This window comes from Pteropus vampyrus, unplaced genomic scaffold (assembly GCF_000151845.1).
Source record: "Pteropus vampyrus isolate Shadow unplaced genomic scaffold, Pvam_2.0 Scaffold373, whole genome shotgun sequence".
Taxonomy (NCBI): Eukaryota; Metazoa; Chordata; class Mammalia; order Chiroptera; family Pteropodidae; genus Pteropus; species Pteropus vampyrus.
The window spans coordinates 165,905-233,365 of NW_011889154.1; the positions used below are offsets into that span (position 1 = coordinate 165,905).

General features: G+C 38.5%; 1 protein-coding gene and 1 pseudogene across 5 annotated transcripts; one reads left to right on the top strand and one right to left on the bottom strand.

Annotated features, from left to right (window-relative positions):
- Nucleotides 1-6,606: 6,606 nt before the first annotated feature.
- LOC111731428 lies at nucleotides 6,607-6,725 on the bottom strand (annotated as a pseudogene).
- Nucleotides 6,726-30,775: 24,050 nt separating this feature from the next.
- On the top strand, nucleotides 30,776-40,001 carry TGIF1 (TGFB induced factor homeobox 1). Of its 5 annotated transcripts, none has more exons than XM_023523042.1 (5): nucleotides 31,654-31,766; nucleotides 32,279-32,604; nucleotides 34,472-34,576; nucleotides 37,941-38,167; nucleotides 38,950-40,001. In XM_023523042.1, the coding sequence occupies exons 2-5, from the start codon at nucleotides 32,589-32,591 to the stop codon at nucleotides 39,523-39,525; spliced, it is 924 nt and encodes a 307-aa protein (XP_023378810.1). In that variant the 5' UTR covers nucleotides 31,654-31,766; nucleotides 32,279-32,588; the 3' UTR covers nucleotides 39,526-40,001. The 5 variants fall into 5 exon arrangements, with proteins under 5 accessions (XP_023378811.1, XP_023378813.1, XP_023378810.1 ...); XM_023523044.1 differs by lacking the exon at nucleotides 31,654-31,766 and adding an exon at nucleotides 31,826-32,169; XM_023523045.1 differs by lacking the exons at nucleotides 37,941-38,167; nucleotides 38,950-40,001 and adding an exon at nucleotides 34,670-36,854 and having other exon boundaries at nucleotides 30,778-31,766.
- The last annotated feature ends 27,460 nt before the right edge of the window (nucleotides 40,002-67,461 follow it).

Sequence of the window (67,461 nt, forward strand, 5' to 3'; positions counted from 1 at the left end):
AATTTTATTTTTTCCTACTAATCACCAGAAAATTTCCAAGTTGTTGAGATTTGTTTTGCCCCGTTACTTTTATTGCTGACTTTCTCTTTTATCACATTTAATTATATTGCTGTCAGGAAAAGTAGATTATACTCTCTTCTTTGGGGATCTTTTTGAGGTATTCTTTGTAGTGAAATATTTATGAAAAATAATAGTAATTATTTATTAGTGCTTACAAAGGTGTGTTTAGGATACAGGTTTCAAATATATCTAGATTTATAATGTTATAGATTTTCTTTATTTGATGTTTTTCATACTGCAATATTGAGTATGACAATATAATAAAGATGCATAAATGCAAAGTCAATCATCTCACTCCCCCCAAACTCTTGTTAAGAGCAAGAAAAGAAAGGATCCTTCCATTTTTCATACATAATCTTTAACACATACATATTTAATTTTTTAAATTGTTATTTTATCCTTTTTTTTTAATCTAGTTTTTCTTAATACTACTGTATTAAGAAATAATACCTAACCCTACCTGACCATTTCCTGCTTGAATGAGTTAGTTCCTGACTGTACCCTCCTTCCCAGGACTCTCCGGCTGATGTGGCAGTCTGAAAACCCACTTACATGATTAAGCTGGTTTCCTTACAGTTTAGCACCTTATGTTTTGTCCTCCTTATGTTTTCCTTATTTATATGGAATATCTGTAGCTGTGTAGGAATGCAGAAGTACGAAATTGTATAAAACTGCCCGCCATGTTACAAGCAGGGCTAAGCCTTTGGATGAGAATCCGCAGTCGGTCCCGGCATCAACAAATGCTGCTTCCTGCTTATAGCCTTTGTGTCCTGTCTCTCTGATCGAGAATCCCACAACACTACCTGAGAAAAGTGTATTCATTTTTCAGTCTTTATATTGTTGTTGCTTCTTATTCTATATCTTGAAGTTTGCACTTCATATATTTTCATGTTCTGTTTGACGTATAAAGTTTCATGACATTTATATATTAATTGTTTATAAATACCTTTATTACTAAGTAAACCTCTTTATCCTATTTATTTCTTTTTGCCTTGTATTAAACATATTATTACTTTCTTCTTATTAAATTGGCTGGATACACTTTTCTTCACTCTTATTTTTATTCTTAGATCTTTTATCTTCACTGTACCTCTTGTACATGTGGTTGGGTTTTATCAACTAAATCCTGTTTCTCTACACATACTCATAGATAAAAAACTATGAGCATATAAATCTATATATAGTTTTTTAAATTGATTTTTCTAAGAAACCAACAGATATCAATATATAGTGATTTTTAGTTGAATTTACTTATGATTTAGGAAGATGTGAAGGATTATGTAACAATGCTGTGGACTGTCATCTCTCTATTCTTCCTGCCACTTCTCCTTATTCCCTTCATCCTAGATGGCTCCCCAGTTCCAAATTTGTCTCCTGTATTTTTGCAAATTAACTTTCTTCTGTCTTTAAAACCTTCATATCAACTACCAAATCTGGAGCTGGAAGTGTGGTGGGGGAGGGGACGTTAGAACTCATTTTCTATTCTCACAATCTGTTCAACAGAACAAAGGCTTTAGTCACAGGTGCATTCAGGTGTTTAAATGATGTCATCAAGATTGTATTTCCCACTCTTCCTCTCAGGTTATGTTTGTCTTGCCCCTCCCCCCCGCCATGTGGCCTAATTCTCTTCTGATACAAATATGCTCTTTATTTTGTGGCTGGAAATATGGCTATTGGTAGCCCCAATCCTATATATAAACTTATAATTTGTGGTATAAAAATGAAACACTCCCTCTTTTCCCCAATATATTAAATCTCTTGGAAGAAATATGATTGGATTTTTTTGGGTCAATGTCTAATTGCATTGTGGAAATGTAGCTGGGGTGTCATTATGATCGGAGGGGTGGATAGTGTACCCACCTCCATAGCCACTCCCATAGGAATCCTTCGGGATATGTGAAGACAAATTCCCCAGTGTAAAGAGAACTGTCGTATTGAGAAGACAAAAGCAACAGATGTCTACCACTCTTCGCCCTCTTTGGTATGGAAATGTTCCCTTTCTTTCCCTCGGCTCATCCTGCCTTTATTTAAGGGCTATTTCCAGGGTCTTTCAGAACCTTTTCACTAAAATATTGTTGAAAAAACAAAATTCAATCCAGTAAATTTGGAGATCTAATTGGCTTTATTAAGCATTTCATGAATCAGGCAACATCCTATCTAGCAATTAGAAGGGCACTCCAAGGGGTTGTATGAAACGAAAAGATTTTATAGGAAAAAAGATGGGGCAAAGGAGCTATTAACAAAAGAAAAGAAAGGATCATTTTTATACTAGGATATTTTTATTTTTTGAGGGAGGAGAGGTGGAGTAAGGGTAGGGGAGAAGGAAACAGCGAGTTTTTTTGGTCTTGGTTTTAGGTTCTTTTGGCAAGTATTTTTATCATGCAGATTGCTTCTTCTTTCTAAGGGGGTGGGAGGTGGCGGGGCGGGGGGGGGGGGGGGGGGGGGGTAGGGGGGTGGGGTAGAGAGTGGGGAGAGCCCAGCTGACAGATTACCTCATTGGTGTTGACCAGAAAATTCCAGTCTGGTAGATTAAGACTGTATTTCTAGAAAGGGTTGAAACTGCATCTAGGTCAGGTCTTAAATCTTGGTTTGGTATCATGGGCTTAGAGCACAAGTGACACCATTTTGGGCCTGTGGTTTTCTCTTAAACAGTATAAATATTTGTATCCTATTAAAGATTTGAGGAACTAGCATCAACTTGCATTTTCATCTCTTTTGTGATTGTTTTTCCTCCCAGTAAATTTCAAGGAGAGGAGTTACGGTGGAAAGTTATTTTGATGAAAGTTCTTTTATTTGTTTTTGTTTCGCGTGCATGTAAAATATGGTGGAGACTGAAGAGCAAACGAGAATTAATAAGAATAGGGAAAAAGACTGAAGGAAAAACAACCTCATAAATCTCAGCCTTACAAAGAGAAATTATAGTTGCCGCAATGGTTCCACATACAAAGAGCTAGTGAGTTACTCAGGCAAGTCATGGCAAGGCAATCACATCAGTAAAAATGCTCAATCAACTAGGTATCTGAGTGGTACTAGAGTCAAAATAAACCTTGCTTTGAAACTGTTTACTGAAAGCAATATACATTTATTGAGCGCTTAAGATTTATCAGGCACTGGGCTGAGTTCTGAGTATAAATATAAGTGATTAAAACAGACTATGTCTTAAGGTCTTAAAATCTAGCTGTTGTGTTTTATAAAACCCCTACTTTCTCCATATACTTTATTATTTATTATAACTGATGATTTTAGAAGATTCTACTGTATCTGTTTCTTTTTTTAAAGATACTTTTATGTGTAATTATAGCTACCATTTGGTGAGGTCCTATTATTTTATATGTACTTTATATATACTACCTCTACTCCTCCCTAAAATTTTGTGAGGTAAATGTGATTATCTTCAATTTACAGTTGAGAACAATGAGGTTTAAAGAGGTTAAGTAAATTCCTCAAGATCAAGTGGCAGAACCAGGTTTGGCACTCAAATCTCCAATCTCACTCTCCCACTGTTTTCTTCCTCAAGGTTTCTCTCTGCATCGTCTCATCTTTGCCTCCCTCAGTTAATTGCCTCCTGTTCTCATAGTTTCTCAGTTTGATCCCACTGGCTCACACCAGTCACTGGGCTGTCCTTGGGTTGGTGTCTACTTCTGGTCTAATCAGTTGTGGGTTCAAATATGATCGTCTAAGTTGGTCTCTACAGCAGTGGCCACCAGAGGCAGAAGGCCCCTTAGAAAAGGATGCTGGCATTAGTGAAGATGACTAGCCTTAAATGCAGTGAAGAGTTGCAGAACATGTCACCTAAAATGTGTCACTTTGGCAGAAGGGTTCTTTTGAGCAGAAGATAACTTAGAAGAAGCAAATACAAGAAAAGCTCTCTGCCCTCCCCTTATTTATGAAAACGCAGGGCATAAATTACAAAGTTGTCCCCACCTTGCCCTCTCTACCAGGAAGGGCAGAAGTTAATAACCAAAGACAACTCTAGACTTTTATCAGCCTAGAGATGGGACCAGAAGAATCTGCATAACAAACTTTACTAACTTATCTTCCTTAGTTTCCCCATATATTTGCCTTCCCATAATTTGCTACCCCTAGAAGTTCAAAGTCGTTTTCCTTTGTCTTGTTACTTTTCAACAAAATTACCATTATTTAAAGATGCTATGTAAGCCCAAGTTCTCACCACTCTCTTTGAGTTACTATTTGTCACTGAATACTACCATGTAAGTACAATGCACTTGTTAATAAACCTCTGTTTTTCTTTTATTAATCTGTCTTGTCAGTCTAATTTGTAGGGCCCCAGCCAATGAACCTAACATAGATAGAGAAAAAAGATTTTTTTCTTTTTCCACAGCAGAGAACCCACTATAGCATGCTTTTTGTTAATTTATTAATGAATATGATTTTACTGAATTTGTGTCATAGTTGACAGACTTGCCCAAAGTCATTCCATACAGAAGAAAGGGGCTAGCCAATATCAGAATTACATGCAATATTTAAAAGTGACAATCCAAATGTCAAAAAAAAAAAAGGAATGGTTAAGCAATCATAGTACATAAATTATCATATTATGTAACCATCAAGAGTTATGTTTTCAAAAAAATTGAAGGACATGGGGAAATGCCCAAAATATACTAAGAAAAAAAAAAGCAGGATAAAATTTCTAATACATCACATATTAAATGAACATAATATGCATTTAGAAATGATTAAAAGAAACTATGAAGTTAAAACTAAAGAAAGGAAGAAAAGAAGGGGTGTGTTTTCCTGGAAAGTGCCAATCAAAGGAGTTCTAGAAACAGGAAAGAAAGTCAAGAAAATATATGCTTCTCTGCATCAGTGCTGGGAAGAGGGTTATAGACCAGAAGGCAGAGGATCCCAGCACAGACAAACACTTCACAGGTTCTTGCATTCTGGTAAAAATATTAAGTCACAGAGTTAGCTTCCTTTTTTGACATTCTACATAGCCAATTTATGATTCTGAAGTTTACCAGGTACTTTGGCACAGGGAAGGTAATGCTCTCGCAAGTACGTCTGTCTTTTTGAGAACATGCCGTCTTGCAAGAATATTAGGCTGGCTGTCTGGGTGACAAAGCAGCCCCTGTTTGAATAAAGAGAGACAGTTACCTCATTCACCTCGAAGTTCACCAGGGAAGCTCTGAAACTTCAGAGTAGAAAAAGCAAAACCCTAAACCGTGGTCACCTTGCCTCAGCAAAAAGAAACCAAACAGGTTCAACCTGAAACTGCCTACCGACCTTTCCCATTTCCTCACCCGAGAGAATTCTGAGATCATTCAACTAAGGGACCAGCTTTTTGTATTTGTAAATGACATTTGGCCCAAAGTAAATGCTCATGTCCTGGGATCTCATACATAGGTTGGCTCCAAGACACAACGCCTCTTCTGTTTGTCTCTGACAGGCACACCCATGTACATTTTGAGGTTACAGAGGTAGATTTTTGTGGATTAGGAAGGAATAAATTCCATAAACACAAACTGGGAAACCATTGGTTAGATGGAACCAGGGAAGAAAGTGTGGGAAAGAAAACAGGCCACAAACTGGATGTGAGTCAACAGAGTAACGGAAAGGACACACACACACACACACACACACACACACACACACACAGAATTTTAGAATGGTCAATGAAAAGCATTGTAAGACAATTCTACTCTTTCTCTGTTTACCTTTACTGAAAATATGAGTGGAATACTGTTGCAAATAGAACTACAATGATAGCATGTGATCTGGAAAAAAAATATGAAGAGAGAGTGGATAAAAATAGAGATGTTTTATAAAAGTGCAACAGTGATTAGTAAATGTATAAGTGCTTATATTGAAAGAAACAACAAAGTAGAGTAAAAAGAGAACAATTATGGTGGCCAGTTCACACCATTTGCTAGCAGAAATATAAAGTACAATCAAACTCAAAGGTTTCACTTAAGTATTCTGAACTTAAGTAGAAAAGTCTCCTCAAAACTGGGATACACTATTAGGCTATCCAGATGAACTAGTGGTTAATATTTGTTGTATAATGCCTTTTCCCATGTAATATTTTAAGGGCTTTACATGTATTAGCTTACTTAATCCTCACAGAAACACTATGAAATGGGACCTGTAATGTCTTTATTTTACAAATGAGTAACTGGAGACACAGAAAAGTTAAGATCTCCATCAAGGTCTTGCTGTGTCAATGGAAGTTTTTGAACCCAGGAAACCTGACTTCTATCCAGGAGCCTGGAGCTCCAATTTTCATACAGTGTATTCATCTGTAGAGCTCACTCCTTTGAGTTCATTATAATACCTTGACTTGCCCAGGAACTTGGCATAATAGTTTTGAATATTACAAATGACTCTGCATTCAAAAGTGTCTGTTTCTTCCTTCTAGCTTCCAACTAGATTCTAGAAAGATCCTGGAAACCATAGAAAATACTTTCCACAATACGTCTGCTCATCACAAGAATCTTAGAATGAACTAAGATTTAGTCATTACAATAATGTGCATGTGCGTACAATTTTATAAAAGTACTCTCTTTTTAAAAAAAAAAGTTTTTTAAATGCCTACAGTACTCAGTATTCCTAGATAGTCTCCCATCCAAGTACTAACCAGGCCCGACCGTGCTTAGCTTCTGAGATCACATGAGATCGGGCACGTTCAGGGTGGCATGGCCTTAGACAGTACTCAGTTTCTTACAAATGTCCTCACTGCTTGCGGAATCTTAAAAGCATATCAAAGCTAGTATTATTCTCCCCATTCTAAAGGTGAGATAACTAAAGTCTTGAGTTCATTGACTTGTCCAAGTTTACATAGCTAATATGTGATGGAACCAGAACTAGAATCATATTCAGAAATGGAAACTCTGGAGGCTAGGGAAAGTCTTTGCAATCTTTGGGAAATTTTTGAGATCTCTCATGTCACTAATATGGTAATACATAACCTGTAATAGATCCATACTAGATAGTGTGGAAGGATTTTGGTAGCAGGAAGAATTTTAAAGGGCTGGTATAAAACTGAAACAGTAACTGCATTCTGCACAGAAACTTCATAGAAACCTTGACTTTTTCTAGGAGGGATCTTTCCTGAGTCCTTTCTGTCCATTGTTCTCAGGGAAGGCTAGCAGATGAGTAATCTGAATGCACATATTTCAGACTGGAATGGGATGGTAAGTGAGGTTTAATAATGTAATGCTGTTATTAATGTGCCTTTCAATAATGTAAGAGGGGGAGGATCTTCATCTGAAGCAGAGCTTTTGTTTGTTTGTTCATTCATTTGTTTTTTGTTAGGGGATTTCTGCCTCCTTTGCCTGAAGGTGGTAGAAGTGAGGAAGTGAGCCCCAACAACATGGTGGTAGGCTAGGGGTAGAGAACAGATGGTTCAAGGGGACCCCAACTGAAGGGGTGTGGCTAGTTGATGCAGTAACAGTGATAATAGGTGATCCAGTCTTACGTTTCTCTTTTCTGCAAAACAGTTCCCTTGTGTTAGATTCAAACCTTGGTAAAGTCTGTTAAATATGACAGCCTTGCCTTACATCTTTTGGGAAATATGAGAAAGGGCTCTGCACATGGTGTAAAGGGGATGAGATTAGGGAGAGGGATAGTGATATGGAAAAATGGTTATAAAACAGCAAGAGGCAAATGACAAAGAAGCCTAGAGGCATTATGGGAGAGAAGTGAGAAGTGACGATCAGGAAGGAAGTGTAGCAAACATAAATAATCCTTGCCCCACCAAAGATACTCAGAAATAGGTGGGAAGAAATGGGACTTGAAGTCAAAGAGGGCAGGAGCTTTAGGCTGTTTGTGTAGGTTTTCAATAGAAGTGTCCCCTTGTAGTCACAAGCACTCCTAAGCCGGCACATAAGCACATTGAAAAGCTGGACGACCTGGGAGGAGTTGCGTTACTTATGTAAAATGAATAAATTTCCGTGTTATTCATCAGGATGTGGTTGAAAAATAGCCCTTGAAGGGCAGGAAACCCAATTAAGATGGTGTTATAGGTTGAATTGTGTCACTCCAAAAAGATATGTTGAAGTCTTTACTCCCAGACCTCAGAATATGACCTTATTGGGAAATCAAGTCATTGAAAATATAACTAGTTAAGATGAGGTCATACTAGAGCAGGGAGGCCCCTAACCCATTATAACTGATATCCTTATAAGAAGATGGCCATGTGAATACAAATACACATAGGATGAATGCCATGTGACCACAGAAACACAGATTAGAGTGATACAACTGCAAGTCAAGGAACCCCAAGGATTGCCTGTGATACCAGAAGCTAAGTGAAAAGCATGGAACAAATTTTCTCCTAGAGACGTTGAGAGAGCACGGCCCTGCCAGCATCTTGTACTTCGACTTCTTGTCTCTAGAACTGTGAGACAATAAATTTCTGTTGTTTTAAGCCATCCAGATGCGGTACTTCGTTACAGCAGCCTTAGGGAATGAATACAGATGGGAATAGATGCTCTCACCTATCCTGTGGGATGATGAAGTACGAAGGGCACAGACTTAGGGTTCAGCAGAATTGGAAATTAACCCTGATCCAGCCAATTCTTTCTTGTGTCTTTAGGCAAGGTAATTTGTTTCCTCAGCAATATAATAGAGATCTTCACAAGATTATCAAGAATATTAAGTATGAAATGCATGAAAGTTGTGGGACACATAGTAGACTTTTACGAAAGGCTAATCTGCATCCATTACATATGAGTACATTAAAGTGGTCCCATTAGTGTTCAGTCACGTTGATGTTATTGTTTACATGCTCTTTCCATTGTACTTGTTGATGTGGGCTTTTTCTTGTATTTATTGCATATGTTTATGGAAACTAAGAGCTCTTTTCTTTCTTTTCAATAATTAAAAAATGAATTTTAAAACTGTAAACTTCTAGTGAACTGGACGTTCAGTCACACTTTTGGTAGTAATGATAAAAAAAGTTTTTCATAATGGGAAACAGATAACTTCATACACTCTCTATATAGTTTTGTTCAGTCATAGAAACTCTAGTTCCCTAATTGTAGTTTGAAGAACACTCAGGAAAGAAAGTACCCCAGTTGAATGTGGAGGGTGAAAATGCTGAGGCAAATACAAAGTTTATATATCTCTAATTGTATTTTGAATGTGCTAAAAAAATTTTTTTTTGAGAAATAGTAAAATGATGTTATTTCAGAGAGTACCAAAATGTGACTTTTCCAACCTAATGACTCAGTTTCAGAGTCTGAATTATTTATTAGTTTTATTGAAAGGGGATAAAACTTCAGATTCAAGATGGAGGAATGACGAATTTATGTGAACTTCCTGAGACCCCATTAAAATGATAGTAAAAAGATAGAAAGGCATACTCAAGGAGCAATCAAGAGACAAGGAAGGGGCCATCTGTAATCTAAATCTTTCAATAAATTTCTGGAAGACAGAGAAGAAAGTGGTAACTAGAGAAACAGTGCTGGCAATTCCAGCCAGAAGGAATCATGGAGAAGCCATACCTGATAAGGATACCAATCTGTCTGCAGATCTCGACATGCCAGAAGTCAGAAAATTCACTTCCCATACATCTTTTCTTAGGAAGTTACTTGGCAATACAAAGAAATAAACTAAGGAAAAGACACTGGCATCCAGGAAACAGTGGTTTTAAATGAGGTAAGCTTCCTGCAAACAACAAGAAAATCAATTCAATGTGGCATAAATAATAAGAAATATATTATTTGACATAACAAGGACCCTATAAATCAAGGAAGCGTTGGGATTGACTGGTTCATGCAGTGGTTCTGGATCTTCATCAAGCATATAGGTTCTTTCCATCTATCTGCCATCTTTACTTTGTAAGCTTTGTCCAAAGGCCGGCTCCCTTCATTGTAGCAAGATGCTCACTGCTCTTTCAGAGTTTACATTCAACATGACGCAACCCCAAAGAAGATATTATGTCTCTCTTAGATAGATGAAAACCTTCCCAGAAGTTCTCAGCAGACATCTTCTCCTGTCTCATTGGCTAAAATTGTGTCATGTGCACCTTTAAACAGTTGCTGGAAAGGGAAATGGAACCAATGTAGCAGAGATTGCTAATTGCTCCCTCAATATTCATTCTCTTCTTCCTTCCTTTCTGCAGTAGAACTCCCCTGAATTTTAACTGGATACATAATCACTAAGCTAGAAGTCACCTTTCCCAGCCTCCCTTGCACCGAGGTGTAGCCATATGACTAAATTCTGGCCAATAGGATGTGTCTAGAAATGATGTGGGAAATATCTGGATTATTTCTTTAAAAGAAGTTGTGTGTTCTTTACTGCCTCATGTCCTCACTTCTGCTAGAATGAAGGTTTGGTGGTAGTGAGCCAGCTTCAAACATGAAGATATGGGTAATTCCTAAGGCGTTGTCAGAGCAACAGGTAGAAGGAAACTGGGACACAGGACATTCTCATGAAGCAGAGCCACCCTACTCTCTTATACTCTTACTAGTTTTGAATTTTATGCGACAGAGAAATTAACTTCTGCCCATTTATTTCGATCATTGTTAAAGCAGCCAGAGCAATATCTTAATTACTGCAATGGCTGTACACCAGTGGTTCCCAAAGTATGGTCCCCAAACTGGTAGAATCAGCATCACCTAGAAGCATGTTGGAAATACAAATTCTTGGGCCTCACCAAGACCTACTGAGTCAGAATATTTGTGAATATTGCCCAGCAATCTATGCTTTAACAAACCTTCCAGGTCATTCTGACGCATATGCAGGTTTGAGAGACACCGATTAAGCCATGCTGGATCCACTCTCTACAGCTAAAGATGGAGCTGACCTACCCTGGAAATTTATGGCTATGTGGAAGAGGGCTGACACCTGAAAATATCAGGGTCCAATTTAGTTAGGTTTTATCAGATGTGGTTGGGATGGATGCTAGGGAGGCAACCAAAAATATCTGCCATTGTTATAATACGATAAACACAGTTAATTGATTTTCAACTCCAGAATTAACTGAAAGCTTTACTTATAGTTTCTGAGCAGAATGTAAAGGTCATGGTCATTGACAATATGAAAGTACAGATGATAGACTAAGTGCAGGCATACCTTGGAGATACAGAGGGGTCAGTTCCAGACTACAGCAATAAAACAAATATCAAAATAAAGTGAGTCACAAATTTTTTGGTTTCCCAATGCATATAAAAATTACGTTTACACTATAGTAGTCTATTAAGTGTGCAATAATAGCATTATGTCTAAATAAATAATTTACTTTAATTTTTTAAAAACTTTATTGCTAAAAAATGCTAACCATCAGCTATCTGAGCCTTCAGTGAATCATAATCTTTTTTGCTGGTGGAGAGCCTTGTAAAAACTGACATATCCGTAAAGCACACTAAAATAAGGTATGCCTGTAGTGGAAACCAAGAGGTGAGGTGAAGGAAAATGGAGAGAAAAGAGATAATGTCAATAACTACCATAATAAAAAATGAAGGTGCTAATTTAAAATTATAAAAATAACCAAGAGAAGAACTCAAAATGAAAACATAACTCTTGTTAGAAAAGAGGCTGGGGGAGGTAGAGATGAGCTAAATCTACATCTTTCATAATAGAAAGTCCATAGATAATTTCAGAAAATCCTACATCAAGAAATAGCAATGTTAGGGTATTATTTAAAGACATGAGGCAATCACCATAACCAGATATAACTAAAACAGTTAAAAAGAATTTTCCCTCATGCAGCAGAGACTGCTTTTCATTATTAGCCCTTCTCTATAATTTTATTATTATTTTTAACTTAGAGAATGAATTTCTATGACAAAACATTTTAAAATTATATTTTTAGAGAGGATATATACAAAGCGGGACAGAATCCTTCATCAAAGAGTTTCTTTGTAAAACCGCTTTGTACCAGAATGTGTATAGAGTCCCAAATAAACCTGTCTTGTGAGGCAGCTTTAAAAACGGTTGGATTAGGACAGGATTTCTGACAAAAGCGCCTCTCCTGGCATCATCTTTTAGGCAGCTGTAAGAAGGCACTTGTGGCTGCAGGGAAGGGAACCAGCTCGGAGTGGTCTGTTGACAGTATTGCTGTTGTCACATTTGTAGAATTCCCACTCTTGACCGCCCCTGCATTCTCATTCAGACACGATGCACTCAGCTTTAATGGGTAAGGGATGTTTTCACCAGGAGAATTATCCTCATTAGCCTCTCAGTTCTGATGGGACAGCTGAATGTTTTGCAGCAAGTCATAATATGTCAATAATTGATTGGCCCTGGAGCACTTGTCCAGGCAGTAATGGTAGTATATATTAAGAGGGTAAATTAAACCGTGTATATGTTTTTAAATTTAGCTAGTGTATTTCCTCCCACCATACTGTCATTTTTGTGATTTACTCTGTACCCCAAATTACTTGTCCTACAAATTGATGTCAGGCTCTCTGTTTTCAGCACCAAGTAATTAAGGCTGGAAAAGGGGGAGTTTGAAGTGGTTTGGGAGTAGTGTGCATAGGACAGTGTTTTTCAGATTGTTTTCGGTGGAGCCCTGGGGGGCTGCAGAGACACCTTCATGGAGGCACTCTGGGAGTGGGAGGGAGTGGCCAGCACTCTGGATCCCATCTCCCTCTCTCTTGAATCAGTTGTGATCCTTCCTGTCTTATATTTCGGAGGGTGGGGAGAAGGTTTTAGAACTAACTCCCTGAAAACCACCAGTGCTGTGAAATGAACACTAGGCTAGCACTCAGAAGGCTTGAGTTTGCTCATTATTTTCCTCAACTACTTGATAGCTCTACAATCATGAATAATCGCATTATCTTTTTGATTTCATTTCCTCACTTGTAAAATGGAGATAATGGTATATTAATCTTCTACATCACAAAATTAACTTTCCAAATCAGATTTTTTAAAAATGAATTCTAGATTATTATAAAAACACAAAAGATTATTACCTAGAATAGAGAAGAGCACAATCTCAGAAGAGTTCACTTAATTTGGTTAAATATGGATGGAAGACAACACATATTTTTATAGATTGGTTAGAAAAACTATGAATAATTATTATGTAGGAGTAGCTTTTTTCTCCCTTCTATACACTCTTTTCCCTCAATTTTTATTGAATTGCACATATAAAAGAAACCTGTAGTAAGCATTTTTTTTTTTTCTGCAATTGATTTCTCTAAAGATGGTGATAAGGAGCCTGAAATCCAAAAGCTCTGTGTGCCCCAAGCTCCTAAAGGCCTGCTGGACTTCAAATGCAGCCTTTTAGTTTCTACATCACAGAAGAAACAGGATGCAGCAAGGTTGTAAAATTGTACAACTCTGATGTGCAAAAGATTTTGGAGTTTGTTTTCTCTGTGATTGCTCATATATAAGCATCCCTCCCTCTGCCACACATACCCTTCTTTACTTCTCAGGTTATCAGAGAGAATGTTTCAGTTAGTTTCTTTACAGTATTTCTATTTCTTCCCATTTACACAAGTTTGTTTCAGTGTAAACATTTGGTCCATTCGAAGTTCAACTTTCCATTAGAGATGATTAAAATCTTTATCGAGTTGAGTAGATGTCTTTAGATAAAATATTTTATCTCTTAAATTTTATCTAGTTGTCCTTCTCTTCCTTGATCTGGAAGAATGGGCAGGACTTCTATATCCTCTTGATGCCTGTGAGGTATAAGGTGCTTGGATGGTGCAGTGTCCAGGTCTCCTCTGGCCTCAGAGGCAATGTCCCATGTCTGCTTGGTGAAGTTAGCTGCTGGAGTAACTTACGGCTTGGTTAGTGCCCCGTGGGCTCTCTCCTATAGACACCCTCTCTGACCTTGTGTCACGCATCCCACCTAGGCCCTTGCCCAGTGGGTCCACCCAAGCATCTGCTGTCAACTCCTCTCACCCTTGTCCCCTTGGGACACCACACACCACTGGTACTCAAGTCAACCACTTCTGCGTCTTCCCCAATCATGATACCTTGCCTGCAGGAGATTCTGGGTCTGGTGATACTTCTTGGGAACCAAGAGCAGCTTGGAAATTGTACTCCATTCTCCTCTGCCCCAACCACAGTATGTGAGCTTGCCTCAGCCCGTCCTCACCCCTCCCCTCCAAATCTGTTCGTTTAACCATCCACACCCTTACCCCCCGGCTCATCTCTTCTCAACACAATGATTCTAGGAAAAAGTGTAGGCTTTCCCCCTCCTCTTCTGGTTCAAAAGAACACTCCCCTGCGTCATGTCCTTCTTCTTCCAGAGGTGACGTCTGCCCTTGTCTCAGGGTGGAAAGGGCTCAGGAAACAGAAACCAGCTTATCATAAGGAAACATAGCCAAGAATTGTTCATTTTATCTATTACAAGGGGGAAAGAAGTCTCTGGGACAACAATAATTAGTCTCAGTTGGGAAAGGCCAGAGCCCAGTGGCAGAGACCAACCTTCACAGAGGGAGCTAGGTGCTCAGGTTGCTGCACAGGGCTTACCCTGCCCTTATTCACAGAGGCAGAGGTAGCCAAGTCAGGAAAGACCCAGGTAGGAAAGAGGTGTGGGCTCATCCTACTGTCTCTGCATTGACACAGTATCTGGCTCGCCAGTTTCTCAGGAAATGTTCTCTTAAGTGGAATCCGCTTCTTCTGGCCTTTGCCATTGACTCACTCTTTGACCTTGTCAACTTTCCTTGCGTAAGTTTCAGTTTTTCCCCTTCTCCAAAGTAGAGCTGATAATAAGTAAAACCTACCTCACAAGGTCTTTTTCAAGTATGAAAAAGATAATGTATTGAATAATCCTTGGTGAACTCAGAAACGTAGAGGATAAAAGATTCCTTATTCTTCAATACACCTAGATATTAATAGCATAGTGACTAAAACAGAATGTTAATTTCCCATTGGCATTCTTTAATAGAGCAGGAAAAAAAAAGAATTTTATTTTTCATGGAAACAATAAAGCCATTTTCATGCTGAAAGAGGAAAATGTGGGGAGTGAACACTGTTATTCTTCTTGACCTGGCTCTTATGCAATAAAGTTTGTTAATTACCGCCCAAAGGTTATCTCGTTTGCCACTGATTCTTACAAAGAGATTAGTTTAGAACCAGGTAAACTTCTTTCCCGCAAACTAAATTGAGATTTTATTGGAATTTTATTAAACCCAATGTCTTTATAATACTGAGCCTTTCCCTTTAGGAAAATGGTAGTTTCATTTACTTAAGTTCTTTTTCTCTGAGTACATTTTAGAGTTTATTTTTATAGAGTCTAGCATCTTTTTTAAAGCAAGATTATTTTTAAGAATTTTATGAGGTTTTTTCCCTACTATAAATGAGACTTTTTGTCCACCATAGTTTAGCTGTTTATAGATGATATACAGGAAAGTTATCAAGTTAAAAAAACTTGTCCAATAGCTGCCATAATAAAAATAACAAGTAATAAAATTATGGTAGTATTGGCCATTGCCAAATGACAGATACTATGCTGTGTATTTACATATATTTTCTCATTGAATCTTCACAGTAACTCTATAAGTTAATTATTATTATTAGCCTAATTTGTAGATGAAAAAACTGAAGTTCAGTGAGATTAATTTGCCCAAGATCACACAGTTCATTGCTGAGCACTTATTAATTCTCTTAGGTTTTCTAGATACACAATCATGTATATCATTTACACAAAGTAATAATTTTGCCTTCTCCTTTCCAAGGGTTTTGCCTCCAATTTTGTTTCATACTGCTTTGAACTGGTCATAATCATAGTAAAATGTTAAATAACATTTATTATCTCTTAAATATTCCTGTACTCTTGAATCCTCAGTGGACATGAATATATAATGCCATAGTCAGCTGCAGTGATGATAACAATCATCCCTAACACTTATTGTGCACCTAGACATCTGAGTCTAGAATCAATGCTCTCAACCACATTACTAATTACTCTAACCTATTTTAGCACGTTCCATGACACTCTACCATGACCTACATGCTTCAAACCTTCTCCTCCACCACCTCTCCTTAGTTTCCTGGCTTTGTAGCCAGGATTCACTTCTAAGTCTAATCCTAATTGGATTGATGATCCTGTTTACTCTGAATCTTATCTGGTATTTCCTTATGACCCTGCTTCCAATAATGGCTCCTTGGATCTACTAATGAAATTGAATAGATGTGGCCCATCTCTGTGTCTTCTTTAGGCCTCAGAACTCCATCCCACTTAAGCCCACAATTTCTTTTATCAACATACCCCACTGAAATTTCTCCCAACTTCCCTTTAAAACATCTTTGAAAACAAAGAAAATGAGGAATTGACAAGAGTTTTTGTTAAATAAAAACCCATAATACCTAACATCATAAAGACAAAGGAGAAAGTAATATTCTGCTACACTACCCTTCTATATGCTCTCTAAAGGGCAATTTAACAATGCATGAAAAAACCCATAGAATTTTGCATATTCCTTTACCCAGAAATCTCGCTTCTTGGAATTATTCTAAGTAAGTCATCATGGATGAACACAATCATATTTCCACACAGATATTATTTCAACATTATTTATGATGGTTAAACATTTGTAGCAATCTAGATGTCCAACAATGAGTGGTTTGTTAAATAAATTTTACTACATCCAGAAGAATATTCTATAACATGAAAAAGTTCATGATATACAGATAGGTAAAAAAAGTATATCACAAACTCAACATGTAGAGTATAATCCAATTTTTGTTACATATAGCTATATCCATTTCTATATAATTATGTGACTATAATTCTATCTTCTATCTATCTAATCACTACAGAAATCACAACAGAAATCAGAAATATATACCCCCAATTATTTATCTCTTGATGGTGTAATTATGAAAAAATGTTGTGTATTTCTTCTTTTTGCTCAGTTTTCTGAATTTTTTACAAATGACATATATTACATTTTGAATAGGAAAAAAGTTATTCTTAACAGCTTTGTTAATTAGGTTATAGGCAGAGAGACACAAAATATAGAGTTCAAATAAGAGAGAAGATTAAATCTCCCCAAACTGTGATTACCACCAGGGCCAGTCAGTCACAGAATATCTAGCAGCTGCTGCAGGCTGTGAAGTGGGCTGTAGAGAAGGTATCCAAGGCCTTAAACACTCTGGGATGCCATGGCACCTGCAGCACTGAAGTAGGAAAGGATACCCAAGAGAAGATGATCATCCTCCAGACCTACTTCCCACAGAACAGGGATGAAGTCCTAGACAATGACCTTTGTCGGTGGCGCCTGGCCAGAAATCCATGAAAACTGACACATCATTGGATAGGGGAAAAAGAAGAGCCTGTTCCATGGATTGGCATTTTAGATGCTTCCATGGAATATAAAGCTTTTGCAAAGTTATATTTTTGTGAAAGGCATTAAATTATTTCTGTATATTATATAGTAGGCCCTTTTACTTTTTGGAGAATAGCAAATCTAGCTTCTTGATAAAAACTTAGAGCTTATCTAAAATTTTTATTTTTTACCTCATATTTCTTAGAAATTTAAGGGTATATGTTGTCTGTTTTCCTGTCTTTTAGCTCAAGCAACACACACGCGTGCGCGCGCGCGCGCACACACACACACACACACACATCAATACTGACTTTTTCTTTCTTAGATGCAAAAAAACAATTTTTTAAGAAAGAAAGAGATTTAATGTTTTAGGATTTTTTCCCCCCTTAAAGCTTTCTTAAAGGTCAGAGGCTTTATCTATGTAAAAGTAGTAAATAGTTATTTGTAACCTGTGTAAAGTAGCATCCAGCCTTAAAATAGTCCTTTCAGGCTGAGGTTTAGAACAATGAATACTAGTATAATTGTCTGGGTTGCTTTTAATATCTCTTAATAAAAATTACTAGGTAATAGATTCAAGAACTTGTTACACGTTATTACTTGGTGTACTGACAATAATTTAAAAGTAAAGACTAGTTATCATAAAAAAAGAAAACTCCCCAAGCTGTCTAGCAGTGAATGGTCCAGTGTTATAGTGAAGCTGTATTCCACAAATTTATTGAGGAATCCATATTTCTTTGATCTTGTGCTGCTGTTATCTAGGTTGATATCCTTTCCACATGGTAGACACTGGCTAACCTCCATATCCACATTCTAACCCACAGGATAGTCCAGGCCAACTAGATTTGTCTTTAAGGAGATGACCTGGAAGTTGCATATTTCATTTTCACTCACCATGGGCTTCATTCTAGTCCTATAATCACATCATTCTTCAAGGCAAGCTATAATCTGTAGTTCCCAGCAATCAATCATATATACAAGTTCAGCTAACATTTAGGGTGAAGAAATTATTACTGAACACAAGAAGGATAAGTAAATAATGGGAATTAATTAATAGACTCTTTTTCCAGATATTACAAAGCTATAATAGTTAAGATACTGTGATACTGGTATGAGAATATATTTTAAAATAGAGTAGACTGGGAAAACCAGAAACAGGTTTAAATTCATATGATTTAAACATATAAAAAAGGGGACTTTTCAAATTAGCATGAATGACAGAATTGATTATTCAATCAATGATGTTGAGAATGGATTAAATAATAAAATTCATTCCAGAAGTCTTAAAGACTTAAAGTATTACAGGGAAATATCAATGAAAATGGTGACCAGGCTATAACTTCTGCTTTAGTTAGTTTCCCATTTCACTGTTCTCTGGACCTTATTGAGCTTAATTATTTCTTCATTTACTATCAGCAACCAGAACTACGAATAATATACCACATATAGACATTAAAGAGATTTTTAAAAATGTAAAACAATGTCATTCTTTCTATTTTTTTTGTTTGAGAAAATGGAGTTACTTTTTATTAAAATATGTTATGTTTACATTTCAGGAACTTATTTGTCAATTTTAATTGAACAAATAAATATTTTTATAATTTCTCAGTTTTAATTTCTAATGCAGTAAATACAATAGATATAGCTCAAATATACAAATAATTTTTAATAGTCTGAAGATGTCCTGTGACTTAAGAGTTTGAGAATTGCTGACCTATAGTGTACTACCTACTGTATAATAAAGAAATATACATATAGCTGCTTACTTTATGCAAAAAAAAAAATACAGGAAGGAAACACTAGAAACCAATGATCTTGGTTATCTACATGGTGAGAGGAATCTGCAGGACTGACACTTCTCTAGGTAAACCTCTTAATTAGTATTGATTTTGTAACCACACTAACATTTAAATACCAAAAAATAACGATAAAATCAAAAGAATGTGGGGGAAGTATAAAATGGAATATAAATTAAAAAAAAAAATAAGCCTAAATATATTTCAAAAGAATAACAGTCACATTGAAAGAGTGGCAGAAATAACTAATTCAAGTAACTTTTGAACACTGTATTTTGATCTTACACTCTCAGACAAAAGAAAAAAATAAACAATATTTAATTATAATGATAGGTTTGTCCTTTGCTGAGCCATATCGGGTATATTCTAAGATTAAACAAGTAATAATTATGTTGATAGTAATGGGAAACAAGTTTCTCACTGTCAGAGAAGAGAATTACAAGTATGAAAAATGAGTAGATTGAAATGAGTCCTGTGGTATTGGACTTTGGGGGCTAAAAATACTAATACTTCTCCCACCTTCTAAGTTCTCCTAGCTGGGCTATTAATCAAATTAACAGAGACAAATTAACAGGAGAAAATCAAAATATTAATGTACGCTCATGGGGAATTCACAAAGGCAATGAATTGAAATAAAATAAAAATTCCAAAGACAGTGAGGCAACATTAGATATTTAAGATATTTTGGATAAAGGAGAAAAGAGGAGGAACAAGGTTATTAGATTTCAGAAGTGAGAATGGGCGATTTACAGGTAGTTGAGGAAGAGGGTTCATACATGGCAGGAAAATTCTTGCTAGGCAACTCACAAACAATGGGACACAGGAGGTATCTAGTTAACAGACTTGGAGTCTTCCTGACTAATGCTAGAGTGAAGATTCTTAAGGTGATTAAGCCAAGCCTCCCTTCCTAAAGCAGATTTTCTGTCTGAAGCTTTTGGGTCGGGGGAGGGGGGGGGGACAGGGAGGGTCAAAGATTCTTTCTGAGTCTTATTTCTTAATAAACCGCTTAAAATCAAGAAAGCAGATTTAGAGTGGCAAAATTTTGCTTTCCTTGCGACTGAAATGTATCAGTATGAATTCATGGTTTTTAACATATGTATGTAGAGGCGTGCGCACAGACACACATACATTCTACCTTCAACCACTGAGAGGACCTAGAAATAATGACACTTTAGTAGTAATTAGCACATGTAGAGCCCAGATCTTAGTTTCTAAATACCATTTTCTATTATAAATAACTGGGGCTTTGGGAGAAATGATTAGTTCCAGGGCTGGGGCAGGGAAAATCAATATAAGCCTGGATCATTTTGTTACACCAGAAAATAAGAAAGTTCTTAAAGAATGATAGAATCAAGTCAAAATTATAAGAGAGTGAGTTTGAGGAGCTCCCACTGGCCAAGTATGAGACAATCTGAGCATCAAAATGAATAATAATAGTAATCAGTTATAACCCACTGAATAAAAGGACTCTATAAATCCATAGAGATATAAATAAACAAGCAAACAAACAAATGGGGAGGGAGAAGCTCTTCTGTATAGTAGAATGAAAACAAATAAATATAAAAGAAATGATAGTGTTTGAAATCACCAGTTGATAAATATGATAGTAATATTTGATTCAAGCTAGAATCTTAATGAATTAGATACCGTCTTAACAAGTAATCAAAGTTAACATTACCAGTAAGGGGACATGTCAATACTGAAATTATCCACCACCTAATATGCACTGAAAAGGGCATAGTGTCACCTTTGTGATTTTTCTGTCAAAAATGCACAACTTCAATCTATGAGGAAACATGAGACAATGCCAAAGTGGCGGTCATTCTGTAAAATAACAGGCCTTTACTCTTCAAAAATGCTGAAGTCATGAATGACAAAGACACTCTGTTCCAGATTAAAGGAGACTATAAAGAGATATGCTGAGTAAATACAACAGGTGATCCTAGATTGGATCTTAGTCTAGAAATTTTTGCTTTCTTAAGAAGGAGATTATCTCACAACTAGCAAAGTGTGAATCTGTCCACCTATTGAGTATTTGTTTTCTAATTTTGATAATTGTATTATATAAGAGGATGTTCTTGTTCTTAGAAAATAGACTCTGAAATATTTAGGGCTAAAGGAGCAACATATGTGTAACTCGTTCTCAAATGATTTAGGGAAAGAATAATATGTGGGAAATGTGTGTGTGTGTGTGTGTGTGTGTGTGTGTGTGTGTGTGTGAAATGATGAACCAAATCTGAGGAATCTAGGTGATGAAGAGTATATGAAAGTTCTTTGTACTATTCTTACCACTTTTTTGGTAAGAATGCAATTATAATACAATTAAAATTATAAAACAAAAGTTAATTAAAAAGTAATAAAATTCTGACACATGCAATAACATGGATCAGCCTTGGAGACATTATGCAAAGTGAAATAAGACAGACTCAAAAGGACAAATAGTATATAATTCAACTTAAATAGAGACCTAGAGTGGTCAAATTTATAGAGACAAAATAGAATGGTGCTTGCCAGGGGCTGGCGGGGAATGAGGAATGGGAGTTATTATTTAATGGGTGCAGAGTTTCAGTTTGAGAAGATGAAAAATTTCTAGAGCTGGTGATAATTGCATAACAATGTAAATGTATTTAATGCCACTGAATTTAACACTTAAAATTGATAATCTGTATATTATGTTTATTTTACTACACATACAGAAAAAGTAAATGAGAGTTGACAGTCCCAGATTTATTTATACTTTAAACCCCATAACATCAGCACTTCTTCCCCAGAACTGATTACAAACTGAAATTTTGTTCTACAAAAACATTTAAGGAACAGCCTCCTTCCTCACCAGAGATCTTACAGCATCTTGCCAATCAAAGTGAGAAACAGCCTATTTAAATAATAGTTATAAACTGGCTCAGAAAGTAATTTTAATCACTACAGTAATGAGCCAACAGCCTATTTGCAGGGTAACACTTCTCAAAGATGCTGGTGACACTGAGAAATTGAGCATTTTGCAAGCCTTTCCCTTTTGCACCCTGTAACCTCTGCAGTCTGAACAGAAAAAATAAAGCGAAGTTAAATAGCTGACTTATACAGTCTAAATTCTGGCACCAGCCTGGCTTGAAGTGGATTCATGTTCTCATCTAGGTTACTCATTATTTTTTTACAGTATAAAGAATGGTAAAGTGTTTTCTATACTTTAGTGTTTGTAGTAATTGCCTGTACAGTGTCAAATATCAAGGCACAGTAAATCTTGTCCTACTTTAAGAAACTTAAAGTACCAAGTGAAAAAATCATTTCCATTTTCACAGGCACAGTGAAATTTTAGGCTTTTAATGTTTTAAAACCCTGTTAACCAGACTCTTGCCTCTAATCCATTCTGGAGAAAATTGCAAACTTCATCTTTCTAAAGTGTTGCCAAGTTGTCATTTCCTACAGAAGGGCCCCTACCCCACCTCAGTCTAGTAATTTGACCTCAGTATATCTTTTGAGATTTACCTTCTATGATTCTCTCCTTCTTTATCTATCAAATTGGATCATTAAACCTTAGAATAAATCCTCAAAAGTGTTATTGGAAATCAAAGTGTACCGATTTCCAAGACTTTAAATACACATTGTTGAGTTGTTCTCTCACCAGCTTTGAACAAAGGACTCCTTTCCCCCCAAATTCCTGTCAATTCTACTTCCTTCAGTTTTTGAAATTCACTGAAGTATTCATTTTTTCTCCTCCTTTGAATTCCTGGCATATTCGCCTACTTTGCTTACTTATTTTATTTTCACACAGACCAGCTTAAAACTTTGCATAGTACTCGCTCAAGAATATTTCTCAATACTTGTCAAGTGCATATCACTATTTCAGTTCACACGTAGAACCTGTAATTATACGAAGAACCCGGTGTCAAGGATAGGCATTTTTTTTTAAGATATGAAATAACACCTAATGCTTTTTATAATGGTAAAAGTAAGAGCATTCAAGCTCACTGCAGAAAACTTACAAGAGAGTGAAGAGCCATAACCATCCATTATTTACATTCAGGGCTACAAATAGGCAATTGTTATGCTTCAGATGAAGCTGAACCTTTGAAGTACACAATTTCATTTTTGTTTTGTTTTGTTTTTATGGACATTCAAATAATGTCTGGAGTAGCTGTAGGTTAGTGTAGATCTAGAGGCCCCAGGTAAAAGAAAATATACCTTCTATTTCATTAATCCGGAAAGAAGGGTATAAGCTCTTTTTGCACATCTCCAAAACTTCTCAGCTTTATTTCTCCAGTCCCAGTCAATAACTGGGACTGACTGCTCTGTGTGAGTTGGAGTGTTGAGTGGAGATAGGGCATTCTAGTCCTACAGCTAATCAATGAGGAATGAATGTAATTTTCCTAACCAGTATTTATAATTTTTTCCCCCTAGTTTAGACCACCTGTTAGCAGAGAAGGATTCCTTAACAATAACTTAGTTAAATCTTCTTTAGAACGTGAAGTCCAACAAACAAAAAAATTTTTTTTATATACGAATAGTTTGATTGTAATTTGCAAAATAATAAGAGGTATATTTTGGAAGGGGGGGTGAGGGAAAACTGGGACGAGCAATTGTATGCTTAAGTTATAATAGAGAGGAACCTTTTTTCTAAACATCTTAGTATGAAAAATGGGAGGAGGTTATTTTGTGAACTGGATTTCAAAGGTACATGGGTGGGTTTGTATTTCAGACTGGAGGGTGGGTCTCAAGAATCCTTTGAGGCTCAGCAAAATGACAGAAGGCAAAGCATCGTGGTTACAGAATCATTAATTTTTTTTGGAAAATATACTTTTTGATTAGACAAATAAGTGACAAGTGACTAATCAAATAGAAGTTTGTGTAGGCTTTTGCTGTATTCTTTCCCCTAAAGAAGCTGGTAGGATGAACTTACCATTTTCATACATGAAAGCAAAATGAACCTAACTCAAGAAATCTAGACCCCATTTTTCAAACAGTTATTTTGTTTAGTTTTTAAAAAACTAAATGGAATTCTTGTGAAGTACAAAATATTTGGGACAAATCACAGATTTGTGATTCCCAATGAGGGATAATAAATACAAGAATTGAGGTAGGAGGTGGTTGGAGTAAGAAAGGGAAGGGAAGGGAAAAGGAAGGAAGGGAAAACTCTCAGATAAGCTGACAGTTTTACTTTTTCAAACCTAATGGTCAGAATATTATGCTTTAAAACTTTGGAATAAAGCCTGTTTGTGTTTTTATATTATCAACTGGCAGTTCTGGCTGAAAACAACTCCATACTGGATGTATGAAATCTTTCTAAATTTTACTTTCCCATCTCCCCATTTCTGTTTCACACACTTACGAAAGAAATAATTGACCTTATAGTCATTTGTAGCCATTAAATTTTTAAAATATATATTTTTTCTTTATCGTTAGTAAAGTAAAACACTATTTTTAGAGAACTTAAAGTGAGATTCAGACTTATGAACATGTTTCCTGAACCAAAAAATCTGGGTAAATAGTCTAACAAGTTGAAATAAAAGAAATGAAAATAAATATTTGAGGGTAGGCTGTCCAAAACAGAAACATACCTCAGTTACTGGTCTAAAAGAAGCTAGTAGAACTAAATGCATTAAAGTACCATCCAAAGATAAGGTATAATTGTTCTCTTGGACAAGAAGAAAATGTTTTACCAAAGGAACAGAAATTGTTAGAAAAAAATCAATAGGGCACAATTCCGAGACTTCTTAGCCCCATTAGTAAACAAACGATTTAGACTAGGGAGTCAGGAGTTACTGACTAGTCAAGCCAAAACATTAACCATAAGAGCTTATCAAGAAATGATATGATAGCTGGGATTTGCTTCAAAATAAGACAGGAGAGAAAGAAGGGTGTGAAAATATAGATGGAGCAAGAGTAGCCATGGGTTGGTAATTGTTAAAGCTGAGTGATGCGTATAGCGGGGGTGGGGGGGTGAGGGGGTGGCGATTCATTATACTAGGATCTCCACTGTTAAATATATTTAAATTATTCCATAATAAAAAGTGAAAAAGCAAAGCAAACAGAGACATTCAGGGCATGACAAAGCCCATGTTTCTGAGGTCACTTGGGTATTTTTAAGATTTTTAAAAAATAAAGTTGATTCAGGACAAGAATTGTTGCTAAGTACAAATAAAAGGAGAGAGAAAAATACAGAGTGATTTAGACATGTTTTGCTGAGGAGAGCTTTCAAAATGGGTTGGAAAAAATAAAGTAAAATAAAATATATCTAAGTTTTAAAAATAAAGAATATTCAAGTAGCTTGGAAGTGAATATGTTTTCCTCCCTTTTAAGGTAATATGGAAAAATTGTTTTGGCTTTTGCATGACATCCAGGGGAAGCCTAACGAAAATACTGGGAGATAACAGATTGTTCTCTTTTGCAGATACACGAGTAAAAGAGAAAGCCTTTATTTAAATATTCCAAGCCTTTCAGGGTATGTGCTGATTCCATCCATACATTGATAGCATTTATTAATTCATTCTGGGGAAAAACATTTGCCTTATTTTTACATCTTGTAATGCTTGGCCAAACTTTCTATACAAATTACCTGCATCACGATTAACTTTTCCAATTTTTCAGGTTTGGTCATTTAATTCAATAATGTAAATGCTTTGACAGCCTTTGCTATTACTTTTTGTAAAAAGCAATGAATAATGAGCTCCCAGGGTGTTACTTGTGGTTATTTACACTTGCTAATGATTAACCACTCCATGGCTCCTGAACTGCAAAGCAGGATTTAAGGGACCCCAATACAACTGTCTTGTTTTAGCTCCCTGCTGTGGGAGAGAGGTATATAGGACTTTCGAAAATCCCCTTTAACTTAAATCAGAACAAAACCTAACTGTGCAATAATTGGGGATTGGAACATAAATTATATCTGTAGTTACAATGAACTATTATTTAGTTATTAAATATGATGATAGTAGTAAGAAACGTTAAAAGTTCTTTAGAGAGAAAGAAAATAAGATAGGTCAGAAACTCATCTAAATAAAGAGCACAAAAGAAGAAATAAGTGAAGGTAAAATAAAATGTTGGTGCTTGGGCACATGCCTTCTCCAATTCTACCTCACATCTGTCTGTCTGTCTGTCTCCGTCTCTCTCTCCATCTTTTATTTAAGGCTTGTACGAAAAAGTATAAGATAAAAAAAAAAGCCTCCTTATCATGTATCCTATTCCCTTCCCCCTTCTCTTCTTCCAAAGGTAACGTAATATTTCCATGAGTATCATTCTAAAAAACAGGCGTAAAAATTTTTACACAAAAGGGATAATACTATAGTATCCTGTACCTCACTTTAATCAACATATTATTAATCTTCCCATATCAGCTCCATCTGATTTACTTTATTATAATGTTGCCTTCGTGGTTTTTTTAAAAAAAGTTTTTCTTTCTTTGGATTTTTTTTTTTTTGATAAACTGCTTATCTATATACTTTGCCCAACTTTTTAAAAACAAGATTCTTCTTTCCCATAGTTTGTATGAGCTCTTCATAATTAGCTAAATAGGTCTAATGCTTGACATACACTGTAAGTACGCTTTTCCAGTTTCTTTGCTTTTGAAAATTTTATGAAATTTTTCCTCAAACGTAAGTTCTTTTAAAAAATAAAATGCTTATAAACCTTTACATCTTTTATTGTTTCTCGATTTTGTGTCCTGATTCAAAAAGCCTTCCCCACTCTAAGATCATATTCATGTCTTCTTCCAGAAGAAGTTGTCTCAATGCCACACTATGGACACTTTGGACAGGATAATTTTTGTTGTGGAGGTCTGTTCTGTATGTGGTAGAATATTTAGCAGCATCCCTGGCTTCTATCCACTAGATGACAGTATCATTCCCTCTTTTTCAGTTGTGATGACCAAAAGTGTCTCCAAACAATGCCAAATATACCTGGGAGACAAAATTGCCACACACACTCTGCCTGTTCTATAACATATATAAGTGCATTTAAAATTACCTTAGCATTTCAATCTTTGACTCAATAGATTTTATTTTTGTTAAAGGAGTAAGATAGAGATCCTGCTTTATTTTTAACTTAAAGTAGTTAATTGTCTCAATTCAATTTAAACTTGATCTGAAAAGCCACCTTTGTCAAAATCTAAGTCTCTATATGTATTTTAATGTCTCATTGTTGTTTCCTCTTTATTCTCAGTGCAAAACTTTTACATTTTAATATCAACTTCGAAATACACTTTAATATTTGATGGTGCTTCCCTTGTCCTCCCCCACCTTCACCTCTTCTCTTTTAGAATTTCCCTGCTTATCCTGAGATCTTTAATTTTGGTTAACTGTGAGAATTAAAAAAAAAAACCTTTTGGCATTTCCTAATGGAAATTGCTTTGAATTTAAAGATTGATTTGGGGACAATAAACAACTTTCTGCTTTCACTATGAAATCTTGCTAGAAAGAATGTTATATCTTTTATTGTACACAAGTCTTCCTTCATGCCCCTCAGTAGAACTTTAAAGTTTTCTTTATAAAACTTGCACATATTTCTTGTTAATTTTATTCCTAGATATTTCATTGTTTTACTAATATTATAAATTGATCCTCTACAGTTTTGGGAAGATAAATGGAAATATGTGAATAGATTAACTACTTTCATGGAAGCAGGAGAAAGGGAGTAAGTTAAAAACTGGTTTGGTATTCCGAAGGCGGGAGTTAAAGGAAAATATACAAGTTAATAGTCAAATGAGCAAAATAGTTAAATATTGTGGTGTTATGGAAGAAATAAAGGGTTAAGCTAGATCTGTGGTTCTCAAACAGAAGTGGTCCTCCCCCGACCCACCTCAATCCCAACTCCTGCCCTAGCCCATTTCCATCCCCTCGAATGACACCTGGCAATATCTGGACACCGTTTTTGTTTTTCACAACTTGGGGAGAGGGTGTTACTGGCAAATATTGGTTAGTGGTCAGGGATGCTGCTAAACATCCTACAATGCACAGGATAGCCCCCACAACAAATTGTTCAGCCCCAAATGTTAATAGAGCTCTGGTTGAGAAACCCTGAGTTAGATGGTAGCAGTATGGGTATCTAAATTTAGGTCAGGATATCATAAAGACTCCTCTGAGAAGGTGACAGTTAGGTCATATTTTGACTGGTGAAAAACAGCCACATGTGAAGCAAGTGGTATAGGACCATCCCAGGTCAAGTGGACTTGAAAACAACAAATAACAATAAAAAATCCCTTACATTTGAGTGTAGTATATTTATGTATATTACTTCTTTCTTGCTTGACTTTTTGAGAAAAGATTTTTTTTTTTTTTTTGACAATTAAAAAAAGAAGAAAAAAAGCACAAAAAGCAGGCAGGTTGGAAGAGAGCCTTTGTAAAACTACTACAGGTATATTTCAGAGAAGAAATGTGTTCCAGAGGCCCTCAGGTTGTAATCTGTGATAGTCTCTGCCCTACACTGCCTTCCACATCCACCAAATCTTCCACCAAAGATGACGGAGAACATTTGATTTAAAGCTGGATAATTTATGCCCAATACTTGGTGTTATACCTGTTAGCTTTGTTATATTCGGACGTATTATTTAAGTAACTGTAAAGCACAATACAGATGCATGATGTGGCAGATAGAGGCTGTGCTTAACAAATTATCTTTTCACTCTGTGGTCCCCTTGCCTCTGGGCAAAGAAAAATGTGGACTGTGCTACAGAGGGAAAGAAGGACTAGGAAAGGAAGTGCAGGCTAGGAGAAGAGTGATTACAAACTAAAGTAGTGGCACAAGTTACATTATTCATGTAACTAAGAAGAGAAGATAATCCTGCTGAGGTAGATAAAAATCAAAAGATGGTTGTAGCCCTGCCTCCGGCCCTTGAAAAGACAATAGTCAGCTTTTCCTTAAGCAGCCCCAATCCCCAGACCTGAGATGTGAAAAGATGATTATAGAAACTTTATGCAGTGTTTGGAGCCTAGCAGTCTGCATATCTTTAAAAAATATCCGTCTTCCAGAGACTAGAAGCAAAAGGAATCCAATGACTGAGTCACCGTTTCTTTACCTAGTACAGTGCTGGGATGGATGGAATTCATGCTTAATCAATTTTTGTTGGGTAGATGAATGAAATACCTTCCTCCATCACTTGATGGACCTGGCATCAAAATAACAACTGCATGTTGATATACTTTTCTGGTTCATTTGCCTTTCTAAGTTTCTTTTTGATTTTGCCTTTGAAAAGTTTGCAGGCTGAGAAAAGTAAAAAGCAACTATTTCTTTTCTTGTCTTTGAAGCAGCTTCAGAAGATAATGCACCTAATGGAACTATGTGTGCCTGGAGGGAAAAAATAATGGTTAAAAATATTTATCAGCAGCCTTCTCAAGCACCAAGCATCATCACACTTTTTGCTGTTTTCCAATTAACATTCATACGAATTCAGCAAATAATATGTAGCAAATGGGAATCTCTCACTCTCTCTCTATATATGTGTAATTTTATTTATTTATTTATTTACTTACTTACTTACTTACTTACTTACTTACTTACTTACTTTCTTTGAGCACTGCAAAGAATCTAGTCATTGATCAGTTTTATAGAGCGGCCCTACCTGGGACATCAAGAAACTCACAGAGACAGAACAGAATCTTGTTTTTCCACTTTGGGAAAAGCAAATAAACAAAAAATATCCTAAGCAATTGCTGGTTTTTCGAGCTCACTCTTTTGGGTTGTTTTCTTTGCCTGTCTTCAGGCACTTTCTTCCCAGAATGTATCATCGATCCAAAACCCCAAACAAGTTTGGGGTGGGGATGAGTGACATCTACTAGGGAGGCCATCACACAGAATGGTGCCCGTGTTCCTCTTTGGAGCGTCTGGCCAGCTTTACTAACTGCTTCATATGATTCGCTCGAGTAAAAGATGAACATTGGCCGGATCAATCCAGACAGACCTCCAGGAAGTGTTTGAAACGCGACTTTTTCCTCCTCGCAATTTGAAAGAGGCTTTTAATGCTCTGCGCCCCTCCTCTTTCCCCTCTAAAGTTTGTTTTCTAGCTATAAACTCGTTTCAAACTCTTGGTTTCCTTCGCGGTTGCTTGAGAATCGCAGTAATTAGCCAAGTTCACTTAGACGAAGAAAAAGATATCTTTGTGTACAGAATGAGAGCCACCGCGTGGTTACACGCGGAAGAAGGAAACATTTTTGTTTCAAGCCGCTGAAAGCGGCCAAGGGGCGGGTTTAGCCGACTCGAAGGCGTGTTTTGTTGAGCGGCTTCGAAAGCGGCGGAGGCAGCCGAAGCGGCTTTCGAAATTAGCAAACAAAGCGTCTCCCCAGTAACCGCGCCGTTCCAGACGAGGTTCATGCCACTCCGACCGCCGCGGAGTCGCAGCGTCAGTCGACCCCCGGCTCCTCCTCCCTGCGTCTCTCCTCCCTCCTCTCCGGTTCCCCAGCGGATATGAGCCACCAATCCCAGCAACAAACAACCCTTCAAATGCGAGCACGGAGCTGCCCTCTAACCGGCGGCCCCCACCTTTTCCCCGCCCCACATCTGTCTCGCACTCCGGCGCAGCAGCTGATTCATCTCCAGCCAGGCCCGGGAAAGGAGCTGTGCTCCAGCAAGTCGCAGCGTAGCTTCCAGGCTGGTGGTTTTCCTCAGGACCACGTTTCCCTGCTTTGTCGTTTCAGATGTGTTCTCTTAGGTGCCGAACAGTCGGCAGACCGCAGAAAGAAAAAATTCGTAAGGTTGCTGCCTTCTTAGAATGACGCGTTTTCCCTTGTTTATTCATTTTAAGTCCTGTAATTGGAAAAACCACCCAAAGTTCTGAACACTGTGGATTTAATTCACTCTCTGGGCGGGGGTGCTTTTGGGGGGGTGTGTGTGTGAGAGGGAGGCTGGCTTTAATTTTCAGCGTAATCCTAAAACAGAAGTTCCAAAGTCTAAGTCATCATTTGGCTGCCTTAGTCCTCCTCGGGTTTAACTTTATTTCCACGGAGTTGACTCCTTGCGGATTCTCCATCGAGGTCACAAAACAAAAACAGCACAGATCCGAAACTGGAGGCAGTCTTGTGCGCTGACGTCTCTACTAGGATTATTTACGTTTTGGGTTTTTTTTTTTTTTTTAAGTGATGGGGAAAGTCTTACAGTGGTATGTGACAGTTCGTTTACTTCAAAGCAACAGGACACACGCGAAAACCAGACCCAGAGGAGAGGGCGGGGAAGGGGCTTGCGTTTCTTAATTAGCCAAACAGCACCTGGTCTTTTAAAGGGTAATATCAGCAAGGAACTCTTTTTGGAGTCTTCCTCTCAACCAAAATAAACCAACAGGAACGTGTTTACTCAATGGCTAATTTGTTTGAAATACCCGTGGAGAAAGGGGTCCCCTAGCAGTTTAAGTCTTAAAACTGGACTGTTTACCGGAACAGATGAGCAGCCCTGGTGTGGGAACCCCCGTTTCAATAAAGACGGCGGCTGTCGGAGTCAGGGTGGGAGGGTCAGGTCGAGTGGCAGCGGGGCAGGCGCGCTCCCGTCCTCAGCCACAGACTTTTAAAGAGCATGTGAGCATGACAAGTGTCCGTCGCAACGTGTTAGATTTCGAAACTGCCTTGCAATCCAGTCCGGAACTCGCAGCTTTAGCCGGGGGGGCGGGGGGGGAACAGTCATTTGCCTTCGGTGTCTGTGTGTCATCCTCCCCCCTCCCGCGCACTGTCGCTGTTGGAGGAAGAGCCCTGGGAGAAGGGTGCGACGCGCCGCGCCCGCGTGTCAATGGCAGCTGCGCATTCTGGAAGAAGTTGGTTCTTGTCCCGAATACTTTTCCTACGGTGCTCCGCCCCTTGAATCAGAAGCGGCTGTCTTCTCCCGCTGCTGGAGCGGGGAACGTGGAGTGTGGGGCGGCTGTCAAAAACGAAAGGGGGACGTTTTCTTCCCTGGGATAGAGGAGGGGAAGGAGGGAGCGGCCTTTTTTCCATCCGTTGCAATTTCCTAACCAAAAGCACCCTCGCTAGTCCCGGGAAGAAAACTCCGGGCGCTCGGCTGGTGTCGCCGCGGCCGAGTGAGGGATGTGGGAGGCTGGCGTGCAGCAGGGAGGAGTGCTCAGGTTTCTGGGTTCGGTCGCCCCTCGAGGGACTGGGTGGCCAGGGGGCGCGCCGTGAGGCGGCGCGGCCGCGGCCCTCCGTGCAGTCCTCAGCTCGAAGGTGCGGGGGAGGGGCAGAGGAGCGGCGGGGCGGGCGGGGGACGGGGCGGGCGGCTGGGGGCGGAGGCAGGACCTCCTGTACCTTCCCTCCTCGCCTCTCACTCTGACAGCGCCGAGGTGCGCCAAGCAGAAGCAGGGAACAAAGGAGCAGCGTGGGGAGGGGAGCGAGTTTGGCGAGGAAGAGCCCCCGGTCCGCTGCCAGAAGATCCCGGCAGGAGGAAGCCCAAGTGTCACTTGAATTCCACCCAAGAAGCGGACGCCTGGGATCCGACCGCCTCGTTTAGCAGTAACGGCTGGAGCGTGTCCCACAAGTTACCGGAGAGTCGGCCCGTAAGGAGGAAAATCGCTCGCCTCCTGCGCCCCTGTTCTTGGCCCCCCCGACACCCCAGCATTGCCTCGCGCTGGAAGGGGAGCTCCAGAATGAAAAGCAAGAAAGGTAAGGCTCCGCGGCTGTCGCCCAGTGGGCAGGAGTCCCGGGGAAACGTGCTCGCCAGGCCGCGCAGAGCTGGGGCGAGAGTGACTTGGTGGACTTCCCAGCCCGGGGGCTCTCGGGCTGAAACCGCGGCCGTTCTCTTTGTTGAGGCTGCGTCTGAAATGGCAGTTACCGTTTTCTTTCTAGACACAACACGAGGGGCTGCTGTGGGGAGACGGGCCTCTCCATGCTGCTGGCACGTTGTCAAGAAACACGCTCACCGCCTTGTTTGTGCGCTTCCAAGTTTCATTGTCTCAGCCGACACCCCACGCTCCGCTGAGCCGCCGCGTGGCTTCTCGTTCTTTCTCGCGCGCGTGGGGTGTGGGTCCGAGTCAGAAGGACCTGCGCCTCGCTTTTTCTTCGTCAGGCCCCCAGGCGCGCCTTTGTCTGAAAGTTGGGCTCCGGGACCCCCACTCCCTCCCAGGGGGGCCCGGTCACTTTCTTCTCTGGGTATGGGGTGTTCTCACAATCGAAGGAATGCGACTCTGTCCCCCCTCCCCGCGCCAACGATCGTCCTCGGGTGTTGGAAACTTCGTAAAACTAGACTTTAAAAAATTCCCGGCCTCTGAAAGTTTTCCCACGAAGAATTTAGGGCGAGATGAAGAGTTAGGAGAGAGGGCAAGCACCTTAAAGTGGCGTGCGGTCTGAATGGGCCCAAGTATGACAAGCAAGCTCGGTTGTAAGCGTAAAGGGTGAGCCTGTCATTGTTTCCACGAAGCGTTCTGGAAGCCTTGCAACTAAAACTTGCCGTCAGTCTGGTTCAAAAACAAAATACTCAGGGGAAAAAAACACCGCCACTAAAGGTCAAAGAATAACTCCCTTTTGAAGTGAACTTTTGAGTCTCTGACGGGGAGGTATCCCGAATGTTCCGTCGTGGGCCGCGGCCGCAGTTGGCTTTTCTGTTGTGATTTATGTGAAGTGGTTCAAAACAGAAGTTAATCACTCAGGGAAGCCAGCGCGGGGCAGGGGGAGAGGCTGCTGCGCACGCGCAGGAGTCCCTCCGAGTTTTTGTAGCTCCGCATTCTTTCAGACTCGTCCAGCGAATAAAGTTAGAGTGTGGCAGTCTCAAACCCAAGACGATGTCCCTGGCCCCATTTTCACCTTGGGGTGCTGTTCAAGTCTTGGCTGGTGACTTTGAAACACGCCTCACCTCATGCTTTCCCAGCAAGAGTAAAATTAAATGTCAAAACCCGGGCTTTCGTAGTAGTTGGTAGTAGCACTCCGTGTGGGACCTCCTCCCCAAGGGACAGTGAGAAGGCGAGGGCTTAGAGGGTTGGACGTGTAACTGGGCTCGGGGACGAGACGCGCGGGTAGCGCCCAGGGTGTCCCCTGGAAGGCCGTGTCTGCTTGTGAAGGGCTGTTAGGTCTCTATCTGGAGTAGAAGGCAGGCGCTCTCTCCCTCTGGAACTGACTGGGATGAGTTGGGTTTGTTTTTGAAGAGTGGTTCTTGTGAGCCAAAGCAAAGCTGGGCTTCCGCCAGGGGCGGGCTCCCCCATTGTTCGGGCTCTGGTGGGGGAGGCGTTGATTTTATTCCCCGCCCCCCCCCCACCTCCTTAGGCACTCCCGGGCACTTAAAGCCCGCCGTCCCCACTTGGGTGCCTTCCCCAGGCTCCCCCCCCACACAAACTCTCAGGTTCCCCCCAGGCGCTCCTCGCCCCCTCCCCCCACCCCCCCCCCGCCACCCGGTAATTTCGGGTATTTGACTCTCGCCCTAGCTGTCCCCCCGCCCGGGGCACTCGGGTAGCCAGCCCTCCCTGGCGTTTCTCCCTTCGAGTGCCTCCCTGAACCTCCCCCCCGCCCCCCATTCTTCCGTTGCCCTCTCCCGTTATAGGAACGAGGCTGGGACCTGGCGGCCGCTGGTTAGGAATGCTCGGGACCAGTAGCCCCGGCGCACCAAGTCCTGTTAGTGAGCGCCGACTCATGGAAACAATGAAAGGTGACGTGGTGGAGGGGAAACTTTGCGAGTGGTGCAGAGCTGGTGCGGGGAGCAGAGATGGCAGTGGTTGCCCGGCTTTCTCTCCCTTTTTAGGTTTTCCTGGCAAATTCTTGGAGGGGTGGACAGACCCTTCAGAATGTAAAGATTCACGACATCGTATCTAGTTTCTTGTAATCTGAAACTCTTGAAGTCCCGTTTGTGCTAACTTGTACAGTTGGAGGAGCCGATTTCAGTTGAGGCTGAGGAACTCGCAAGAACAAAGCTCGCTGGCCTTCCTCCGTCCCGGGCTCCTCCCTCTCCTCCGTCTTGCCTTCCCCCACCCCCGGACTACCTTGGTGTGGGGGCCGGCGTCCCGAGTCGTTCGGCAAGGACTCTGGAAGAAATCTGTCTCGCCTTGCCTGTAGGATTGGACTATTGTGTCTTTTGTAAAAGTCCCTGAACATCTTTTCAGTTTTTCTTGAAAACAAAAGCATCTTAAACTCAATCGCAGAGCCCGGGATTTGGCAAGACTGGTTTGTGATAATAGAAAGCTGAGGATGTCAAAAAGATCACCCCAAATGGCTTTAAACCAACCAGAAATAAGGCTCGTTGAAGACAATCCTTTAAGTCTTTTTGCTCTTTCTGACAATGGGGAATTCTTGCTTTAGAATTATTCTGCGGCTGCATCTTTGGGATTAGAACGATTCCTGTCACTTCTGAAATATTCTGATCAGGAAATTTGTTAGATTAGGTTTGCTTTTTCCTGACTGTATACTTAAACTTTTTTTTCGTTTATTATTTCTAGATCCTTTTCCATCCTCTTAATTTTTTGTTTTTGTAAGTCCAACTTTACAACCACTCTCTCTCTCTGGTCCTCCTCCGCGTCCCCAGTTTCTATTCAGAAAAGAAAAGATTGCTTTTTTAGAGCTGTGGGATCCATCTTGTGGCTTTCTAAACAACATTTCCTTGTATGTGGATGGAGTAAACGAGGCTTGTGATCCCCCCTTCTCCCTTCCCCCAACCACATTTTTTAAAGTGTAAGCAGAGAGCAGGACGTTTGGAAACAAGTAACCGGGAAACTGTTCAAAAGCTCTGTTACAATAGGAAATGAGTAACGTGGAAAAGTCTTTTTGTTTTTCCAAGTTGAGCCACAATCCAGAGGGAGAGTTTTAATGAAAACAGCCCTGACAGCAGCAAACGTGGTTTGCTGCAGTGAAATAATCAGCTGGTGTAGCCAAGGAACTGAAGTCTTACTTCCTGTTACTTCGGCTATTGTGCACATATTGGAAATATTTGTTAAGAGGTCCAGAGGCCTGGCATTCATTTGTTTAAATGAACTGAGAACGGAGGGAAGTCACACTGCAGTTTGGTGTTGCTTAACTGAAACCTGCTTTTGTGTGTCACTAACCTATTCTGAAAGATCAGGCTTCTTGTCAAACTAAGCAAGCAGATCAAAGTGCAGGCTTCAGGGTCTTTTTTGTTTGTTTCAAACTCTGTTATTATCAACTTACAGTTGAATTCACTGTTTGATGAGCAAATTTTCACACTTTTTTTTAGATTGAAAAAGGGAAGGAGGATAACAGCCTTGAGAAGAATGTTTGGTTTTTCAGACTTTGAGTTCTAAAAAAGGTTGCTTTAGTCATTCAATTATTTAAAATTTAGATTTCTTTATCAAAGCAAATGTAAAATAAGAACTCATTTATAATTAAGTTTTCTTTATGAATAGCTCTTCACCCAAATTTCAACAAAGTTTTTCTCATCTTAACAGTGAAAGCAGTTTTAATTTTAACTGTACTTCCTTTTTTGTTTTTTGGTTTTTGTTTTGTTTTGTTTTGTTTTAGCAGTTTAATAAAAGCTTCTGGGAAGGGAATCATCAGATACATGGGGGTTAAAATTTAAGTTTCTTGTGAAGCTTATTGATGGCTGTTAATTAAGCCTTAAGCTAAAGTGAATTTGCAAGATCTTCCTACTCTTTTGTTAGAACTTGCTTTACTTTGTTTTCTAAAGGTTCTGCCTTTTCTGTGGACACTCCCTCCAATTCCTTCTGCCCCCTGCAGTCCAAAACTAAAAATGTGTCACCAAGTAAAGTCAGACTCCGCTAAGTGGGGAAATATCAACAAATCTTTGAATGAGTAGCTTTATGAGTTTAATTGTGTTCAAAAGCTTTAAAGGGATGGTTTTAAAAAAAATCCTCAAAAGTACGTTGAATGGTTTATGCTATATTCTGTTTTTATTTCCTGTCAAGGCAAACCACTCAGTTAAGGTTGTGTCAATAAAATTAAGAATGCATACCTTTAAAGTTCGTGTTATTTTAATTAATTTCCTTTATAGCGAAATACTGGTATTTATGAGCATGCTATATATAGTTTATAATTTGCTTATATTTTTAAAATTTTAGATTGTCTTCAAAGATTGTCTTCAAAAAAGAGAATGTATTTCTTTAGTCGCCAAGAGTTGCCCATTGTAGTTTTGAAAGGATGGAGGATTAATAGCATGTATTAGTTAAATATTTTAAAGTTCAAAATTATGTTTAAATTTCTAAAAGGGCCAGGTCTGAATTTTTGTCGAACCCAGTCTATGTGTGATTTCAATATTCTCAATGGCTTGTGAATTCTTAAAATTTCTGGTAGGATTAAAGTATTTACAGACAAAAAAAGGTTTCCTTTGGGAGTTGCATAGGCTTTTTTTTTTGATCTCTTATTAAAGTACTAATAGAAAAATATTTTTGTTTAATGACACTGAAAACTTCAGTAGTTATTTAGTAAAACGTGATTACTATTGGCCGTTAAAAGTAGGTATCTAGTTTTGAATAAATGTAAAAGAAATGACCATGGAATTGTCAGAAAAATTTTGACATTTTATCTTTAGAATACTATGTTAACTGTGTAAGTTTCCTTCCTTATATCAGTGGAAGAAGGAGGAAGAATAACATTTAAAATGTACATATGGGTACTCGTTTCTCCTAGATAGCAAGGACCTTGAGGCGAAGGTTGTTAGACACATTCCATCTGCTGTAGCACCTTTCCTGATTCACATGTGGCAAGCCATATTTACTTTGGGTGCAGTTTTGTCTCTACTGGATTAGGTGAAAGACTTTCCTGAGCATCATTGCAAAGGAATGTGAGAAGTTAAATTCCATGGGAAAGTGGATATGAAAGGGCATCTGACAATTGGTTGAGAATCTAGAATCTGCTGCTAGTCAAAATACTATTGAGAATTTATATGTGCTCTGGTATTTCAAGACAGAAAACACTCACTGGTCCTTCACCTGGCTCTCTCAGTAGTTGAGAAAACATGTTTACACTGAATTGTCAAAAGAGATGAGCTTTGCAGTAGATGCTCTGCTGATAAAAGTGGTTGAGAGCTGGCCTTTGTCCTTTTCTAGGTGTTGTTGCGGCATCCGGCAGCGAGACTGAGGATGATGACAGCATGGACATCCCTCTGGACCTTTCCTCTTCTGCTGGCTCAGGCAAGAGAAGGCGAAGGGGCAACCTTCCCAAGGAATCTGTTCAGATTCTCCGTGATTGGCTGTATGAGCACCGATATAATGCCTATCCCTCAGAGCAAGAAAAAGCATTACTGTCCCAACAAACACACCTATCTACACTACAGGTAAGGAAAAGAACATTAGGTGTATGCACAAGTCATTTTTCCAAATTTCCAAAGTCATTTTATAGCATTCCTTTATGTCAAATCATTAAGTGCCTCCCCACTCAAAAAAATAAAGGTATGAATACCTTTCTTGTAAACTTTCTAGTGCTGAAAACTAATAACTGGCTATTTAGAGAAACAGAAATGCATTAACAGTCATCTGTCAAATAACATTTCCTTTAATGCCTAAAAGAGCCTTGCTTTATGCAACAAACATAAAAAGGAGGTTAAATCTTACTCTATTGCCCAGGAAACTGGTTTGATATTTAAACAAGGACAGACTTCAGTGAGGTAATTCATGTTATGTCTGTTGACACAGTCATTTGAACTGGGAAAAAATCAGTAACTGGGAGGAGTGGCCCTTTTCATACAGGAGAGGTTCTCCTGTAGTTGATTAACTTAAATGCTGGGGCAGTAGTTAATTGGTTAATATGGGGGATAGTCGAAAGGTAAACCTCTCCCTCCCTAAATTATTTTTGAAAATTTATACTTTTTTCTTCCTCTTGAAAAAGTTTAAGGATATGAGACAGTAAAAGTTAGGATTTGTATTAGAAGAGGAGAAAGGTTTGCAATGGGGAGCAGCAGCTCTTTTTCTTGGTTGAGCTTAAATACCTTGAGTAACTTAGTAAGTTCCGATAAGCCCTTTCATGCCTTCTTTAATGCAAAGAGAGATCAGTTCGGTGTTTGTAGAAGGTTCTCAGAACCTGTTTGCTGAGTGTTAAGACATATCCATGTAATTTCAGGTCTGTAACTGGTTCATCAACGCCCGCCGCAGGCTCCTCCCTGACATGCTGAGAAAGGATGGCAAAGATCCAAATCAGTTCACAATTTCGCGCCGTGGGGCCAAGATTTCTGAAGCGAGCTCTGTGGAGTCAGCAATGGGCATCAAAAACTTTATGCCAGCTCTAGAGGAAAGCCCATTTCATTCCTGTACAGCTGGACCAAACCCAGCCCTAGGGAGGCCATTGTCCCCTAAGCTTTCGTCTCCAGGATCAATTTTGGCTCGTCCATCAGTGATCTGTCATACCACTGTGACTGCATTGAAAGATGTGCCTTTCTCTCTCTGCCAGCCAGTTGGTGTAGGACAAAACACAGATATACAGCAGATAGCAGCCAGCAGCTTTACAGACACCTCCCTCATGTATCCAGAGGACACATGTAAATCTGGACCAAATACAAATACACAGAGTGGTCTTTTCAACACTCCTCCCCCTACTCCACCGGACCTCAACCAGGATTTTAGTGGATTTCAGCTTCTAGTGGATGTTGCACTCAAACGGGCTGCAGAGATGGAGCTTCAGGCAAAACTTACAGCTTAACTCTTCAAGCAAAACAGTTCTTAACAAATGTTATGATTGCCGGGGTGATGGCAAGAGATGAATTGCATTATTTTATATATTTTTTTATTAATATTTGCACATGGGATTGCTAAAATGAAGCTTCCTGTTACTGAGATGTCTTCAATGGAATACAGTCATTCCAAGAACTATAAACTCAAAACTACTGTAGAAACAAAAGTTTTTTTTTTACTGTTTCTTGGTAGATTGTTCATAATAATGTGAGATGGTTCCCACGATCATGTGATTTTTTTTTTCTCCCCTTCCCTTTTTTTTTATTGGTGTTTTTTCAGACTGTGCAATACTTAGAGAACCTATAGCATCTTCTCATTCCCACGTGGAACAGGATGCCCACATACCGTCTAATAAATTTTCAGTTTTTTTCCAACAAGTATGAATCTAGTTGATTGCCTTTTTTTCATGATATAATAAAGTATTTTCTTTAAAAGTTACTGTAACATGGAGTATTTTGTTGAGGGAGGTATTTCTTAAAAATGAGTAGGAATATAGCACCCCATGAGCAGGAAGTTGGGGTAGGGTGGAGTGTGAGTTGGGGGGATGTCACCAGCTCTTTGAAGAATGGTGGACAACAAGCCAGTATGTATAAACAGGATGTGTGATATTTACTCGGTAGGAGGCATAGCTGTTAAAGCTTACTTAAAGCTTTACTTAAAACTACATGACAAATTGAAATGAATCATTCCCTAAGTGTTTAGCTAACCACTAAATCCCTTGGTGATCTGTCCTGCATATTTTAAGACATGGTCAGTGTCGAAAAGAGGTCTTAGAAGCACCTGGTTATGGCTTAAGTTTTCAGAAGTAAACAACAACCTAAACTGTCTTAGTATTTGCCCCTTTCATGTAACCCTTTAAAATAAACTTGAGTGATATAATTAAGGACTTTACTTTCAAATACAGCATTAATTTGTACACAAATCACCTTTTAAAACATTTTTTAAAAGAGTTTAAAATGGAGTTCTGTCTTCTGTGGTGGTGTTTATCTAAGGTCATGGTTTGTGAAAAAATGGTGCCATACACAAGTGTAGTTTGTTGGGATGGACAATTATCAAGCCAGGATGGCCAGAAGGGAATTGGTGTTCCTTTCACTTACATGGTTGAGCAGATTTGTCACATGTCACAAAATCATTCTTTGTAGTCATGCTTAGTATGAGGTTTCTTTGTTACGACAGTCATGTTATTTCCAGCCCTGACCCAGCTATAAATTTCCTAAGTTTAAGGAAGCAGCAGAGAAATCAGTATTGTTTAAAGAATGTAGAAAAATTCTTCCAAACTTAAGTTTGTCTGATTTTGAAAGCCTATTCAGAAAGTTTCTACTGTAGAAAGAGCTAAACTCAAAAGACAGAAACTGACAAGGACAACCAGAAGGTGTAAGAAAAATAAGTGAGGGGAAAGGTGTGATGCTGTAGCCTGTGAGGGGCACACCTTTGAAGGGAAGGAGCACATAAGCCTCGAGTGGGCTTGACCCACCTCAAGGTCACAGAAATAGATAAAACCAAAAATGAATAAAGTATATAGAAGGAACTAAAAAATGAGATAAAGGTGATTAAGAATCATTACGTGTTCTAACAGCTAGATCAAAGGCTGAAAATCTTTCAGTACAGATAAGGGAGATCAGCAAATCATAAAAGACTTCCCTTGTTAAGATGTTTTATGAATCATACTAGAAAGTGGAGAGAAGGAACCATATGAGTGATTAAAAGGAAATGTCAAGGGTCAAATGAAATCCAAAGGTTTAAGAAAAAGGAATCACTCCAAATTGTCTTATTTTTTCTCTCTTATATAGATCCTGGTTGATAACTGGTATGTAATCAATGTAATTGGAAAGGTAAATGTAAAAAAAACTTTAAGCAAAATAGAAATGATTTTTATGCTTAGTATTTGCGTGGTTATCTTTTCATTTGCTTGTTTTTAACCTATTTGTATTCAAAGTTCATTCCTTTTAGAAAGCATATAGTTTAGTCTTTTTTTATCTAGCCTAACAATCTCTGCCTTTTACTTGGTGTTTAGTTGACTTTAATTTAATGTAATTATTGATATGTTTGGATTAATTTACCATTTGGGATTTTTTTCTCCCTCTTCCTTTTTCTCTGCCTTTGGGTTATGAATATTTTTAGTATTTTGTTTTTATTTTTCTATTTGTTTATAAATTGCTTGTTTTTTCTAAATTAATTTTTCAATTACAGTTGACATTTTATCTTTAATAGTTGCCCTGGGAAAATAATATACATCTTGATCACAATCTACTTAGGGTTAATATTATACAACTTCATACAAAGTATAGAACCTCACAAGAGTATTCTTCTTTCATGTTTCATATAGCTGCATGCATGGTAATAATTCCAATAGGACGATACTATAATTTCGTTTTAAATAGGTGTCTTACAAAAAATTAAAAATGTATGTAGAGTCTTTATATTTGCTAAATATTTACCATTTCCGAGGCTCTTCATTTCCTGTTAGTCCAAAGGACATGTAATTTCTCTTTTGCTTAAAGAAATTTCTTAAGAATTGTGTAGGCTTGCTCGTGACAAATCGTCTGTTTGCTCATTGGAAATGACTTATTTTATTTTCATCTTTGAAGGATAGTTTCACTAAAGATAGAATTCTAAGTTGATATCTTTTGTTTGTTTTTTCATCATTTTAAAGGAATTTATTATCTTTTGGCTTCCACAGTTTCTGAAGAGACATCAGTTGCATTTGTGTCATTCTTCTCTTGTATGTAATGTCTTTTTCTCTGGCTCTTTTTGAATTTCAGCAGTTTGACTACGAATTGCCTGAGTTTGCTTTTTGTATTTATCCTGCTTGGGGTTTGTTGAGCTTGAATCAGTAAGTTTATGTTTTGTTTTTTAACAAATTTGGGAAATTTTGGCCATTTTTCCATTTTTCTTTTTTTTTTCTCCTGCTTTCTTCTAGAACTCCAGTAGATTTATATTAGATCACTTGAGATTGTCCTACATGTCTCTGGGGCTCTGTTTTTCTTCAATCTTGTTTCTTTATTCTTCAGATTGGATAATTTGTATTTATTTGCACATTGGAATCACCTGGAAAGCTAAAAAAAAACAACTCAAAAACTGTGGCTTCGGTTTAAGAATTTTTAAAAGTTCTCTTCATGATTCTAATGTACAGACAAGTTTGGGAAACACTGTCTTAAATAATCCTTTCAATCGGCCAAGTCAACTCTTCCAATTAGATTTTAACATAAATTTGAAATTTGGCACTGAGCTCATACTAAAGTATACATATAGTTCATACAATAACAAAGCCATGACACTAAAATAACAGGAAGGTAAGCATGCATTTGTATCAAACCAAAAAAAAATGAAATTTATCTCTGGAAATTGGCTAGAGTAAATGCTCAGAGATCAGGTTTTAGGTTTCGTTAAGCTAATTAAGAGGAGAATGTTATATTTCTGTTGTTTTAAAGTTCTTTCCAATAATTTTTGTTTTGAAATTTGCTCAAATGATTCTGTGAAAAAACAATTTATATTACTTAACATTTTTTTTAGCTTATATGTACAGTAAATTTCCACAACCTGAAAATCACATTTTAAATTATCTAATCCTTTCAATTGTAATGTTATCTAGTATCATCTGTAAATCCAATATTGAAATGAAAAGTGCTAGGTTAATTTGGAAAGGAAAAGACAGTATTTATTGAATATTCTATATTTTACTATTATCGATTGAATATTTTATGTGTATATCTCATTTAATCCTCACAACACTGATGAGCGATGTTAAACCCATTGTGTGTTCCTAAGGAAATAGACTCAAAGTTCAGCTTTGTGGTTACTGGCTTAACAGAGAGCCCACATCCAGTGGGCGAGTCTGCAAGTTTACACTTTTCCACACACTGTATCTGAAATAAAACAACTTGGAACCATCTCCTGTTTAACACACTGTTCAGTAAAAACTTGGTGGTTACTTTGGCAGATGGTCATATAACACAGGTTTTATCTTCCAAATACCTCAACTGTTTTCTGCTGTCTATCAAGCTCTATTCTGCTCTCCCATTCCATTTCCCTTTAGCCACCTCTGCTTCTCAGGGAGACTTGCAGGATCTGACACATCCTTCTGGTTTCCTAAATGTTATGACTAGCCAGGGCCTGAAATAATGAACTCTCTCATGCCAAGGATTCTGTTTTGTAGCTTCTCTGCGTAAGTCTTAATCTATTATTCAATGCATTTCATATCCCTTTCTAAGTATCAGCTTTCTGAGATTGCGACCTTGGACTACTACCATTTTTATTAGCATATTTCTGTTTTTTATTCTGACTGAGAATCTTTAGACTTATCCTAGTTTCTATAGTTACTCTGCTGCTCTTTTCAGTTTCCTCTGTACAAAAATTATGTCTTTTAATCTATATTTTCCCAAATAGAGATGAGGGATGGCTCTGACACAAAATATAGTTTCATTGAACAACACTCACAGTTTCAAAAGGAGAGTGAAGATTTATGACAATGCTTTTCCACTATTTTCCTCCAACCCCAAAACATCCACCTTTTCTGAAAAATGGCGATGCATGTTGATTAGATTCAAAGGTCTTAAATGATATACACCATGGGGCCTTAAACACTTCCATGTGAAGAAAACAAAGCAGATCATTATTTTCCCTTCTGAGACCTAAGATATAACAGGAATGAACTTAGCCTGTGTAAGTTTTATGAAAGAACTGCTACCTCCAAGCCGGACTAAAAGATTAACTTTATTTGGTGAAATGTGTTTCTAGCCGCAGGCAGGTGCTGCTCTGATTCGCCAACCTGTGTTAATTTGAACCTGCAGAGGTACCTTTGATCAACTTGGAGCCGCACTGATTTCCTGAGTTCGCTCGGAAAACATCAAAAGAACTGTAAAGTAGACTCTAATCTCAGCCTTCCTGTTTCTATGTCTGCCCATTGGGTTCACACAACAGCAGGTATTCCTTGAAAGATATTCTCCACGATTGTACTGGGTGTCTCAATGTTAAACCTGTATCATGTGGGGGAAGGGAGACAGGGAGAGGTTTTTCCTCTTTGTAACTGAAATCTGCAAATGGAGAATCAGGGCTCTTAGGCTGATTTGCAGTGACATTTATGTGGGTATGTAAATTGATGCCTGCTGGCCTGATGCTAGAAGTAACCAAAAGAAACAGTTTAGTTTAGAGAACTCTTCAGTAAAGTAGCTATTAATGCAACATTTTCTGTCCGTGAAGATGGCACTCAGATAACAGGTCTGGCAATGGATTGAAAATTCTGATTTATAAACATAGGCAAATAAATGTTTCTTATCAAGACACATTTATACTCAAGGGTGGTAGGTCAGATATCATCTAGTCTCCCTGCTTTCCCCAATTGGCCTTTCATCCTTTTTACACTCAATTACAAGTCAATACTTGTACTTGGGCTTTATTTCCCTTTCAAGGCCCATACAATTTTGGCCCCAGGGATTTTATGCCTCTGTATTTGTAATTCTAAAACTGCCTTATTTTTTTTACAATGTGTTGGATGTATTCTAGAACAACTGGGGCATAAGTTAAAGAGAACTATACTTGTGTGGCCTCAAGCGTTATTTGGCATCTGTAAGCTTGGGTTTCTTCACTTCTAAATTTGGTAAAAAGAAATACCTAAATCTCATGATTGTTGAGAGGATTAAATAAGGTAACAAAGTGGAAACTCTTTAAAATTTTTAGAGCAAAGTAAATGTGTGTTGTTGCATCTTAGAAATAAGGATCTACTTCTATATACCTACTATTACCTGGGCTAGGTTCAGAGTTCTGCTTCCACATTGCCACCTGGCAGGTGCATATTCCTCATCCGGTTTCAGCCTTTGATCTTGTCCTGCCAGGCCCTGGCCCTGCCTGTTCTTCCCAGCTCCAGCCGGCCTTTCTCCAGTTTCTTACAATAGCAGCAGTTCAGGTCCCTTCCCTCAACTCTAACATGGGCTCTGCTTCCTTCTCTCTTAGGATGTTATTCAAGAAAGTGGTGTGAGAGCTGGAGAGAGTGATGGCCCTTATGCTAAAGATGAGGTAATCATTATCTCTCTCAAACTAAGCTGTTTGAAGTTTTATCACTGGCATCATTCCTGCAAAGTTCAAAATAATACCAGTTCTTAGTTATTTAAGGGCTGAGCATCTAGAGCCTTTGATTTGCATCCTTCTCTCTGGTCTCACTTCAGTAAACTACTCTGAAGAGATCTTATTTTGCCTTTTGTAATTTTTTTTTTTCTGTTCTTGTGAAAGATACTAAATTCATTATGACTATGGAATGGAAATAGAGGAATATTTTTTCATTTTTTCTTAGAGGTAGGACTTTTAGGGATTATTTAGGTCAGATGAGAAAACTGGATTCATTTCTTAACCTTTTAAAGTTACTTGGCCTCTCCAAGCCTCATTTTCCTCATCTCTTTGTTTTATATTTCAGAGAACGTTTATTATATATCATAGTCAACCCTTTACTAGGAATAATGACTGGTTTATTAGAATCTCATTTGTCTATTCTTGGAGTTTTTGCTTTTGCCTCATTCTCTAGTTACTCAGAAATTACTTCCTGCAACTCTCTTCTTTCTTCACTCTTTACCCTCTTTTTTTTTTTCTTTTTTTATCCCCTTTTTATTCATTTACCAATTTATTATAAAAGATGCAGGTGAAGAGGTACATAGGGTGAGATCCAGAAGGATCCTGAGTGCAGGAGCTTCTTTCTCCATGGAATTGGAGGTGTGCCACCCTCCCTGTCTGTGGATGCTTTCACCAACCTGGAAGCTTCTTGCCTTTTGTAATTTTGATATTCAACTAATGCTGCTACCTGATGTAGAAGGTAGAGCACTGAGTTTAGCTTCAGGGGAACTAATTATAATACTAATCTAGCATAACACTAATTTTTCTAAACTGATTTTCTCACCAGTAAAGCAAAAGGTTGGATTTGATCATCTCTTCGGCCTTTGCAAACTTTAAATTTCTAAGGACATATAATTCAATACATATAATTCAATAACAGTATAAGTTATTTGACATCAGTACAAATTCCATAAAATACTGATCATCAGTAATCTTCAAATGATGAAATTCAGTATTCTCCAATTGATGAAATAACTTCTTTCTTTGGGCAAAACTATCAAAAGGGTGATTGTAAATAGTAGGGATGACTCTTCTGTCTAGAGAAGGGAATAGTCTATGTTAAAATATTAAATTGGAGCGTCTAAGTGCTTTGGACTGTAAATGTAAACTTAATGAGAAGTCAGAGGGACATTTGGAAACCAGATAGGAAAGAACCCTATGACTCCCTGGAATAAAAATGTGTAGCCTCTGAAATCGGAATGCAGAGCTTTTAAAACTGAGCTGTCCCTTGAGAGTAGCTGGGCAACTGTATGCTTTAAAATTAAGGACGTTTGAAGAACAGTAAGTCTTACTTGAGAGGGAGAGAGCTGCAGCTATGCAAAGCAAATAACTTATGCACAGAGAACATTTATTTTGTGTTCAGGACTCCATTAGGTAAAGCAAGGAGGGCCAGAATGGTCAGAAGGTGCTGGAGCAGGTAGATAGGAATAGAGCCCTGGGATGCCTTTGAATTGAACCAGGTCCTAATCTGGCTGTGCACCAGAATCTCCTGGCAGGAGGCTTTCAAATACAGGTGTTTGCACCCAGGACCCATTGCAAAATACATACGTGCGATCCCTTTAAGAAACAGGAAAAAACTACCATTAAAGATACTAAAATGTAAAGCTTTTTTCTTTCTATCAACTTGTTATGGTGTTTTCTATTTGCTATCTAATGTTGTTTTATGTGACGAAAAACTACAATTTTAAATTATTAACATGAAATTATTAGCATTTACTGTTCATCTTTATATTGTGCAATGTCACTTTTAAATATCAGAGCATGCAACTCATATGTGGAATTGTCTAAATTATACAATTTCTATTTCATAGCTTGTACATGCATGTACATTTTGTTCTAACTAGAACAGCGGAAATGCTGCATAAAAGTAACTAAACTGTTGTTTATTTATTTTTTTCGCTTCTTAACATGTTCACATCCTACAACATTCTCTGCCTTTGGCTTACTGAGTAAGGAAGGACTGAAAGAAGAAACTAGGGTTACCCTTTCTTTCCCTTTCTTTTTATGTCATCGTTTTCAGTGTAAGTTGTTGGCTAATACAGGGTAGTAACAAGAGCAGGAAAGAATATGGTAGGGTTCCTTGTTCATGTTTCTTATAATGTCATTGCTTGCTTTCTGGTTCTAATGGAAAGCATGGCTTCTCGGGGTTGTCAGCTCTTCCACTTACTCAGTTATAGACCTAACACCTTACCTAGAACCTACTTTTAAGTCTCGCTGATTTCTCACTGTCTGCAGGGGGATCTCCAGTGGGTCCCCTGGAATCTTGTACTCATCGTTCCTAGGGACTGCCATATGAGAATGCAGCAGCAAGGAATAGCTATAGACACATATGATGTGTATGGCCTCTGCTAATGCATATCCCTTGTTGTCCCATTGCACTTCATTTACAAAAGACGAATTCAAAAATATACTTATTAAGAATTTTAAGATGGTTACAACAGCATTAAACCAAGCACAAGTTCCCTCTGAGCATGGAGCCCTGTGTAACTGCATATTGCATGTCCATGTACAGCCCTGGCTCCACTTCAGTATTTCCCAGCCCAGATTTTACTTCTAACTGGTGAGTTATCCAGATTCTACATGGAGGGCTCCTGGAGTGAAGGCAAAGTTAGGGAAAAGTGAGGAATACCTGGGCCCCATAGTGTTGCTAAAGGTCTAAGGGAAGAGACAGAAAGGAAAATGAACTCTGGACTGCCCTTTCTTTCCCTTTCCTTCTATTCATCGTTGCTGATGTAAGTTGAAGCATTCACCATAACTAAGCTGCTGGCTAGCACTGGAGAAACTCTGAAGAGCCACTAACATTTTGTAATTCTGAGAGTCGGAGAAAGGTGAGACCAACAAGTGTGGCTTTGTGGAAGAATATACATACCATTCCTTCGACTGAATGTTGCCTTCAGCCTTTGGAAGCCAAAGGACCATGTCAGAAGCCACGTTGAGGGCAGGGGTTTACCTATCAGGCCCCCAAATAGGAAACCCTGGTCTAGGGGGCTAGCAGTCCACTATCATTTACAATCCACTCTGGTTGGATCTGTCCTAAATCCCATATACAAGGAAGGCTGGTGAAGAACACTCAATCTATTCCTGCAATCAAAGCTACTATGTACTTTACTCTATATTCAGACCCAAACCTAGATTAAGTGGTATCCAAACTAGTTTTTCCACAACCTTTTCTAGAAATGGAAATTTAAGATAAGAGAATAGTTCATAAAAGTAATACTGTCAGGAGAAGATTGCCTGAGTCTATTTACATGGTTGATAAATTGTTTTCATGGAGCAAAAACTATCAAAACGGTTTATTAGTGTGGTATTTCCCAATCCTTTCTTATCATGACAGACATAAAAAGTGGTCACATTTGTACAACATAAATGACAGCTGAATGGAGAGCCTGACTGGGAATTCTAGCTGCCCCCGCCTAGCCTGGAGCTCCAAGGACTGATGAGCTCTCAGTATACCTTAACCTGTCACTCCTTGGGCCCAGGAACACTGCATGGGAAGCTCTGCAGGGATAGACTCTTGTTGGTTCCTCCTTGATAGTCATTTCCCCTTTCTCCTTTCCAATGGCATATATTTTTCATATAGGAAACTGGATAATTTAGGGAAAGGTATACTACCCCTGGCACACAGAGGACTTCAGCTAAGTCAATTAATTGGTGCATCCATTGCCCTGGCCTCAATGACTGGTTCTGGTGTGGCACTCTGCCAGTCTAGCTAGAATGAAACTCATGCCTAGAATACTGGAACAAAACTTATCTCTCCTCCTTTGGGCACTGTGTGTGTGGACATGAGCCCATTGTTGTGTCCATTGAGCCACCAGGACAGAAATCAGGCTGAAGAAGAAACTAATGCTTGAAAGAGGGCAGAGCAAGTGAAAGGAGTCCAGGAGCCCTGATTCTATCCTAAATCTTTAGATAATTCCAGACCTGAGGGTTACATGGTTTTTAAACATGGCACGTACAGGAACTAAAATAATTATTTTATTGTTTAAACCAGGTCTAGTTATCTTTCCTCTTAATTATAAGTGGCTGCATCCTAACAGGCACAGGTTCTCATACACATCTAATACTAACACATCTTTAGTGAGTACTTGTTTTCCAGTGACAGTATGGAAATATCTACCCAAATTTTTCATCCACACAGAAGTATTATTAAGAACATCCATCTGAAAGATGTTTGACCAGAGTTAGACCCACTGTCTCTGACCATGAGGTGCAGTAAAGTGTACTGAGCCATACAGAAAACAAATTTGTGACACTGGCCAGTTGATGAGACTTATGAACTGAGTTAAAATTGCTTGTGCTATGGCATGCCACAACCCTAGGAGATGTAGGGGTGGCTTGCCATTAAGAATTCTAGAGGCAGCCGGGAACTTTTAAAAGTGGAATGACTGTACTTTTAGAGACAGAAGACCAGTCTCTAATTGCTGACTCTGCAATTTCCTTGCTCCATGACCTTGTCTGAGCCTCAATTTCTTCATCTATAAAATGTAAATAATACATACCTTATCTGCCTCACAGAGATTTTGTAAGGATAAATGAGGTAATGGATGCTGATGTGCTTCAAACCATAAATCTTGTACAAACATGGTGGGTTATTGGTAAAGAATTTTTAAGAACCTTCACCAAAGAGTAAATATGTGTAACTACCTAACAATTATTTTATTTTTTAAAATTGTGGTAAAATACACATAACATAAAATTTACCATCTTAACTATTTTAGATTTACAGTTCTATGGCATTAAGTACATTCATATTGTTGTGTAACTGTCACCACCATTCGTCTCCAGAACTTGTCTTGAAAAACCAATACTCTATATTCATTAAACAATAATTTTCCTCCTCGCTGGCCCCTGGCAATCAACATTCTATTTTCTGTCCATGAATTTGACCACTCCAAGTCTCTCAGATAAGTGGAATTATACATTATTTGTCCTTTTATGATGGGCTTATTTCACTTAGCATAATGTCTTCAAGGTTCATCGATGTTGTAGCATGTGTCAGAATGCTAAATAATAAGCATTCTTCCTTCTCCTTTTTTAAAGCTAAATAATATTCCATTCAATGTATATACCACATTTTAAAAATTCTTTCCTCTGTCAATGGATACTTAAGTTGCTTCTACCTTTTGGCTATTTTGAATAAAGCATCTATAGTCATAAGTATACAAATATTTCTCTGAGGCACTGTTTTCCATTCTTTTGGGTATATACCCAGAAGAAAAATTACTGGATCATATGGTAATGCTATTTTCAGTTTTTTGAGGATCTACTGTACTGTTTTCTATAGCAGCTGTACCATTTTACATTCCTACCTACAAAGTAGCAAGGTTTACATTTCTTCACATCCTTTCCAATACTTGTTAGTTTCTGGAGTTTTTTTGATAGTAGCCTTTCTAATGGATGTTAGGTGGTATCTCATTTTTGTTTTGGCTTGCATTTCCCTTATAACTAGTGATTTTGAGCATCTTCTCATGTGCTTCATGGCCACTAATATATTTTTGGGGAGGAAACGTCTATTCAAGGCCTTTGCTCATTTTAAAATCAGGTTATTTGTTTTTTATTGTTGTTGTTAAGTCATAGAAGTTCTTTATATATTTTGGATATTAGCCACTTATCAGATATATGATTTGCAAATATTTTTCCTACCATGACATTTTTTAATTTATAATTTTTACCTAATCTATTTTAAACAAATAATTAAGGTCTTTTCTGCAAGGCAACAATTTACAGTCTGTGATAAGATGAGCCAATAGTTTCAATATATTTACAATACCCCTGTCTTGGTCACCTTAGGCTGCCATAACAAAATAGCATAGACTGCGTGGCTTAAATAAAGATTTATTTCTTACAGTTCTGGAGGCCAAGAAGTCCAAAATCACAGTGCCTGCATGTTCAGGTTCTGGTGAGATCTCTCTTCCTGACCTCTAGATGAGACCCTTCTTGTTATGTCCTCACATGGTGGAGAGAGAGAGCAACCCTGGTCCCTGGTGTGTCTTCTTTTAAGAATGCAATCCTATTAGGAGGGCCCTACCCTCATGACCTCATCTCCCAAAAGCCCTATCTTCAAATACCATCACATTGAGGATAAGGCTTCAACATATACATTTTGGGGAGACGCAATTCAGTCTATAGCAGTAACTAGAAGGACCCAAGATGGACTTAAAATAGGAGTTAAAACAAATAGGAGATACCATTACATACCTATTAGAATGGCCCAAATCTGGAACACTGGTAACATTAAGTACTGGTGAGGATGTGAAACAACAGGACTGTTTATACATTGCTAGTGAGAATGCAAAATGGTACAGCCACTTTGAAAGACAGTTTGGCAGTTTCTTCCCAAATTAGATATACTCTTAACATGTGATCCAGCAATTGTGCTCCTTGGTATTGACCCACAGGAGTTGAAAACTTATGTCCACACAAAACCTGTAAATGGTTATTTGTAACAGCTTTATTTATAATTATCAAAAGTTGGAAGCACCCATTATGTGCTTCAGAAGGTGAATGAATGAATAAACTGTAGTACATCCAGACAATAAACTATTATTCAGTGCTAAAAAGAAATGAACTATCAAGCCATGAAAAGACATGGAGGAATTGTAAATGCATATTACTAAGTGAAAAAAGCCAATCTGAAAAGGCTACATGCTCTCTGATTCTAAAAATATGACGTTCTGGAAAAGGCAAAACTGTGGGGACAGTAAAAAAATTAGTGGTTGCCAGGGGTAGGGATGTAGGAGAGATGAACAGGCAGAACACAGAGAATTTTCAGGATAATGAAAATATTCCGTATGATATTATGATGGATAAATGTCATTTCCCAAACCCATAGAATGAACAACACCAAGAGTGAACCCTAAGGTAAATTATGGACTTTGGAGGATTATGATGTGTCAAAGTAAGTTCATCCTTGGTGAAAAATGTACCATTCTTGTGAGTGATGTTAATAATGGAAAAGGTTTTTCATGTGTGGGGATAGGAGGCATATAGGAAATCTCTGTACTTTCAATTTTGTTGTAAATCTAAAACTGCTCTAAAAAAGAAAGTCTTTAAGAAAAAAAAAACAAACACTATACAACAAATTGAAATGGAAAAAGTCCTAAAACATAGCTATGGATGTTGACTGGGATTATCACTCTCAAAAATAATGTCATTTCCAGGGAATGCATGTGTGGACTGAGTTTCTACATTTTTAGAATGAAGGGAATGAGAATGAATGATCTCCAATGCACTGTACCTTTTAACTCAAAATTCAGTGATTAAAAAAATATAAACAAACTTTAAACTCTAGTTAGTGATAAGTATGCCAAAATATTTAGAGGGAAATATCTGCAATTTTCTTTGAAATATATAACAAAATAAGACAGACTGATGTTAGAGGGATGAATAATGGACATATAGACAATGCAGCAGTTCCGAAATGTTAATGGTAGGGTCTGGATGGTGGGTATATGCTGGGGTGCTCGCTTTAAAAGTCTTTCAGTTTGGCTGTATGTTTGAAAATTTACATTGAAAAATGGGGAAAAAATGAGTGATTTGGCATCCAGTCTTTATGATTAAAGTGGAAAAAAATGAACAACACAAAGTAAGCTGTTCAACCAATTAAAAAGCTGTGGATATAATAGCTAATCTAAGATGTAACTAAAGGGTTTCAAGCTTTTGTTTAAGAAACAAAAGTTCAAAATTTATGCTAGTGTAAAAATTTTAGGGTATCAATTATTGAGTGCTTACTATGTGCCAGGATTCTTTCAAATGTTTTCTATGAAACACGTCATCCAATTGAAATATGCCATCCTCGCAATCTATGTAGTAGGTAAAATATAGTTATCTGTCTTTGACAGATAAGGAAACTGAGGCTCAGAATATTAAATAAATGAGCTTGTCCAAGGTCATGGATCTGGTAAGTGACAGAGCCAGGATTTGAATTCTGGGCTGAATGATCTCCCACATAGCTCTCAACCAGTATTTTACTCTGCTCTGTCTGCTGCCTCAATCTTATTGATATTTTGTCATAAATTTGACAGGAAAGTTAGGTTATACATACACAATATATTATTGAACCTTGGCAGGTCTCTGAGCAGATGCCTGATGGAGTAAGAAACTCACTTGCTCATGTACGTGTGGGTTAGGAGGTCTGTTCCCAGTTTAGCTGTGTATAATGGCTTGCACAAGTCATTCATAATTCTGCACCTCTTCATATGTAAGTGGAGGCAATAAAACTTATCTGCGTGGAGAAAGAATAGGTCTTTTCGTACTTTCCTTCTTCACACTTCTTTATGCAGTCTCTTCTGCATTCATCCTTGAAGACCATGAGGAGAGTGATAGTAGCAATGTAAGAGAGATATATATTTATATATCTTCACTGGTTTTACTGTGAATGTACACTTTTGAGAATCAAAAGAAGAAAAGGAACAGCAAGGTATAGCGTTTATGCCACAAACAATAGTTTGAAAAGAATTTCCAGACTAACCAGCAGTGAGGTGAGGTGAGATGAAATGATAAAGTGACTGTCACCAGCGCTGCAGGGAAATGGGTAAGGGAGGCGGGGCATCATGGCTTGGAGATGGTGGGGGGCTGGTGATGCCAGGTACTGATTGGTAGAGAGAAGAAAACAGAAAGGCTCAAATGGATGGAAGCCTTCCAAGCCTAGAAGCCATGTGCACCTGACCAGCAGGCTACATTTTAGAGAGAATTACTTTCTTGTGCTTTTGAGGTCTCTGGACCGCTGTTTCTCCAGCTGCCACACAGCACACTGCTCATGGCTTATACTGCATTTAAAGCCCCGAACTATGCTCCGTGTGGACACTCCCCAACGCGTGCACCCCAAACAGGGCAGGTATAGAAGCAAATTCCCCAGCTGCTGAACTGGGGAAAGACTAATCAGTAGTAAAACCAATGCTTGTGATGTACCTTACAGAGTTACTGGGAAAATCAAATAAGATCAAGACATAGGGAAGTACTTTATCATTTCTAAAGAATTGGCAAATATAACTTAACATTGACATTTCCTGTATTATAATACTTTTATGCAAATTTAACTTTAGGCAAATTGCTCTATAGTGTATTTAGTAACATTTCAGATATGTGAAAATGTTGGCTCTCTGGCTTGTGATAGATACTACTATTGTCCTCTGAGTTCTCAGTGTGTCAGCTCTGAGTTTTTGAGATGTGTTCCCCTCTTGCTTCCTGTGCTCAGTCATCCTTCCTTTTAAAACCTTTCTAAAAGTACTCTAGCCCTCATCTCATCTGATGGAGGAATTTAGTATTCTCCTACCCTCCCTCCTGCCACCAATATTTTTGAGAATTTCAGGGATGGGCAGCTAGAGGCTTACATTTGTATTGCCATCTTTTACTCTGATTTACTGATTTTACCTAATTGCCACCTCACTTCCTGCAGTTAATGTTCATGTTTCATCCTGAATTACCCCATGTTCTTTTGACTTAATTCCTCTATATCTAAACTAACAGGAGAACACTAACAACTGCAACAACTTTTTACAGGAGTGAGAATAATAGGGGATTATTACAGAATGCGCAAGAAATAACTACTAATGTCATCAGTGAATATTTATTGAGTGCTTTCTACACGTCAGACATTGTTTTGGTTGAGAAAATAAAGAAGTGAATAAAACAAAAAATAAATTCCTACCTTCCTTGGGTTTATGTTCAAGTTGGAAGAAGGGAGAAAGACATGTTATTTATGTATTTTGTTGATTGCGTATCGTAAGTTAGATAGTGTTAAGAGATATGGAGGGAAAATATGAGGAAAGAGAGAGGGAATGCCTGAGGGTCAGGTGGTGCAATTTTAAATAGGATGATAGGAAAGGACTCATTTAGAAGGAGACTTTCAACTGAAGATCTGAGAGAACTGAGGAAGAAAGATCTTTGATTATCTGTGGGAAGAATGCTCCAACCTAGACACAGACATTTCTGTCATTGCAGAAAGTTGTGTTAGTGCTGAGTATAGTATATAAAATGTAGAGTATTATTATGAACTTATGGATTTTACATATTTGATATGTTTTAACCCATTGGAGTTATTTTCTTATCGATGCTCTAATTGTCCCATTTTTGGCCAGTAAGAGCCTCTTCAAGTTACATCCTAGATTCTTTTGAAATGACATAATCATCTATAGCTTTCTTGCTAACTGGTATAAGAAGATGACCTGGATTTATTTGTTACATTATCATCCCAGCCCTGGAAATCTACTCTTTTTCCAAGAAGTCTTAGTCCCTTTCAGTGACATATCGAGACCTACGCATTATGTTTTGGAGAGCTCATTGCTTTGGCTAATAAGTTTTAAAAGTTTTATTGAAAACTTCATAACTAAAAAATACCTATTTCTGCAAATCAATATTTCTCATATCAGGAATTTCCACATTTCAAGAAGGAGGCAGTGGGACCCTGGGAAAACACACACACACACACACACACACACACACACACACACACACACACACCTGTTCTATGTGGTATGTACAACCCATCTTGTTACAGAAAGGATGTAAAGCCAATATATCCACTTTAAAAAATGTTTAATACTCTTTTTGAATTGTTTCTTGCTAAGCATTATAATAATAGCAGCTACCACTAATTCTATTTATGTAATAGGCCATAGACTATGGACTATTTGTGTACTCCTGCCCCTGAAATTCATATGTTGAAGCCCCATTTCTCAATGTGATGGTATTTGGAGGTGGGGTCTCTGGAAAGTAATCAACTATAGAGGCGGTCATGAGAGTATAGCCCCTCATGATGGGATTAATGTTCTTATAAGAAGAATAAAGGACCAGAGCTCTCTCTCTAGGCCATGTGAGGATACAATGAGAAAATGGCTGACTACAAACCAGGAAGAGGTCCTCACCAGACACTGGATCTGCTGGTGCCTTGATCTTGGACTTCCCAGCCTCCAGAACTATAAGAAATAAATGTTGATTAAGTATTTTTGGTATGCTACCCCAAGTGAACTAAGACAGTAAGTGATTTGCCTATGGTCCTGCATCTAGCTAGTGGTAAGACTGGGAGTAAACTGAGATCCGTCTTATTCCAAAGAGCTGTCTTTGTCCAAAGGTAGCAGTGAGGACTCCACGGTGGGGTGTTATCCAATGTACCTCAATATCTGAGTGACGTCCCCCCTTTCCTTCTCTCCCTATCCCCTTCTCTTTATCTTTCTCTCTCCCCCTCCACCTTCCCTCCCCACATACAAAATTATAATGTGTAATAAAGTTAGTTTCTTAATTTCTTTTTTAAAATCTCAACATTAGCACCAGAATTAATTCTGGAAAATCTCTTTGCAGGGTTAACACACTAAGGAGTGCATAGTTTGAAGATAAGACTTTCAGAGGAGAGCAAAATCGTTCTGCTGAAAATAGAGACTCTTACTTTCTTTTTAGAAAGGGAAGTGGGAGAATATTTAACATAAGCGGAGGGAGAGAAAGGGGAGAGGGATGAGCAAGATGAGGAGTTGCTGAGTGTCAGTGCAGTGAAGTTAGTCCACAGGCTCTCCATAGAGGTGGGAAGGCTGAAAGATAATTTAAGAAACCTGCTATACTTTAAGAACCATTTTATGTTTTGTGCTTTTTTTGGGTGTTTGACACCTACTCTGTCTTCTTGCACTCCACACTCTGAATTTATGAAGACTTTTAGAGAGTGTGTGTATGTGTGTGTGTATGTGTATGTCCATAGAAGTGGAAGAAGGGACTGATTGTAAACATTATGTAAGCAGGAACACAAAGACCTGAAAAGACCACAGGCTTTAAGCCCCCGCCTGAGAATTAATAGAAATCTTAGGCAGTTATTTTGGATTTTTATAGGTAGAGAATTGCAGTGGGAAGGAGGGAGAACAGAATGGATAGTTCAAAATTTAATTTCCAGAGCCATGGAAAGCCCATGTAATCTCTGATATTTATGTACGCGAAAGTCCATGTGTACAAATATAAATATGACCGACAGGCTCAAGAGCTATTTTAAAAGCAGGGAAGAGTAGAGAGGATGACTCTGGAAGCCTGTTAGATTTGTGAATTATAATCTGTAGAAAAATCTGCATAGATTTCTGGGTGAGGGAGGATGAATCAGCGATTATTTAATGAAAAGAAGAACAGTATGCTTCTGAACCAAATACTAGGCTCCATGGTCTGACAAAAGACTTTTTTTTTTTTCTGATTTGTATATACATCAATGTAATGTATACAGACAAATCCTAAACACCTAAATTGTCCCAGAAAGTTCTGGATCTATGGTTTCCTTCAGTATAGTTCAAATTTCATCTTTATATAAAACACCCAGAGAGAAATAAATCTTACTGTACGGGAAATTCACTGAAATGAAGATTGCTTCAAATAAGGAGTTCATTCACAGACCAGAACTTGAGGATCTTGTTGTGACACAAATTTTCTTTGTCTTTTTGTTGTATAATATTTGACCTCTCAGACATTAAGCCTATATGAGAACAGCACTGACTACTACGTAAATAATTGAGCACACATTCCCTAGATTCTGGAATTATACAAAAGCAAGAAAGCTGTTGCTATAGACTGAATGTTTGTGTTCAATCCCCAACCCCAACCCTACCCACCAAACTCTTATGTTGAGGCCTAATCTCCAGTGTGACTTTATTTGGAGGTGGGAACTTTGGAAGGTGATTAGATCATGAGGGTACAGCCCTCACGAATGGGATTAGTGCCCTTATGAAAGAGACCCCAGAGAGCTCCCTTGCCCTTTCCCCCATGTGAGGAATCAGTGAGAAGATGGCCATTTATGAACCAGCCACTGAATCTACGGTGCTTTGATCTGGAACTTCTCAGCCTCCAGAGCTGCAAGAAATAAATGTTTGCTCTTTGAGCTACCCAGTATGTGGTATTTGTGTTATAGCAGCCCAAACGGACTAAGGCAGTGATAGATGAGAAATCTGTTGTTTCAGGTGATTCCTTATAACAGGCCGACTCTCTTCACTAGGTGACAATGCAGAAAGTCTCAGGTGCATAGTAATTGATTCACATTTTATTGCAAAGCATATTTTGGAAAATAAACTGATATAAGCTAGTTATTTCATAGGAATATGTCATACTATGTTGAACTTTCTGCCTTCTGTGTTCTCGTTCTCAGAACTAAGGCCAAAGAGCCAGACTGACAGAGATGTTTAACCTCGATGGGAAACCTCACACTTGACTGACATACTCACTTATTTTTCAGAAAAAAACTCCTCTTAGATACAAATAGAGACATTGTTTGTGTACCAGTAGTAAGCAGGTCATGAAATTCCTAGTAGTGCATCAGGTAAAGATAGATTTTTTTTTTCTTGTACATAGTGCACTGGTTTTGTTTGTCCTTGCCCTGGTGTATGGGTTCAGATACAACTCCCACTCTGCACCTGCCATTCTAGCCATAGTTATTTACCTGTAATTAATTCCTCAGGAATTCATTGCTCTGACCCTCCTCCACACCTTTGCTCAATCCATTTCTTTTGCTTAAAATGCCTGTACAGAAGGAGTTCTTAACCTCGGCTGCACTCAAACATTCTGATGTCATCATTTGCTGGGCAGATTTCTTAAAGCTTCCCAGATTGAAGACCACTGCTGGACAGCAAATCTCAGAGGGGGCCCTGTGAAATCTGGCATTAGACTCACAAGGATGAATTTGTTAGAAATGCAGATTGGCTTTCAGAGCAGACACACTGAGTCAGGATCTGCTGGCTGAGGGAAGGGGTGCGGGTGGCTAAGTGATTTCTAAGGGGCTCTTAGGAACACTGAAGTTTGAGAACCATTGTTCTCAGGGCTTTTAAAAACCTGCAAGTCAAACCCCACCTTTCATAAATCTTTCCCTCTTTCTCTCCAATTAATCACTTTATGTATTGCGAAAGGCAGAATGCTTTTGTCAATTTTTAAGATTTTTTTGTTTGTTTCTTTGGCATTTGCAGTATTTGTCCTCTTCTCTCTTCCAAACAGAATATGGCTAGTAGAGGGTAGGGACAGTTCAGCCCAGTGTTTCACATTTAATAAAGAAATGGTAGTTTAAATTCAGTGTCAAAGCATAGTCTTTTCAGGTATGGGGATGACATATTAACCAGACCTTAGAACCGAAGCTGTGTCAAGTTTTCTGTGTGCCTTCCCACACAGAAGAAGACTCCTCCTCTGTCCTAATGTGTGTTAAAAGGTACAGGGCAGTTTGCCTAAATGCACCTGAAACTGCCCTCCAGGTTGCAGCACAAACACTGATGTTAGGTGGTTGCAGCATCAAAGGACAGCAGCATCTTCCCTCTTCCAGTCCACACAGGAGAAGCCAAGACTGGTGGGTGAAAAGTGTTGTTAACCTTTAGGGTGATAAAGGGTTGCGTTTGAGAAACGAAAAGTTCCTGCTTCTGGACAAATATATCCAGAAAGTCACATGTTCTGATATGGGTTCGTCTGAAGAGGAAAACGAGGACTTCTTTGTCAAGAGGTTTGCTTGAAAAAAAAAAGAAAAAAAAGTATCCACTGAAATATTGCTTACTTCCTAGAAGGAAGGACACATTCTTGGACTGAACTCCAAAGGATGTTGGAGTCAACAGGGATGTTAAATTAACCCCGTCTTATCCTGAGACCATTTGTTCACCAAGAAGCAAAAATCAATCAAATCAGTTAAATAAAATAGGGTTGATTTTAAAGACACAGTAGTTGTACTTCATTCTATGTGTCATTTGTCAGTGCTGTGATTAGCAAGGCAGTCATGTAAGTGAGCTCATACACTAGGTTTGCAAAATATGCAAAATCATATTGTCAGTTCTTTGAGCACAGAAAGATCTTTTAAAGTTTTGATATGTCTCCAGACTGCATGAAGACAAGCTTTAAAAAATGCTGACCACTTTGGGCGTGGGGGGGAGGCAATCAAAATGGCATAGATGATAGAGGCTCTGTTCATCCCTCTGGTGACCAAATCAAAGTTGTGAGGGAAACATGGAACAGCAGCAAGTAAAAATTGCCTGGAATCTAGATGAACAAGCCATACAACTAGGGAGAAATCCAAGAAAGCACCCTGCAATGGCAGAAGGTAGGACGGGGTGAGGACAAGGGGTGACCTGGTCTCGAGCGGCTGAGTGAGATGGAGGCTGCGGTAGTTGCAGAAGCCTCTTAAAGGGGCCACATCTGCGAGTGGATTTTTGCAGGACGAATCTGCTCACTCTGAGCACCAGTACCTATTTGGCTGCGCGCAGAGAGCACCAGGGACTTACAGGGAGACATTGTTGGAGTGAAGGTCAAGGTGAGGCTCGCTTTGTACAGAAGTGCTGGCGGTATCCATTGCTCCCTGTTGAGCCCTCCCCTCTCCCAGTAGGCTAGACACAGTGCTGCCATTGCTGTGAGGTCATCAGACTGGATAACAGGTCGCTCTGCCCAGAGGAGTCCCTGAAATCCCACTTCCTCCAACTTGCAGCCCCACCCAAGCCACATCCAGGTTTATCCTCAGTGAGTCAGGTGCTCCTTGCTGAGCAGCACCTAGACTCTGGAGGCAGCTGGCCTTGGTTTCTGGCGTGGCTTTTTGAGGCAACTATAAGCACAGCCTCTGTGGATTGCTTGCTGAATCTTAACAGGTGGCCCCGGAGGAGCAGAGGCTTGAGCTAAATTTGACCTGCAGCTGAACCCCTCTCAAGACTGTGCCTCTGGACACCTACTTCACAAAACCACACTAATAAGACCAAGAGACTTAGGAGCTTTGCTTAGTACATAGAAACAGACACAGAAAGTCAGCCAAAATGGGAAGACAAAGAAGCAGAAACCATATGAGAGAACAGAACAGAGATCCAGATATAATGGAGTCAAGTAATCTAACAGATGCAGAGTTTGAAACACTGATTATAAAGATGCTCAATGAACTTTTGGTTAATTTCAGTGAGAACTTCAACAAAGAGATAAGAAACATAAAAATGGAAATGGAAATTATAAAAGAGAACCAGTCTGAAATGAAGAACATATTATCTGAGATGAGAAGTGTATTAAATGGAATAAATAAAAGAATAAACAGAGTGAATAAAGAAAAGGATCAAATGCCCTATCTAGAGGATAGGAAAGCCAAGGACACTCAATCAGAATGGCAAGAGATAAGCTGCCAAGACTATAAAAATAATTTAAGGAGCATATAGGACACTATTAAGGGTCCAAATATCCGTCTGTTCAGCGTAACTAAAGAAAATCAAGATGTTGAACAGCTGTTTGAAGAAATGATGATGGAAAACTTCCCTAACCTGGTGAAAGAAATGGACCTAAAACCCCAGGAAGCTCAGAGAATCCCCAAAATCAGGGATCCAAAGAGGCCCACACTAAGACACATTATAATTAAAATGACAAAGGTTAAATACAAAGAAAGAATATTAAAAGTAGCAGATAGTTACTTATAAGGGAACACTCATAAGACTGGCAGCTGATCTCTCAAAAGAAACTATGCAGGACAGAAGGGCTTGGCAAAAAATATTCAACAGGATGAAGACCCAGGACCTACAACCAAGAATAATTTATCCAGCAAAGCTATCATTTAGAGTTGAAGGACATATAAGGAGCTTCCCAGACAAAAATAAGCTAAAGGAATTTATCACCACCAAGACAGTATTACAGGAAATGTTGGAAGGACTTCTTTAAGAAGAAAAAACATGTATCAAAAACAGGAAGAATGGTAACAACTACATTCCTATCAACAAGTATCTCAAATGGAAAAGAATTAAGCACTCCAACTAAAAGAGTGAATGAATGGAAAGGAAAACAACATGTTGCCTATAGGAAACTCACTTCAGATTAAAAGACACAGACTAAAAAGAAGGGGAAGGAAAAACATATTGCTTTGATGGACCCAGAAAGTATTTAAGTCAGACAGAGAAAGATAAACACTATATGATTTCACTACTATGCGAAATCTAAGGAATAAAAAGAACAAACTAATCAAAAACAGACTCACAAAAATAGTGGACGATTTGGTGACAGATGGAAGGGAAGGAGATTTGAGGGGCTGGGAGAATGGGGTGAAGTGTTAAAGAAGTACAAATTAGCAGCTGATAGATGGACATGGGGATGGGGAGTATGGCATAGGGAATGCAATTAGAATGAATATGTTGGCTAAGTGGAGGGTCAGGGGAGGAAGGGAGTGATTGGGGGGGCCGTTTTACAAACTATATAGATGTCTAATGAATGTACTGTATACTTGAAACTAATTTAAAAAAAAAAATGCTGACCACTTTGCCCTGGCTATCAGGAAGCCTAGAAAGAAATTTAATAGTCATTTGCCATAATTCAGGACCCTGAAAGCCTGGGAGCTTGATGAAGTTATATATCTACTAATTTTCTTTTTCTTTTCTTTTTTTAATTTATAAAATTGTTCAATGTTTTGTGTTTTAATTCTGTAAATCATCTTAAAGCCTTTTTAGAAGGGGAGTTTCACTTTAAAAAACAATAAGGAAAAAAAAAACTCCCATGTGTAGGAGTTGGTGTCATGTAGTATAGACCTATCAATCATCAAAGTGGTTACACTCTGCTCCCAGTCTTGGCTTGGACCCCATGGAGAGTTTAGACTCCACCCCTCAGGAGCTGCTTCTTAGGCATTCCTCCAAGGTGTATGACATAGACTCAATTTCTGGATGAGTTCATACCCTAAGGCTGACATGTGCATACTCCTTACTTAGTTCTGGCATCTTCGTTCTGGGACTTAAATAAAAGACTGCATTAAAACCACCTCCACACTTCTGGAGACCTTTCTTTTTCTTCCTTGTTGAAAGCCAACTAGAAGACGCCTGGGTTTCTTTTCGTTATTGTGTTTTTAAGCATGGCTCTGAATTTACTTTACGAATGCCTTGTTTCCTGGTTTGCAAAACTCACATATGTTTGGTGAGGTGGAAATCAAGGTAACTTTTTTTGGAAAGTCAATTGGCAATATTTAAAAACAAAGGTGCATGTCCTTTTGTCTAGGAACATAACCTAAAGATACCCTTCCACATGTACTAAAGATACATTCTGGAACAATTTTCACTACAGATTTTGTTTGTCATAGCAATTGGCAGAAACAGCCTAAATGCCATCCACAGGAGGACTAAATGAATGTATTATGGTTTGTCCATAAATTGGAATGCTATGGAACCACTGAAAGAATAGATGGACCATAATGCTCTGAAATAAAACAATACATTAGTAAATTTTAAAATGGTGAGAAAAATGACAGATAAATTGCTTTGTCTTACACAAATCACGCACACATAGATCTAGAGTTAAACTGGATTAAAATACTAGCTCTGTCACTTACGCACACCTGAAGGATGCTACTTAATCCCTCTGTAATTTATTTGTGGTAACTATCTCATAAGGTTACTGGGAGGATAAAGTTACAGAATGCATACAAAATAGTACAGCCAGGGCACAAGTTACTTTCTCAGTAAATGTAAATGTGTAATAATAATAATAATGATAATAAGGTGAGGATATTGAACAGTTGAGTGCTTACATGTTCCAGGCAGTGTTTTAAGAGTTTTGCATATATTAATTCATTTAATCCTCAGAACAACCCTATGAGATAAGTATTATTTTTATCCTAATTGTACAGATAGGTAAACTGAGGCACAGAATCATTAACTAACTTGCCCCCAAACACACAACTAGTAAATGGGAGAGTGAGGATTGAAATACAGGCAGTCTGACTCCATAATCTGAGCTCTTCTGCACTTATGGAGTGTCCCTGCTCCTGCTGGGCAGGCGGGCCCACTCATGGTACAATTTTGAGGCTGATGAGAGGGTCAGTCCAGTTTTTAAGAGAAATGCTGGAAATATTTGTAATCATCTTTTAAGTGTATGGCAATGCTTTCCTGCCCAACCCCAAGTCAGAATATTACAATCAAAATGACATGTGAGTGTTTAAGCTGGAGTGTGTGAGGACTTTTCCCTTTGCCTTTGTTTTCTCCCTCTGTTTGTGGATCTAGAATCACTGACAGAAACCATGGGGAATCATTACTTCACTTTGGGCAGAAGCCAACAGGGATAATGGGGGGTATGTGTGTGTGTATGTGTGCGTGTGTGTGTTACCTGTCTTCTCAATGTCTATCATCTGGTAAGTTTAAATACTAAGAGCCATGGAGGACTTTCCCTCTTTCATGAGGGTCATTCAGGTGACACAGTTCTGTCAGAATGACTTCTCCCAGGACAGTGCACCAAGTTTCTCAGAGCAATCAACACCTTGTGTTTTCTTTGGGTAACCATTTCCTTAATATTTAACCTAGGTTCTCTCAGTTGAATATTTAACTAAATTCTAATGCGTTGCCTTTGCTAGAAGAATAGTTGGTCCTTGGCCTCCTCATAACCTGTCTTAAAATGATGTGCCCTTGAGAACAGTCACATGATGAGTCAGCCACTGACAAATCCTGAACGGTCTGATGCCAAAGTATCTTAGGTTCACATTAGTAGGGTGTTTTTACTTTCTTTGTTTTCAGAATTACTCAGACTTCTCTGAATAATTATTCCCCACTTCACTACTAGTTACAAAGTGCTTAACACTCACACTTGCGTTCGGTTTGGAAATCCCCATTTTCCTGTGCTAACATCTCTCCACTGTTCCAAGTTTTCACTCTCTCTGTATGATTTCATTTCGAACAACCTACTGCTCAAAGAAGCCTTGGTGTATCAACTCAAGACTGAACACAAAGACACCAGCATCTTGGAAAGGATCTTCCTTCAATCCTCCCAGACTCATTACCTTGCTTGACTAACAAGGAAAAATTCAGGAGCCCTTGAATTGCTCCTTCACGTTTGTCAAGCTCAACCTTGGAAGTGCCAGGTTCACAAAGTACTGCCCCCAGGTACTGCTTCTACCAGGGACCAGGCTGCATAGAAGAGCGAAGGTTAACGGTTATCAGTAAAAGCAGTGAAGGTAGCCACACTCTCTTCCCTGAACAAGCTGGGGGAGGGGAGGCTTTCAGTAAATGTGTTAAATTAAATCAAACCGGAAAGGAATCTAAGAGTAAATTATTTAACCTATCTCCTCACCTTTGTTCAAGTTCTGCCTTTGAGTTCTTCTTCTCACACTTGAGAATTAGAGACAGACATTGTATTGGCTGAGGTTGCAAAATACATTAGGTCTTATTCTAGAAAGGAAATGATGTGACTGCTGAGATTTTAGAAACTGTCACTGACAAAAGTAAATATTTTCTATAGTAAGAGGTTATTTTCTAAAACCAAAAACCCTTTAAAATGGACCCTCTTTCAGTTAGTAGAATATTTTTATTTTGATTTGGAGAGATGTTTCCTTGGATACACTTTAGTGGCCATCCACAGTATTATCTAAGCCCTTAGATGTTTCTCCTCACTTTTTATAATTGAAACTGATGGTAGACATTAAGCTTGAAAGCTCTAGAAATAAGAAAGCAATCATCAACTTATGATTATGTGTGCAAATCTCAGAAGGATAGACATTCAGGAATATTTTCTATCTGTAGAGCACTGGCCTTCAGAAGCAGTGAAAGCATTAGGATTTAAGGCTACGAAATGTGTATTTGTTGTTCATAACCTCCCACAGAGTCAATAGGAAGAATGTGTTTTCCCCCTGTGAAACAGAAGAGAAAACAGAGGCTCTATTCGCTCCCCCTTCCCAAAGTGAAACGCAGAGTTTTTCTGTGGAAGAATCTCTTTATTGAGATCTCAATAGAAACTCCCTTATGACACTGATTTACCTATCAGGTAATCTAGAAAGAGAAAATTAGCATGTGCTTCTTCCAGAAGGCAGGCTAGAAGTGTGAAGAGAAAGAATGGCAGTTTTCACCTGTACTAGTGAAAATGTTTGGTGCAATAAATAGCAACAGTTCAATCAGCTACATAGCAGAGCTTGACTTTTGGTGTTTATTAAAATGCTTTCTTGCTTTCGGTCATTTTCTGTAAATTGAGGCTTGTGCTCATTTATACAGAAAACATTGAAATAATGAATTGGCTGGCTAAATAGAGACCCAGGAGTCAGGAATCCCACCGGGCTTCTCATTCCTGTGATTATCTAGTGATGGCTCCCTGGGCCAGCAGAAATAAGCCCTGAGGAAAGCATATGGACCAGGAAGCAGCATGCTATTTCCTCTCTCAGCATCAGGGAAGATAATGAGTGATTTATATAGGAATTTATGACCTATTCTGTAAACTTATGCTAGTAAGTGAGATAGAACTCTGAGATGGTTTTCAGACAGGGCCACTCATTTCTGTTTGCAAAAGGAGTTGATTTGACCTCGATTTAGCAGCTGAAAGTCAAACAGCCTATTGAGAAAACCCGAGGTAAATTTTGGCACCCTTTAGTATACCTATTGATGGCATTCAAGAATGAACACGTTCAGACACTATAATTTTTAAACGTCATTTATTTAAACCAAAATCAATTGAAATTTTCAAGGGAATGGATTTCAAAGATATAAAAAGAAATTCATGTTCAGAGAAAACAATTTTGTTCAATTTCTATCAAAAACGAAATTACATTTTTGGGGGCAGTGGATCTTGTAACATGGGAAATTGCTTCAGTGAAATTCAAATTTCTATATGCAAAAACTAACTCATTTTGTTTGGGGATTGGCTGAAATGTTTAAGAAGCCCCGAAATATAAGAATTAATTTGCTAAAAGGCAGGAAGTGTAATCACAGTTCAGACTCTGGGAATAGTCAGTGCATGAACCAAAGTAATGAGATCTTTGCAACCTCACTGGGATCCAGTCACTTGATCATTCTTCTTTTGAAGCAGTTTCAAAAGTACATTGTGTTATTTTGGTGACTGCTACAGCTCTTGCTTATTTATAAAAATCAGAAGTGGCTTACCTGCTTAACAATTTCCAACTTTGCTG

Coding starts and splice junctions, on each gene's coding strand:
- TGIF1 (XM_023523043.1), top strand. CDS start 31,402: ATGAGCAGCCCTGGTGTGGGAACCCCCGTTTCAATAAAGACGGCGGCT. Junction 31,767..32,278: donor AGCTGCGCATTCTGGAAGAA/GTTGGTTCTTGT, acceptor TCACTCTGACAG/CGCCGAGGTGCGCCAAGCAG. Junction 32,605..32,787: donor CAGAATGAAAAGCAAGAAAG/GTAAGGCTCCGC, acceptor TTTTCTTTCTAG/ACACAACACGAGGGGCTGCT.